The 72,089-nt window shown below is 36.5% G+C and overlaps 4 protein-coding genes across 4 annotated transcripts in view; 1 reads left to right on the top strand and 3 right to left on the bottom strand.

Moving 5' to 3' along the window:
* LOC110442464 (manganese-transporting ATPase 13A1-like) overlaps positions 1–15,378 on the bottom strand; it is a 27,842-nt gene extending 12,464 nt beyond the window's left edge. The window contains exons 1-16 of the mRNA XM_021486090.1: positions 15,091–15,378; positions 12,214–12,303; positions 11,016–11,203; positions 10,124–10,352; positions 9,402–9,471; positions 8,860–8,966; positions 7,861–7,990; positions 6,239–6,421; positions 5,777–5,914; positions 5,469–5,589; positions 3,958–4,109; positions 2,928–3,103; positions 2,540–2,650; positions 1,878–2,003; positions 1,396–1,501; positions 546–655 (exon numbers count right to left, since the gene is read on the bottom strand). Of these exons, the coding sequence (XP_021341765.1) occupies positions 546–655; positions 1,396–1,501; positions 1,878–2,003; positions 2,540–2,650; positions 2,928–3,103; positions 3,958–4,109; positions 5,469–5,589; positions 5,777–5,914; positions 6,239–6,421; positions 7,861–7,990; positions 8,860–8,966; positions 9,402–9,471; positions 10,124–10,352; positions 11,016–11,203; positions 12,214–12,303; positions 15,091–15,351 (2,298 nt within the window). The 5' untranslated portion in view covers positions 15,352–15,378. The remainder of the gene's footprint in view (positions 1–545; positions 656–1,395; positions 1,502–1,877; positions 2,004–2,539; positions 2,651–2,927; positions 3,104–3,957; positions 4,110–5,468; positions 5,590–5,776; positions 5,915–6,238; positions 6,422–7,860; positions 7,991–8,859; positions 8,967–9,401; positions 9,472–10,123; positions 10,353–11,015; positions 11,204–12,213; positions 12,304–15,090) is intronic.
* An 11,311-nt stretch (positions 15,379–26,689) lies between these two features.
* LOC110442463 lies at positions 26,690–29,655 on the bottom strand. Its single transcript, XM_021486089.1, has 2 exons — positions 29,573–29,655; positions 26,690–28,487 (listed from the first exon to the last, which is right to left on the bottom strand). Exons 1-2 carry the CDS (start codon positions 29,575–29,577, stop codon positions 27,182–27,184), a joined length of 1,311 nt encoding a protein of 436 aa, XP_021341764.1. The 5' UTR covers positions 29,578–29,655; the 3' UTR covers positions 26,690–27,181.
* Positions 29,656–42,558: 12,903 nt separating this feature from the next.
* Positions 42,559–64,328, bottom strand: LOC110442458 (60 kDa SS-A/Ro ribonucleoprotein-like). The gene is made up of 9 exons (XM_021486078.1): positions 64,167–64,328; positions 63,306–63,836; positions 48,736–48,956; positions 47,065–47,216; positions 46,734–46,860; positions 45,925–46,197; positions 45,565–45,606; positions 45,170–45,342; positions 42,559–43,998 (listed from the first exon to the last, which is right to left on the bottom strand). Exons 2-9 carry the CDS (start codon positions 63,817–63,819, stop codon positions 43,866–43,868), a joined length of 1,635 nt encoding a protein of 544 aa, XP_021341753.1. The 5' UTR covers positions 63,820–63,836; positions 64,167–64,328; the 3' UTR covers positions 42,559–43,865.
* A 45-nt stretch (positions 64,329–64,373) lies between these two features.
* Positions 64,374–71,301, top strand: LOC110442459 (V-type proton ATPase subunit G 1-like). Its single transcript, XM_021486079.1, has 3 exons — positions 64,374–64,522; positions 69,387–69,487; positions 69,829–71,301. The coding sequence occupies exons 1-3, from the start codon at positions 64,408–64,410 to the stop codon at positions 70,000–70,002; spliced, it is 390 nt and encodes a 129-aa protein (XP_021341754.1). The 5' UTR covers positions 64,374–64,407; the 3' UTR covers positions 70,003–71,301.
* Positions 71,302–72,089: the final 788 nt, after the last annotated feature.

Genomic DNA, 72,089 nt, shown 5'->3' with positions numbered 1-72,089 from the left:
GACAACAGTTATCACAATGTTTCTACACAATAACAACAGTTATCACAATGTTTCTACACATCAACAACAGTTATCACAATATTTCTACACAACAACACCAGTTATCCCAATGTTTCTACAAACATCCACAACACTTATCACAATGTTTCTACCCGACAACAACAGTTATCACAATGTTTCTACAGAACAACAACAGTTATCGCAATGTTTCTACAAACATACACAACAGTTGTCACAATGTTTCTACACAACAACAACAGTTATCACAATGTTTCTATACGACAACAGTTATCACAATGTTTCTACACAACAACAGTTATCACAATGTTTCTACAAACATACACAACACCAAAAACAGTTATCACAATGTTGATTACTATAATGCTTGCCTATCAAAGTTTTTTGTTTTAATCTAAAAGAAAGCTTTTCATATTTCAATGACAATATAGAAGAACTTTAAGAAAAGTTAACAAAATTCACTGACATAAAACTATGTGCTGAAAAATATCAAACCTTGGCAATATGGAGCTATTATAAGGACTTACCTCCCCTGTTAGACAGAGGTCATATTGACCAATCAGCTGTTTGCGGATATTGTCCATTTTTACTGGCAGTATAACTTTGTCATCTATGGACTGCCAGTGCCAGGAAGAGTCTGTAATATGACAGGATACCGTTTAACAAAAACAGAGATGGCCTGGAAATGACCAGTAGAGCACCCACTTCTACAGTAGTACCTATCAGAGAATTTGACCAGTAGAGCACCCACATCTACAGTAGAACCTATCGGAGAATTTGACCAGTAGAGCACCTTCATCTACAGTAGTACCTATCGGAGAATTTCTTTTTTGAGTTGGCTATGTTTGTGTTTGTGTTCTATTAACAGCTATGGTCATTGAAGGCCATGCCAAATTTTGCTGGTGAGAAAAGCTAGAGTTCCTTGAGAAAAATTCACCGATCTACGGACAGTACCTGGCGACTGCACCACGTAGATTTGAACCCCCAACCCAGTGGTGGAGGGCTAGTGGTAGCAGAATGTCAGACGCCTTAACCACTCGGCCACCTGGAGAATAGTGTATTTTTCTGAGGTAAATTGATTAAGTACTGCATTATTTAGTATAGACCATTACTACAGCCTTCTAGTTTATCTGAGCTAATACTAACTATTACAATACATGGTATAGACTATCAAAACAGCCTTAGAGTTTCTACAAGGTAAACTCGTTATTGTAATACCTACCGGTAGTGTAGAGTACAGCCTTCTGTTTTTATTGAATATAAATCCTACTAGGAATCTGATGTGTGCACGTGGCGTGCCACACATATGTTTTGCATGTAAGTTAGTTGTTTCAAGGCAATGATTGATATATTATTACAGATCTAAAAGCTACCAACCTTTATCATTTGGAGGGGTGAGAATGACAGTTATCTTCTTTGTAAATCGGAGCTCTTTGGCAACATGGCAGGCAGTCAATGGGTTGTCTCCTGTTATCATGACGACCTGTCAATGAACATCCCAATCACAATTACAATACACTGAAATATTTTAACACAAATTATCTGGTAATACAAAAATTCTCAATGTTGCTTTTATCTTGAATTACGTAAAAGTTTATACCTTGAATTACGCAGGAAACTGTAAGTTGTTCAATATGTATAGTGTTTTTGAGCAAATGAGGATGTTACTCTTGGGTCTAGATCTCTTGTCTAGGGCATTTATGAAAAAATTAAAGATTATCTAACAACTTCAGCTTAAGCTTCTTCAGTGCCTTTTGTATTTTCCCAATTCTCTCAGTATATCGTGCAAGCAATAGAAAGTGTATTTTTGCAAAGAAAATCCATCTCTATCCTGGTATAGTGGTAATGTTATAACATACGTAATGAGATGAATTGATGATCTCCTTGATGACGGCCTTGGAGTCGGACTTAAGTGGACAGGAAATGATGATGAATCCACAGAAGTCAAGGTCACACTCGACACTCTCACGTTTCATGTCTCGCACCTGTAATCAACGTCACAAAAAAGTTTGTGATAAAACATGTTAACCATGAAATCGAATGCTATTTTAATAAAATCTGAAACCATAGTTTTCATTAAATATCCCAATATGAAAACTTGCAACCATCTTGACGATTAAGATACAAGGTCGTTTGTGACATGCTGTATAGTTTTGATACAGACATCTATGATGCTTCAAATGAATTGAAACCAAAATGACACTCATTTTATAACCTTGATTTTTAGGTGTGGACCTGGAAGTGTTCTGCAGCAGGCCTAGGTTTTTCAATCATGATCTGCACATCTCTGAAGTTTCATAAAGAATTCTTGAGGCAATACAAGGTGCCTTGGCACTTTGTAGGGGGTTTAAAATGGAAAAGACCATCCAATGCTTTTTCAAAGGGAAGTGTTACACCATTTTGATAAAATGTTTCTCCCCAATAAACGCCCATGTTGTGATTTTTCCTGACCAAAATGGTCTTTTCCATTTTATACCCCCTACTGTATGAAACCCAATCATTTACCACTTATGTTTGTTACCTGTTGGTGCGAGAGGTTGCCCAGCTTTTTGTACCCAAGTGCCAGAACCCTGGCCCCCCGCCTCGCCATCTCCAGGTACACCGTATCATAGTGATCTGGGGGGCTCTTAAACTGCAAACAATTAAGAAAGTCAAATGTCAATACAAGTTCGTCAGACAAACTAAATCACATGAAATCACGTGATAATACAAAGTTACATACAAGAATGTTTCTGTAAAAAAATACCCAAGGCATTTCAATACTTTTCATAAATCAACTATTACAATAGCAAAACAACTAGTTCTAAGGAAAATTAAAAGGATCATAATAAGAGATTAGTACTTAAATCCAAAGGATTCTGAAAATTTCTCATATATAATATTTATTGTAACTTGATAATTATAAATACCATAGATTTGAGTGTCTCTGGGGCTCCCTTGACGGTTGCTATGTACTCTGTATCCATGGCACCAGGTGGGGTGTGGCCAGAAATAACAGACATGCGTTTGAGGGCACTGGAGAAGTGGTAACGGTGGAATATCTTGAGGCCATGTGTCTTACGCTTCAGTGGAACCACAGTGTCACCTGTAAACAAAGGGAAGTAAATCATCAAGTTTCTTATTAAGAGGATCATGACCAGTACATCGAATGTTCCAAACCTGATCTACATCTTCTCATATTTCCATTTCGGTTGTACAGCCTCTATATAAACCTACCTCCTCAAAATATTGCTAAAAGAGCATAACATCAAGGCCCCTTTTGCATATCTGGTTCTACCGATTTGTCTGTTTTCACATGTAAAAGTTTTCGGGTAAAAATCCAGCCGGACCTGCAAATGTTTATGTAGGCCTTGCAAGGCTTTGTCAAGGCTCACCTGAAAGCAGCATCAGATTACTTATTTCATAAACCGTTTGGATCGAGAACCACTACCTGTGAACATCTTATAATCAGACACTTTTCTCTTCTTATTGTTAATGTCATTTGGAACCAATCATGTCATGACATCAAAATACAAAATTATACAAAATTAATACAAAATTAATGTTGACAGAAATCATGACTGGCTTCCAATTGACATTTTGTCGCCTGACAAATTGTAAACAATAGTAACACGACCTTGTAGATTGTCCAACAAAAATAGCTGTCCCAGTATTTGGTCAAACGGTTCGTTTAAAATATTTGACATAACGAAAAGGAAACCACTGGCAAAGTTTGAAAGTAAATACGTATACATGGGTAAGGATTTACATGCATATTACAAACATTTAAGATGGTATGAACCCCAATCATTTACCAACAATTTTCTAATGATTCTGGAATATGTTTGTAAACAACTTTTGCATAAACAAATGTCCCGACTTGCCACAGTATATACCAAACTGCCCATCTGTTTCAGTTACAATTGACTTGTTTGTTGTTCAGGTCTAGATCAAACTGACCTTTAGTCAAATTCCACTCCACAGCCTTGAGTGTGGCCTTCTCGAGGGGATCCCCCACAAGGTCATCCTCCAACTGGACAAGAGCATGACAGGTCGCCAACACATGGACAGTCTGCAGGGAGGCGTCGCTTACAAGAGAAATCTCATTCCCACTAATAAAGATATAACATCAGTTTTTATTACATTTATATTTACATTTGAACTGCAACCCTCTATATGAACATTACCAGCAAAAATGCATGGATTGAACAGTGTTTTTTTTTTAATTTTCATGCCGGTATGAACGCAAATCGGTTACATCCATACTAAACATGAAGCCCACTAGAGGGCTTCATGCAATATAAATGTAACCGATTTGCGTTCATACCGGCATGAAAATTTAAAAAAAAAACACTGTTCAATCCCTATTTACTACACTAAGTGAAATACACGTAATAGTAAATCTTCTTCATTATAGTAAGTAAAAACGTTATATTTTACTGCATTATGATATGTATAACGAAAACATATTTTTTTACTAGTGAAGAATAACACTTTTGCAGATTTCAACAAACAAAAATCAGAATAGCAAACCAATAACTATTAGTTAGAAATCAATCAGAAAGCCTGAAATGCACATGTTTAACATTGCCTTTGATTGTGATGTCATGAACATCTCTTTCATAAGTGGTGGTTCTGTTCCGCAACGTAAAGGGATTCTGATGTTCTGAAGCATTTTCTTAAGTGTCTGTGTAACAGTGACCTACTTAATTCCTATGATAACCTCTATTACAAGTGTCTGTGTAACAGTGACCTACTTAATTCCTATGGCAACCTCTGTTACCAATGTATGTGTAGCAGTGACCTACTTTATTTCTGTATCAAGCTCTATTACAAGTGTCTGTGTAACAGTGACCTACTTAATTCCTATGATAACCTATATTACAAGTGTCTGTGTAGCAGAGACCTACTTAATTCCTATGATAACCTCTATTACAAGTGTATGTGTAGCAGTGACCTACCTAATTCCTATGACAACCTCTTTTACCAGTGACTGTATAGCAGTGACCTACTTAATTCTTATGATAACCTCTATTACAAGTGTCTGTGTAACAGTGACCTACTTAATTCCTATGGCAACCTCTGTTACCAATGTATGTGTAGCAGTGACCTACTTTATTTCTGTATCAAGCTCTATTACAAGTGTCTGTGTAACAGTGACCTACTTAATTCCTATGGCAACCTCTGTTACCAATGTATGTGTAGCAGTGACCTACTTTATTTCTGTATCAAGCTCTATTACAAGTGTCTGTGTAACAGTGACCTACTTAATTCCTATGATAACCTCTATTACAAGTGTTTGTGTAGCAGTGACCTACTTTATTCCTGTGACAACCTCTATTACAAGTGTCTGTGTAGCAGTGACCTACCTAATTCCTATGACAACCTCTTTTACCAGTGACTGTATAGCAGTGACCTACTTAATTCTTATGATAACCTCTATTACAAGTGTTTGTGTAGCAGTGACCTACTTTATTCCTGTGACACCTTCCACTACCATAGTATCTGAAGTCAAAGTTCCTGTTTTATCAAAGCAGCAAACATCCACTTTCCCAGCAAATGGAATTCTGAATGGTTCTGTGCAGTACACATCTACAAAAGTAACAGAGAAACATGATCATCATACCAGTACACCGCTAATCTGATCAAAATACTGCTTGATGGAGCAATTCCAATCATAACATTATTTAACATTCATTAAGAAACAACTCTGTTCATACATCATTCATCATATTTTTACATCCACTAACATAATGAATTAATTATTTAACATACTTACAGAGTTTACTGAGGGCCAACAAGCTTGTGTTGACAGCCAGGGATAACTCTATGGGCAGTTCCGGAGGAACCACTGACGTCAGAATAAGGGTGCATTCTAAAAATAACTTGTAGCGATTCCTTTCTGGGTCTTCAGTACCTAAGTCAAGATAAAAATACCATCATAAGTCTAAAAAAAATGCATTTATTGCCTGCTTGAAAGCATCATAAAATCACTTTAATAGGAAACTTATAACTACTTCATGCAAAGAACCACTGAAAAGTTTTTTCACATTTACACACTTTGGAAACAAATGTTATTAAAATGCCAAGAAAACTTTCTTGACAATTTTGGTTTAACCCTTTCACCACTGTAGACCATAATGGACTCATCCAGATCAATGCATGGTAGAGTCTACTAAAGTTACCTAGGGGTGAAAGGGTTAAAGAAAAACATCAGAAGCTATACAATCATCAATGATACCTTTGATCCAGACATAGGCTGCTGCAGCAATTGCAAACACCAACAGAAACAGGATGAAGATGAAAGTCTCCAGGTTGTTGGCTGTCACTCGCTTCACGCCAAACAAAATGGTTCGCAGGAGTTTGCCCTGGGATGTGTTGAAACTGTGCCGCAACACATAGGCAATACATCCATTGTCACTGGCTGTAACACACAAAAATCATGTTAATGGGTGAAATATAAAATTATTTTTAACAACTTTTAACTATCACTGGTGTGTATAACAATACCATGTTATATTGACCCTTTGAGGCCTCGGGACCAGGTATTATCAGACTAGGGAAACTAGCATTATTTTCTATAAAATTTACAATACATTTGGGGATAAAAATTCTGAAACATTAGAGTCAAAACAATATTTTCCCTCGATTCATTTTCGACATTGTATAATAAAGTAACTGCAGCACGATTCTCATTCCATATGCTTCAATGTGAACTCAATCTGGTTGCTTTATAAACTCGTATATGTTCTTGCGTTGAGGTTCTCATTCAGTTAGCTACATTACGATTTTAAATCGGAGTGCTTCTTATTTATAAAATGATCCCATTAGACCGAAAAAATTACTTGGTTCTCAGGCCTGCGCACATTTCATTTTAAGGCACTGCATTGCCGATTTTATCGTGAAAGAAAACAAAACAAAATCGTGAATGCACCAGCCGCCGTCTTTTAAAAAATGCGGAAAATTGGTCCACATGTCGTTTTTACTCGTTAGTCACCCAAGTCCCGAAAACGTTTGAATAAGGATAAGGAAATTGATATACAGGCAAGCGTTAAAACGATTATGACTTATTAGTCTTGTGTACAAATGGCGCTCATTTCAGTACAAAATTACAGGAGCTTGTTACCCTGTATCAGCCGTCACGACCACTGCGGTCGGAGTCAGAATCTTTGATGTGTGCCCCAAAATCTCGTACTGTGACCTACGGAAACAGATGCTTTGGGAGGGTTTCGGCTATCTTGTAGAATAGCTTACCATCTGCTATTAGAAAGTCAAATACCCTGGCCAAGTTCAAGAGGGACATCAAAACTCACCTCTTCACGTCTGCATTTTAGAATCTTTGTAAAGAGGTTATGTAAATACCACCCTTTTATTTGTTCAATTAAGTGCACATTGCTTGCTTAAATGTATAAAAGTGATTGTAAGCCTTTGTTTTTTGTTTTCACAATTATAACCATTACTATTATCCATATGTTGTAAAGCGCTTTAGAGTAATTTTACAAATTATACAGGGTGCTATATAAATGTTGTATGTTATTATTATTACTATTACACATAAGGAATGGGGGGGGTTCGTTATTCTCGTTTGGAACATTGTGGGGGGATTTTTGGAGGCTTGCTCTATGACGGGTCTCTACACAACTATAAAAAGACAAGGTAATGCCTACAATGAATGTTTTACATGTAAAATGGAAAAAAAAAATACCTCCCTGCCGCATCTCTTTTGAAAAAATTGGCCCGAGAACAAAGTAATTTTTTTTTTGCCTTATTTGACAATGTGTTCGATTGAAATATTTTTCCAGCATGGCTTTCACTCAGAAAAATTACACATCAATTGCTTTGTTAATTTTTGTTTACGCCGACCTTTCAGTCCTGGTCCAGTTTTACTGGGTGGGGTATGCTGTACCACCTTCGTCCCACCATACAACACATGTAACTTTCCATCAGTCTCAATGTCTAGCACATGACTGGCCTCCAAGATTTCAACAGGTTCCTGTCAAAATACACACAGGATGTTACATCCACAACAATGCTATCAAACACGACAATTTAGGATCCCCGCACCACAGCCAAAAACCGTTGAATAGGAAACTTTTTATCAACACGAAAATAGCTTTAATAAATCATTTTTGAAAGGTGAAATACAAATGTTGACATCAGTGTTCTCAGCAAAAAAATGCAACTGGAACACACCAGGGCTTGTATTCATGAAACTGTTCTCATGCTCAAGCATGGATTTTTGCTCAGTCTTATCTCTCGCTCCTGTTATAAATTAATAAAAAAAACCTTTTATTTTGTCAATGATTTGGAAAAAAATTGAAGAGACTTAAAGCCAAATACTGTTTTCAATGTTTACAAATGATGTTCGATCTATTATCTTGATTGAAGTGAGTTACAAGAAAGTTAGTTGATCACAGAATCCATGCTTGAGCATGAGAACGGTTTCATGAATATGGACCCTGGATTCAAATCATGGACCTTCGAGCTCACTACGGTCGCTCTAACCACCTGAGCTACCTGATCAGCAGAAATCACCTAGCCCATTTACTCCCATAACATGAGAGGCCGCTGGTTAAGGTGAGTTACTGTATATATGATAAACTACAGTAGAATTCTCTCGTATTTTGCCTGCAGTTGGAACAAGGAGCCTTAAACATTATATACACAAAGGAGAATAATACAATGTACTAGTATATTATAATAAATAATTCATCAAATTATAACTGCAATTGTATCTGAAAATTAATAGCAAATGTAAGTAAGAACACTTGTGGCAGATAATTTAACATATTCACCATCCTGCATGCCGAACACAGATTTGTTATAAGCATTGTAAATTCGAGATTGACGGCAGGGTAATACCTTCATCACAGGGATAGACTCCCCTGTCAGCATGGCTTCGTCCACGATACATGGACCCCGCAGCAACAGCAAATCACAGGGAACGAGTCTGTCCTCCTGGGAGCGACCTTTAAGTATTTAATAAAGAAAATTACTTAATGTATTTAAGGATCCCCGTAACACAGTAACTATATTATGGAAACTGTTTTTTCTGGCATGACTATAACTTTGATAAATCATTTCTGAAAAATAAAATAAATCATACCTTATGGGACTTTATGAGAAATAATATGAAATAAACAAGATTTAAATCAACAACAATGTTCTCAGTGTAAAAATTAAGCAGGGCCAGACTGGGATTTGAACCCCGTACTTCACATTGTCTTACTATTGCTCTTACAAATTTTAAAGCTGATATGTTTGTTTTTCAAGCGATGTTCGAAACGAACACAGCACAGTAGCATGCTCAACTATGTTATCAAACTTAGGGAGGGGGATACTGAAAATCAGACTGAAGCAATCTTTAATAAGTTGTTCATACAGATAAAGCCACAATACATTACCTATGGAGACAACATCCCCTGGCACGAGTTCATTGGTCATGATCGGTCTCCAGCGTCTGTTTCTGTACACCTGTGTTACAACAACATCATAATTCAAACTAAAAAGTGATGTTTGTAACATAAATTAGCTTCATTTATAATATTTTGTCTCTGGTCATTCAACTGATAAAACAATGACCCAATAATTCTTTGGACTTTTTATCAACCTTTAACAGTTCTATACCAATCATGAACCAATAGTCATGACCAAGTACAAATATTCTGCTGAAGAATGCAAATTTAAGCAAAGTGTATTGATAAATTATATTTTATAACATCTCATCTTTATCTTTGTTGTGTATTTTAAAATATATGAGATAATTTTAATGACTTTTTTTCTGTATTTCTGTAGTATATTCCTACCTGTATAAGATATAGCTTGTTCCCAATTTTCTATACTGGTATTTCTGTTGTGTATTTTTATCTGTATGCGATATGCTTTGTTCCCTAATGTCTGTTTAATCCTGTTTATAACCTATTCATCTCTAATAATTATCTATATTTGATAATTTGAAGTATAATTTCACCCGTACGCAATATGTATTTTTCCCTATTTTCTATGTATCTGTTGTGTAACTTCGCCATAATTAGACACTGTTTATTCACCATTTTCATAGAGCGATTTTACTTGTATGAGATATGATTTGTTCCCAATTTTCGATATTTCTGGAGAGTAATGCTACCTGTATGAGATATGGTTTATTTCCCATCTTCCTTATCTCTGTCATATTGCGGAGCTGCTGTTGGACCAGGGTTGCCTCAAATGCAATGAGCATGAAGAGCGTGAAGATGCTGTAGTACCAGTATTCGTCCAAACACCACAGTCCAACACAGAACACCTGGAACACGAAGAATGGAGCCGTTGCCCGCTCCTTGAACAGGTCCCTAAACGTGGGTATGTCCATCTCCATACTGTTAACACAAAATACATACAGGTAAATAGCTCTCCTCAACCCTTTCACCACTGTAGACCATAATGGACTCATCCAGATCAAAGCATGGTAACGCTTACTTAAGTTACATATATAGGGTTGAAAGAGTTAAGAATAAGACAAATTTCTCACAAGTTATAAGAATCCTAACTTACTCATAACGTCAGAGTGGTGATAAAATAATAATTTACCACTGTGCAATAAAATGTTCGGACTTTTCAAAAGAGGTAGACTGAGAGGCCATCATTATCATCTTTAATGTCCAAGATTTCTTTTTCTTAATTTATCACCAAACTGTTTCATACAACATCTATTTAGCTACTATCAGACATATATTTTCTAAGAAATATAAACTGTAGTCAAACTTCAGGTCTTCAACAGATGCTTAAGAGTATGCTTATGTCAACTCCGGAAAATGAGCTCTGACTCTTGGTTTGAAAAGACATGTCTTTTTGACATGTGTTTTGACTCGCCAAATTTTAGGAAAAATGTTGTTTAGCTTCTGAAATTGCTAAAAGTCACAAGGTTCATCTGCGAGCTCTGGTACGTTTATCAAATGGGCTCATCGTTTGTGTTTGCAGAATGCTTGCCTTTCAGAACTATTCTCTGTAACCTCTGACCTTGTGGGTTCTATATGCCTTACATGTTTCGTCCGTAACTTTTCTCCACATCCTTGACGTCTGAATCTTCCTGGTAGCCGCGCCATTCAGAGAAATACCCTACGCTTCTGTCAGTAGGAAACTTGACTTCGACAAACTGCTTCTTCTCCTCACGATCATACACATAATGCATTTTTTGGAAGTAGAAAGACAAGACATTTGGGGTTGAACTCTGAAAAAAAGGAAACAAACCAATCCAGTACATGTCCACATACCTGTTTTTAATATTTGTTTGTTTGTTTGGGTTTTACGCCCTATTAACAGCTATGGTCATTTAAGGACATGCCAGGTTTCGGTAGTGAAGGAAAGTCGGAGTTACCGGAGAAAAACCACAGACCTATGGTCAGTACCTGGCGACTGCCTCACGTAGGTCTTGAACACGCGACTCAGTGGTAGCAGAATGCCAGACGCCTTAACCACTTGGCCACCGCGGCCCCTGATTTGTAATAACTAGTTCTTTTTTTAAATGATTTATTCTCCCTTCTCGTTCATAAATGACGTCCTTTAAAGAAATTCATGGTTTGATTTGAAAAGTCTTATCTAGCAGCTTCTTTATCTGATGCCATTTCGTTCAAGACGTTCGTGATAGATGAAACAGGACGCTTTTAGAGGACAATGGCATTGTTTTATCTAATGAAGCAACATTGCATTAAAAGTTCAAATTAATGCAATACCTGGTAAGAGGATTTAAGTTTCCCTATCAATGTGAAAGACAAAAAATTTGGAAAGCAGCTTGTTATGTTATTCGGGCCCATTCCCGATGAAAAATTCTGCTTTTATTTCCCGAAACCTCTTTAACATTTTCTAACAGCCCCCCTCCTCTCCAAAAACTTGCAAAAAGGTTAGTATTTTTCTGTAATTTTCAGCTTGAATTCAGATGACAACACAATAGGCATATCTAAAATGAAATATTTTTTTTATAAATCAGGATGTTTAATTCTTTTAAATGATACTTGGCAAAAAAATCAGTATTTGGAATACTTTCAAAAATTCCTACCGGTAATTAGATAAACTTTAATACATTATTTTCCAATTCTAAAGCTAAAATAGTGAGAAAAAGTTCAAAAAGCAGAGAGTATTGACACCATACTGAAAATAAAGCAGCTGAGGGCAACATGTCTTGTCAACTGTAGTTTCCTTTTTGACAAATTAAACATTCCCCTTTAGATATTAATACAATACCCGCTCATGATGGAGTTTGACCAGCTCAGTGGATCCATTATTGGGGGTAGGGACAACTTTCAACCAGCTAGCACTGTCAGCATCCTTTGCCTGTTATAAAAAAAAATGAACACATTTTGTTAGCAATTTTTAAGCAGATTAAATGAAAATTACTGCATGCACTGACAAGTATGTGTACAGATACATGGTGTATTTATTATTAAACCAGAACATGTAGATATTTTTATTGTTATGATATATATTTATGTTGAAAATTGGAAGAGAAATCATAATCAATTATCTGAAGTCCATTCATGAATGATTTCCAATTATAACTGGAATAACTGAAATAATGCACTTTAACAAGTAATTCAGATCATGGACCAAGTGTAAAGTGTTATAAATCAACTCAAGTATATATACATGTATATACAACCAGTATCAACAGACAAATTTACTAACTAGTATCAACAGACAAATTTACTACAAAGAGTTAATAAGATTCTAGACTTCCATAAGGTATATGCATCACAATCAATCATTACTCATTAATCTGTTATTACTGTATGCTAATTTTAAACTCTGTATATTTCACTTCAGTACTACTATGGGCATTTAGTCTAATGTTTTGATTGTAAAGCACATATCTCAATATTAACTTACAAATCTGATGTAAATGTCAGACTATATCAATTTGAGGTATTGAAATGAAATATAATACTGCAAATATTTCCTTAAAGGAAATGGATAGCAAGCCAATGAGTTTATCACAAAACTTCCATCAAATGAAAACAAATGAATAATGAAAAGAAGTAAAACTTATATTGTTACCCAGGTTAGAAAAAAATATATCTCAAAACATCCGGAATATTTAATATTCCTTTGTTGAAAAAAAGTACACCAATAAATACTACTTCCACTATTTGTATATATCCAATTGTGAAGAAACCTGTTTTCTTGTGTTTATGTTATTTTCATTAACAGTCAGTCCCATTCTGGCAGCAAGAGAATAAATTCCAGATTCAATGTCAGTGTCCGGTTTCGATTTTATAGTCACGACTTACACGTCCAGTCACTCCATTAAATGACAGGCTGTGCAATTTCTGCGATAATAAAATTGAGAATGAAATCCACTTTTTTATGTGAATGTAACCTTTATTATGACCTTAGAGTCCCTCTGTTTGAAAGAGCAAGTAATTTAGTTTGATCATTTATTTCTATGGACCATAACGGACAATTTATTTTTCTTATGAATGAAGAATCGCTTCAACCTGTCTTAGCTAAGTCAGTTTTCCTTTTTATGAAAAGGAGACGTGGTAGTATTTAAAACTTGATATGCATTTTAGATTTTTTATGACTATATACCTCGTAATATATGGTTCATATTATTGCTTCTAGTAGGCATCATTACGATACTTTCACCATTTACTATAATTCAGTTTTAATGATTTTAGTAAGTCTAATTTATGGATTTTATATGTATTTGATGTGCTAGTATTTGCCAATCATCGAGGTCTTGATGGTGGGGGAGGGGCGACTTGTCGGTAGGGATTGGCCCAACCACTCTTGCTCTTCTCCCACCATCGGATCGGGAGCATACATTCAATTTTTATGTTATGTACAGTATAATATATGGTTCTTTTTATTGAGAATCACTAATGGATTCTATGTTTTAATATATATAAATTTTAAGTAGTGTCTTGTAGGTCAGTATGGCTGGGCATATTTTGCATATGTGTATTTTTATTATGTAAGTGATGTGTTATGTAAAATATGTGCGACACTTAAATAAAATATTTTATTATTATTATTATTATTATATTACTTACATTTCTGTTTCGATAAACTATGTTTTTGATGGTAATTATGTGGCTGTTTAATGTTATAATACCCACTGGCATCACATCTTAATTAGCAACTAGCCCCCCACTGGATGTGGGATCACTGATTTAATTGCTTAACAGCTCACACATAGGTGAGCAAGTCACCAAGCCATGTGCTGATAAATCAGCCAGCCGGGCCATTCACAACTTTGCTGCAAATTGGCCTGGCCTGTACTTTTAAGTGGCTGGTGTGTGACTTAAGACCTCTATGTGACCAAGGTCAGTGTGAATTCATGTAGCTATTGTTTATTCACCAAGATTGACAAAATGTTCTTTCTTTTCGCGAGACCGATTGAAATTCATGATAAATGTGTCTCACGCCACGGAATTAGATTTGTTATCTTAGTCCGTGCTCACAGTGTGAGCACGGACTTAGCAATTTGATGCAATTTTCGTGAGTTTCATGCCCAAATTGTTAGATATGGCAGGTATGACATTAGTTCTAGTAACCTTTTGCATCATATCTGAACATATTTTAAGTAGTGGTCTTGTTCAAGGGAGTTTTAGCCAATGAATTCAATCACCTGTATATTAGGCCAGAGGTTCTATAAGCCATACAACTAAATTGCAGGAAGCTAAAATCAAGTGCTTGAACTGACAAACCCTGCTCAAGATTAAAGGAAAATACAATGTTACATGAAACATGGGGTAGGTACATTTTTATGTGATATTAGAACATTTTTAAAATCTGAATATTTTTTTTCAGGCGAATACTGAGCATCTTATTTTTTTATTAGTCCCATTACTTAGATAAATAGTGGGATATGAAAAGGTTGGCGAGTTCCACAAAAAAAAACCCACAGGAATAAAATATATGAATTCCAAAAGTCGCTGCAGCAGTGTACAGAATATCATAATACGCATATAACTTGTTACAGTATCAACGATGGCGATGCCAACATATGGTTTACAACCGGATGTACTGATCGTCATGTTTTTACCATTTATACCAAAGAAAGCGACTAAAAATGGGTTGCGTTATCGAGTCTGGCTGTATTTCCGCAATATTGTATACCTTTGAGCATGTTAATATGCACCGCACGTCCTCCGACCATAGACAAAACAGAGAAGTCAAAATCTGCAAAAATCCGATAAACGCTAGTGCTATCAACCCGGCTTCGTAGTAGTCTTCAAGTCCATATATACATGTCCAGCAGTAAAACCATATGCCATATATGAGAACAAATGGTCCTATGTACCCGTGAAATATTAACGGTCGTATATTATAGCAAGTAACAGACTGGACTTCGTCATTCAGTGGTGCCGACGAGGCCATGTTGCCTCTATGCCGGAACAAAGTCTGCGTCAATGTTACGCTTCCCAAATGGTGATACGTATAGAAACACTGACCTGACGACGATTCGATTACAAGAATTAAGGATAACTGTACAGCAATTCTCCATCGACAATGCAAGCTACCCAATACGACATAATTCTACCCAAACAGGGTTTTCACACTTGTCAATCAACCTTATTTCATGCCAATTTACACAAGCAAAGTGTCCATAAGTCTTCGTCAGAAGGAATTACAGACGTTTCGCCCCAAAACCGGGTCGCCCCAGACCATTTCGCCCCAACTTTATTTCAACTCGCTCATTTCGCCCCAAGTAGGATATAACAACCATATCATCCCAAAATTCTTTATCGCCCAACCGCTACCAAAGACGTATATTACAAACGCCTCTGCCGCTACGAACCTATATTGAACGATATCTGATCTTGTGAAAGTGGTGGTAATTATTGCCAGTTCACTTAAATATTAATGATTAGGAACGCGTAATCTCGAGACTCAATTAACATTTTTTCTTATATTAATATTTATTTTAATGTTCATGTTACATATTTGACCCCTGTGACCTTGAGTCAAAGTCATTCATTTGAACATACTTGGTAGGTGTCTTTATCCCAGCAGGTACTGGCACGGAATTACATTTGTAGATCTAAGTCCGTGGTACTGGTCAAAACATCATCACCCTAGACCGGTTGGTTATTGAAAAGAAGCTGTTAGATCACTTCGCCCTTCGGGCCTGGTGAGCTAAAAGCGATATTACGATTAATATTTACCATCGAATTGCATTGCCACTACATAACCCTACCAAATTCAGTTGGCATTCATATAGGCTATGAATGTCATGGACCGATTGTTGACGTCATCATTATTATGACGTCATAATTGTTTCGTTGGATACTACTGACCATCCCCGGTGATGGCTGTTCTATTCAATGAACAAGCATACACGATACATAAATTATTTAAACTAAATGCTAAATAACAATGAGTGTAATTGAATTCTTTATGCGGTGAACAGATTCCAAAAATGATAAATATACGTATTGAACTGCTTTCAATTGTCATTCATAGGCAATATGAATTTGCCTTTGTCCAGTTGGCATTCATATTGCCTATGAATGCCAACTGAAAGCAGTGCAATGCTTAAATGTACTGTAAAATTAGCGCGAAAATGACAACAGAGCGAATATGTGTAGAAAGTGTATATCATGTCAGGTATGTCTTGGAATTCACTTGTACTATACATATTTCAGCAAATGTGACGCATATGTGGAGTTAGAAACAAAATATGAAGGTGACAATCTATAATTTATATAACAGTCCCTTGTGGAACTCCCGATGTTATACGTTTTCCATTCGCAGAAAAAATACTATCCGGATCAGCTCACAAAGACTCTAGCTCAGATAGATTTGACACAGAAAGTTTTGTTATGATTGTGAAAAAGAAATCGAAGAAGTGACTCCAGAAGTGACTTCGTTGTGAAATACAATGAGTTTGGTCAGGTGTGGTACAAGACATTCTCAAGTGCTGAAAAACAGATCTTTCTTGACAAAAAGCCACATGGTCATGTTATAGTATATTTAAAAAAAAAACATTAGATGATTGTAAATCTATGTTTAAGATTCACTTGAATAGGTTTATTTATGATAACTCTTCTGTTCTGAAATACATGTTATTGTTACGCATGATATGGATCTTGTTGTTTTTTCATTCGATATACGGCACGCGTGTATATAATCTAATTATCTTATACAGTGTATATATCATCTAAAATATACAAATACGTCTGCAAAAATAACATTAATAATACGTTGTCTTGTTTTTAATGATGTGCCTGATTTTTCTAAATATATATTTACAAGTGTTTCGTGCAGAGCAAAAAAAAAAGTCGCATTTTGAAAACAGGTCTGTACAGACTTTGTAATGGCACGTTCCTCGTCTGTTCCTATCACCAAATCACCAGTCCCTAACCTAGCCCTAACATGTGAAGACATGAATGATACATTGTCATCTCCCAGTGTAGGTTCCCTCGTCTCCCCATGTACGACCCCCTGATTTTTTATAGCTTACTGGCGTCACGAAACATTTCCCTAAATTGAACGTTCTGTCTATCCCTATAACGCTCCCGCCTTGGTTTAAACAATGTTTAATTTCATTTGTCATATATAACAAGTACACAGGTAGATAGGAAGAGTATCTGACAACAAGATGTTAAATCGTATATAAAGCCATCTCCATTGAAATGTAATTACAAGAGAGAAAACACATACATTGTTTAAATAAGCAGTTAGTGATAACACTGACCATTTTATGTGATGAACCAAAGATCATAGGTAGGTATGATAAAAGAAAGAAAACAGTAATGAAGATAGCATGAACAGATCCTACACTGGCACCTAGAATCTACCGACTCTAAAATGTACCTTTGTACCTTATCAAATTATATAAGTATGCTATCATCTTTTAAGACAGATTTAGGTCACCATAAATTAACCGTTCAGGGTTCAAATTCATATTTAAAGTATCTATGGTGTTCATTCTAGCTTGGTTAAAGAGCCTGCACTGCATCAAATAATGGGAAGGAGTTTCCACCTGCCCACATCTACATAGATCTTTGTCAGAAACATTATTATAGAGATGATAATTTAGGGAGCTACATCCAAGACGAAGTCGTGTATGTACCTGGGCCCAGCGATGGCCAGCATACTAATATGGTGGTTTACTAATACGCTGTCTGTTGAGGTGATTTATGCAAGACTATAAGATAGCTCAGTGACATATCGAAAGGGAAAATGTCGACAGATGAGAAACTGGACAATATATTCACTATACTGTCAACGATGAAGGAGGACATGTGTCAACAGATGAAAAACCTAAGAGAAGAAATCAGAAGAGAAAATAGGGAACTGATAGAGCGAATGGAGGGTCGGATTTACGACTTAGAGGAGCAGAATGAGGATTTAAAACAATCAGTAACCAGATTTGAACAGCAATTAACAGATTCAGAAGACAAATGGCTGGAACTTGAAAACAAACAAAATGATCTGGAACAACATGGGAGGAAAAATTCTATTAGGATAGTGGGATTTGAAGACGCAGATAGAAATGAGACTGTGGAAGACTGTGTTGGAAAGATTGTGAGTTTCGTGAAGGACAAACTGAAAGTTGGGATTTGCAAATCTGATATTGACATTGCACACAGACTAGGGCGTTTCCAGCAAGGTAAATCTCGTAACATTATCTGTAAGTTCATCCACCGAAGGAAGAAGATGGAAATCATCCAGACAAGGAAAGTGTTAAAGGGATCGGGGACATTTATCACAGAGGACTTGACCCGTATCAATCAACAGAGGTTGAAGGCTGCTTTTGAACTTCAGTGTGTTGCGCGTTCATGGAGTACTGATGGAAAACTTTTTGCATTATTGAAAAATGGAAAAAAACGGAGAATTTTTTCTAATACAATACTGTCGGAGACATTCCTGGTGAACGATGACAATTTTCGTAAGTAATCATACCTGAAAATCAGTGACTTTACATATGTGCAAAATATATTGATTTGGCATTCAGTGAAATTGTCGATACTTATGTACATATTGATTAATCAGGTAGTGATTGACATTCTTTCCCTCTGACAATGAAATATTACGTGCTATTATATGTCTATATTGATAATACTGTATTTGTTTATAGTTATAGTCTCTTTGATTTATTATGTAATTTTGACTGATGCTGCGCAACTATGAAAGTATGAAAGGGCTGAAAGTGAATTGTATATGAAACTGAATCTTATGATATTATGTGTTTCCTGGTATAAGTATTAGTAAATAGAATGTAATATCAGAATAACAGTTTACATTATTTTTTTCCCCTCCATTTTTAATATAAATATATATTATGATGACATATTGAAAACAGTTGAATAATATATTACCTACATAAATGGTGATAGATATTGGATAATCATTCTAGACATGCAAAAACTGTATATTGATATCATATAGTATATGACGGATAATATAGTCCAATGTCGGTTCCAGTCTATGTAATTAGTTATGTTTTCTGGGTCAGTCAGATGCTTAGCCCGTAAGATCTATGCCATTAAACATCTAACTGATTGAGACTAGATTAGCCTATATGTACTTCCGGTTAAGTTCAGCGTCGTTTGATGACGAGTGAGGATCGAAAGACTGGATAAATTGGGTCGAATGGATGAGGTGTGGCATGCAGGTGAATGAATATTAGATGAAGGTGTATAGGTGATAGTGAGTCAGTCTTTCTTGACCACTTTTGATATTTTAAATGTTTATTTGTGTCCGTTATGTGTTTCTTTTGTGTGTCTTTTCTCTGTGTTCAGTTCTTTATTTCATCTCTTGTGTCAGACATCACGCCGGGCAAATACTGTTACTGCTGTGTAGTTTCCGTCAGTCAATTTTTACTGCCTGCTGTAACTCCATACATTGTTGTATGCATTGTAATTTCTTAAACAGTTGTGGAGGGAATTAAGATATTATCTGCCAATTGCCAGGGCCTTGGTGACAAGGTTAAGCGCAAGGATGTTTTTACTTATTTAAGAGATAGGCAATACAATATCTACTGTCTGCAAGATACTCACTTTACCGATGAACAGGAAGAAATATTACTGAGTGAATGGGGCTATAACTGCTATTTTAATTCTTTTAAATCTAATGCAAGGGGGGTAGCAATACTTATCAATAACAATTTTGAAGTCAAGGTGATAAAGGAAAAAAAAGACTTGACAGGGAATTTTTTGGCATTGGATCTAGAAATTGAAGGTAAGAAAATAACTTTAATTACATTGTATGGTCCAAACTCTGACAACCCAACTTTTTATGATAAAATAGAAGAAACTCTCTATGAGTTTAAAAATGATAGCTGTGTTATTTGTGGGGATTTTAATTTAGTTCTTAATCCTGATTTAGATTGTGATAAAAGCTACAAAAATGTTAATAATCCAAAGGCTCGTGAAAGGATATTAGAAATAATAAATAACTTTGATTTAGTGGATGTTTTTAGAGAACAGCATGCTGACATTTCCAGATATACATGGCGCAGGAGTAAACCTATCAAGCAGGCTAGGTTAGATTTCTTTTTGGTTTCTGGGAACTTATTACAAAGTGTATGTGAGACAAGTATAGATCCAGGTTACAGATCAGACCATTCTTTCCCCAAAATTATGTTAAAATTTAACGAATTTAAAAAAGGTAAAGGTCTATGGAAGTTAAATAGTTCCTTATTATATGACCTGGAATATCTTAATATAATTAATGATACTATTAAAACAGTTAAATTACAGTATTGCCTTCCTATATATAATCCTGAAAATATAGATGATATACCTGATTCAGATTTACAGTTTGTTATAAATGATCAGTTATTTTTAGAAACACTATTAATGGAAATTAGAGGTAAGTCAATTTCATATTCTTCCTATAAAAAGAAACAGTGTTGGGCAAGGGAAAAGACCTTAATAGATCAAATACAGGAACTGGAAAATGAGAATAATGTAGACTTAGACAAGTTACTTGAGAAAAAAAAGGAATTGGAAAAGATTAGAGTACATAGGATAAAAGGGAGTATAATACGTGCAAAAGCCTTATGGATTGATGAGGGTGAAAAACCTACCAATTATTTTTTTAATTTAGAAAATAGACATTTTACATCAAAAATCATTCCAAAGTTACAACAGGAAAATGGGGAATTTCTAACTAAACAAGTAGATATATTAAATGAGGTGAAATTTTTTTATGAACAATTGTATTCTATTGATAATGAAGTCGATGACATAGATTTGGATGAATTTTTAGAAGATTTTGATGTTCCAAGATTAAATGTTGAAGAAGCGGTCAGTTTGGAAGGTATTATTACACTTAAAGAAGCATCTATAACACTAAAGAATATGAAAAGTAATAAGAGCCCAGGCTCAGATGGATTCACATCAGAATTTTATAAATGTTTTTGGAATCAGTTAGGTAATTTTGTGGTTAGGGCATTAAATTATGGTTTTTCAAATGGTCAGCTATCTATTACACAACGTCAGGGAATAATTACTTGTATACCTAAGGCTAATAAATCAAAGTATTTTATAAAGAATTGGAGACCTATTTCTCTATTAAACATTGTATACAAAATTGCTTCTGGATCAATAACAAGTAGATTCAAATTAGTTTTACAAAAAATTATAAACTCTGATCAATCAGGATTTATATCGGGACGCTATGTAGGAGAAAATACTCGCCTGGTTTATGACATTATGCAATATACAGAGGAAAATGATATCCCTGGAATGTTATTAATGGTTGATTTTGAAAAGGCTTTCGATTCTGTCTCTTGGAAATTCATAGACGAAGTACTTAGATATTTTGGATTTGGAAACGATATCAGAAATTGGGTCAAAATTTTACACTGTAATTCAAGCTCTGCTATAAACCAGGGGGGTAATTTATCAGCTTTTTTCAAAATAAATCGTGGATGTCGTCAAGGAGATCCCATCGCTCCATATATTTTTATACTATGTGCAGAAGTTTTAGCAATCCGCCTTAGAAACAATAAGAGTATAACTGGTATAAAGGTTAATAACTGTCCCATCTTAAACTCTCAGTATGCAGATGACACTTCTCTGGTATTAGATGGTTCTGAAAAATCACTGAAAGGGGCGGTTGATGAACTAAATATTTATGCAAAAATATCTGGTCTTAAAGTAAATGTAGGTAAAACTGAAGTTGTCTGGATAGGCAGTAAAAAATACAGCAATGATGTTCTCCTTCCAAATATGAATCTTAGATGGGGAGTTAATAAATTTACTCTTCTTGGGATAGATTTCCATGTAGATCTTTGCAAAATACCTAAAATGAACTTTGATAAAAAATTAGTTAAACTTAAAGCTCTTATTAAGAGCTGGAGTAGAAGGTTGCTCACACCTATTGGTAGAATTAATGTCATTAAATCTTTATTAATTTCTCAGATGAATCATCTGTTCATTTCCTTACCTAATCCATCTGAAAAATTTATAAAACAGCTCAATTCTGTTCTTTTCAATTTTTTATGGAATAGCAAAACTGATAAGATTAAACGGGACATAATAATCCAAAATTATCAAGAAGGTGGGCTAAAAATGGTTAATTTAATGTCTTTTATTGAAGCTCTGAAAATAAGTTGGATAAGAAGGTTTTTTAGATCAGAAGGTAAATGGGTAAGCATTTTAAAATCTTGTGTAAATCCTCATATCTTGGCTAACTCAGGAAACGAGTACCTTAATAAAGTTCAAGGAAATTGCAAAAATGTGTTTTGGAAAGATGTGTTTAGGGCATGGTATAAATTAAGAGCAAAAGAGGAGCTGTTTAAAAATGAGAATTTTGCCCTACTTAAGACACCCTTATGGTATAACAAAAATATTTCTGTTGGTAATAAAGTTGTTTTTTATAGTAAGTGGTTTAAAAACGGGATTATGATAATTAATGATTTGTTGAAAAACAACACAGACTACTCTTTCTTGTCTTTTAAGGAATTTTGTGATCTACATGGTACAATAACTAATTATCTAGAATATCATGGCTTGATAACAAGCATAAAGAATTATCTGAAACAACTTAATTTGCCAAACAAAAATGTGATATACCCAATTATACCGTTACATCTTGTAATAATTTTAAAGAAGAAAAAAGGTTCTCAAGACTTCTATAATATACTTATCAGAAATAATGCATCAATAACTGCTCAAACAAAATGGGGAACTATATTCGACTATAATCAGGAAACTTGGGGGAAAATATATGCTATTCCTTTCAGGGTTACAAAAAATACAAAATTGCAATGGTTGCAATTTAGAATTAATCATTATATTTTAACAACCAATTCTTATTTATGCAAAATTGGACTTGTAAATAACCCACACTGTGTTTTTTGTATCATAGAAAGGGAGACAATTACCCACGTTTTATGGGAATGCAGGGAAGTACAAAAATTTCTGAGCAATTTTGAAAGTCTTTTAAGTGCTCTCACTATTCCTTTCTCACTAAATAAAGAATCAATGATCTTTGGTTTTATCAACCAAACTGGAATTTATACCAGAATTGATAATGAAATTACTCTGTTCATTAAACAATATATATACAAAACCAGATGTTTTCATAAGTCACTTAATGTGACGGCTTTAGTCAATTCGATTAAAGATTACTATAAGGTTCAGAAATATATTGCTCGTGGTAAAGGGGAACAAGGCCTTAGAAGATTTACTTCTGAATGGGAAAAATGGTTAAAATTAGTAGAGCTTGACCTCAACTAACCCTGAATATTATGACTATTTATATTAAGTTATTAGTTGTTATTCTACTTAAAAAAAACAAAATATTGACAAATACTCACAGCAGTTATTTATTTTATTTAGTATCTTCTCAGATTTGGCAGTCTGATCTCTCTCTCTCTCTCTCTCTCTCTCTCTCTTTGTTTTGTCTATTCTATGTGTGAAAGTGTGTGAAAATTGAATGTGTCTTGGTGATTGTATAAAATCAGCATCAGATGATGAGGATGATGAGGAGGATGAGGTTGCTGATAATTTCAATAGTAGATATGTGTGAATGTGTGGATATGTGTTGATGTGATGTTCTGTATAATGTACATGTTCTGAAAATCTTTGAAAATAAAAAAATTAAATTAAAAAAAAAAAAAATAAGATATGGCATTCCATTCCCTAATGGCAATAGGTAAGAAAGAAGACATGTTAACATTAGTTCTACATGATGGTGGATGTATATTTAAATTGGTTCTTAAGTTGTGACCTTGGACAGCTCCTATCACAGGAGGAAGCACATTCTGCAAATAAAATGGTGCAGCACCATGTTATATTTTGTACCAAGTTTTCATTCTATGCTTGTATCACCTATGCGACAATGTTTCCCATCCTGTTTCTAATCTAATTGAGTTGAATGATGCAGATTTTGTTGCTCCAGTCACAATTCTGACTGCCTCAATGTGAAGTTTTCAAGTTCACGACAATCTTGTTGGGTACAATTACCCCAAATCATGTCGGCATATTCCATATGAAAATACATAATTTCTAAAGATTTTTCGATCCAGCTGAAATCTTAAACCTCTAAGAATTCCTAGCATTTTCCATGCTTTGGCAAGGATATTTAAGTGATGTGAACATGCCAAGAACAGTTTTCATATATAGTTACACCCAGATGTGTACGTTGTAATACTTGCTGTATTTGAGTATTGTTCATAAATAGAGGAGGATGAGCTGTTGCCGTTCTCTTTTTGTGTAAGAACCACACTTTCAGTTTTATTGGGGTTGAAATTTACTAGCCACTGCCTGGCCCGAGTACTTATTTGCTGCACTATCAGGATTTTCAACAATAAAAAAGTGAGGAATAATCTGCAAACAGTCGAATATTGGCATTAATATCAGTTACTATATCATTATAAATATAAAAAAAGGAGTGGTCCCAGTATTGACCCCTGGGGAACCCCAGCATGTAACTCTTTTGTGAAAAGCTTCCTTCTATAATAACCTGCTGACTTCGGCCCTGAAGGTAGCTCCCAAATCATTCTAAAACTATTCTCTTTTTCCGAAAGTCTGTCCAATGTACTGCATTATTAGTTGCTTAAGCTAACCTATGCATACGATTCCGAATCCTGATCTGCCTACGTATTTCATTGTGCACCCATGGCTTCCCACCTTCCCCAGTAAGTTAAACTTCTTATCAGCTATCTGTTCTTCCGAATACAAAATAATTAATGGACATTTGTGCTTCACATGCTCGACTTTCTTAATGTAAGGGTTTATATGAATTCATGAAAGAATTTCTATGACCTCATCTGCTATGTTGTTTGTGCGCTATTGCCAGGATTGCTTAATTTCTTGTCATTGTATACTTTATTTTTAGATTTCGGTCCCAAAACGTTGTTTTCTGTTGACGCCAAGCAATATACTTCGGTTGCTTCAGAAGCACAGTCATCCAAAATAAGAGGGTCTGACCTAATATAAGGTTTATTTGATATGGAATTCCCATGGGTTTGTTGTGCTGGTTGGGTTTTCCCCAAAACATATTCTTACAAGGCTTGAGTTTTCAAACTTACAAAATGTTTAGGAGCCTAAGATACTGTTGTTATACCTTTTACTAAATATCTCCATGCTTCAAATCAGTATAATACCTGTGGAGTGTAGCTATTCTTGACTTTTCTACTACATATGACTCGTGTATAATTTTCCCTTTCGCTAACTTCTTCGAACAAAACAACCCGTCGCTTTTTTATAGACAGACATTTTTATTTGATTCTGTTGGCCATGTTATAATTGAAGATCGAGGAAAGTGGCTGAAGTAGAAGAGTATGTGATTTCCTAGATTTAAAGCAGTGGAGGGTATATACGTTGGATGTGGTCAATGATTTTTTTTATATTTAAAGACAGCACATCTTTCGTATAAAACAGAAACAAATCGGTCAAAAGAGGGACAGTTTGTTCCCGTATGAATGCTTACAGTTTACAGGAAAATCTTGCCACCGAAATCTACATATAATTTATATGTATTGACTCTATTATTTCACAGAAAAAAATATAATAACGGTTTATTTTTTACCACTTCTCACTCCTAAATAAATTTATCTTTATTCTATTGATAAAAAAACCCATTTTTTTATATTTCTCACTCCTAGATATTGATACACATGAAGCACAAAATAATTTCAACAGATTAAGTGCTACAATAACCAAACTGTAAGGCATCTGCTGAGAATGCAGGGTTGCAATTTTATACCCACGAAATCCATTCATTGGAAGCCGCAAGGGAAACACGGGGAGACCACGGATCCAATAGTGCCGAAGAACCGTCCAACATGGCGTAGCTGTATTAGCATAGCTTTTAACCCAACCAAGAGCGGATATGATCAGTAAGGAAGTCATTAAGGACAAGGACGTCTTGTGAGGCTCTGCTTATTGTTAAAAGATAATTCAAAAAAAGGTTTATACTCCGATTGCTGGTGACGCACTCCATAACAGTATCGTATATCTCTACTGCATCAGTTTAATGTCAGCTGACTTGTGACAATGTAAAATATTCAAATATGTTGAAATCATTATTAGCTGTCTAGTGACAATGTGAACTATCTGTATGCCAGAATCATTTTTGGCTGACCAGTGACGATGTGACCCTTTTTATATATGTTGGAATCATTGTCAATGACAATGGGAACCATGTAGATATGTTGCAATCATTACTAGCTACCTAATGCTAATGTGAACAGGTTGCATTGTTAGAATCCTTTTTGGCAGACAAAAGACAATGCTAACTAAATCATTCATCAGTAATTTTACATTTTATTCAATATCAATAAGAAGACATGAATATATGTTTATATATGTTAATAAAGCGTTAATACAAACAGGCAATCACTAAAGAAATATATGTTACTTTAAAAATTTACAGAAATATGTGTAAAAGCTACAGAATCTTTCATCATTTTTATTGGAAATTGATTCGTCTACTAATGAAGACATACTATAATGTTATCTATTGGTATTGCTATGAAGATGCCACTCATTCTCTGTAGTGTGATGGACACACATAGTGAGTCTCACATTACCCTGTAATCAAAGATGAGCGCATAAGACACACATATGATTACACTAGGGGGAGGAAACGAACACACAATTGCGCGTATAATATATCCACGTCGATTCTTTGATATGATTAATATAACAATATTGCAAGTTACAGAAGACGTCCACCGTTGATTACAAAATAACTTTATCTGAGTGTTGGATTATTGTATTAGCTGTGTCTTTTGACCTTAATCTTACGGTTGAATAGATGGTCCGCCGGCTTTCACCTTACTCAAGAATGGCTCAAGCTTATCCTCATGAATGTCCACAACATCGTCCAGAAGAGGCTTCAGGTTGAAGTGATCAAGCGCCTTTTCAAGATCTGCTCGAATCTGTTGTAGATCGCCATTAGAACGCTCCTGAAACAAATTCACCATCGGATAATCCGTGTGGAAGTTGTAAATAGGAAAATACTCTTCCAGGCTTGGGTTGTTGGAAAAAAACTGTGGAAGGTTTCTGTGTTCCAAGGAGGTGTCGATCATATGGACAAGATGTTTGCACGCTGAGGTCACGTTTGGCAAACCAACGTCATCAATCTTTCTCAAATGCAAAATGGAATGGAGAAGAACGTTCTTGATATGATAGGACGACAGGACATGATGCAGCTGTGAGCTGGAGTTCCTTTCGACGTCATGCTCTCGAACGGCCTTGAGTATTCTGGCGCCTCTCACGAGACGTTGTGCCGTAAGGTTTGTGGAAATCCATCTATCCAGTATGCGCATCTCGAATTGAGAGTGAGATATACGCCACGCCGTGTTTGGGTCGGGGATAGGCTCCACTCGGTTGTCGTTTTGGGAGCCTGGAATCCATCTGGAAACCATGAATTTCCTCAAGGTTGATCCCTTTTCTCGAATGTCATATCCTGGTACGACGTCAATACTGATTTGCTCACCATTCACCTTAGCGTCGAGTTTAATGGCTGGGGCGGTAGCTTGGCGTTTGATGTTAAAGCCTGCGAACTCGGGTCTTGCGTTCAACTTCTGAAGAGCGGCATCAATTCGTCCCTTTATGAATTGGTCATGGAAGACTCTTGAGTTGACATAACGTTTACCATCTCTTTCTGAAAAGAGATTTTTCGGCTGAACGGTCATGCGACTATTGACCTTATTTATCTCGATTTCACCATGACCGGAGGGCAGGCCGTTGCTGGGGGATTCTTTGACGGTGGCTGTGGTTCCTAGGAATGTAAAAGGGAGTACAGCATCGAATTCGTTTGCCTCTCCTACCTTAAGGCGCTCTCTTGAACCCCCTTGCTTCACAAATGGTCGGAACCTCAGAAACTGGTGAGATTTCTCGAGTGTTTTTAGCTCCTTGTACAGGCTCTTCAGTAGGCGACTAACCTCTACCTGATTGTGATGAAACGTTGATTTTTTAATGTCAACATGTTTGTCGTAGAATTCCCTCACTTTTTTGTCTCCGGGGCCTGACCACACCTGATCGGATCTGCACGGAGGTTTCCATTGATTGGGAACACCAACGTCGAAGTAAATTTCACCCGTGCTGCAAAAGATATAGACGTTAGGGTTAATGAGTTTCAGTGTCATTTCGAACGAACTAGAGTACATGGTACATTGACGCCAAAACAACAAAGAGTTTACACTGGAATTACACCAAAAGAGCTCAAATCCGGAAGCTCCCGACATTTGTCACATACTATCATACATTTTCATCTAATGATAATTTTGTCTACGTTTCGGAATATTTATTTTTGCGATGGATGAACCAATCAGTATCGCTACATGTAGCGCTAGAGAAATCAGCAAACACGTGCAAATTATGTATGTATCAGTATAAGGATCGAAGAACAGGTTATAGGACATGTATCTATAGAAACGGGCATACGAATATACATCCTCGATATCCAGGGGTTACGCTCATATGTCATAGCAAAATTGAAGGCTCAGTGTGCGTGGGCCACGTTGTTGATGAGAAGACTAGTTCGATCCTTTGATGTACATCAAAAGAATCTCGCGGTCACGTAACGGTAAAAATGGACAGGCTTTGAAGTTGGGCGTCTCTCCTTTGTAATCTTTAAAGGACAGGTATCAGCCTAGCGATTGGTCAGGTTTTTTTTACCTGATACCAACCAAACAGCTATCTTCGTGCCTTCAATTTTGCTATGACATATTCAAGGGGTGCAGAGAGCGAAAAGTGAGCGTAACCCCTGGATGTCGAGGATGACGAATCTAGGGTTTTGAGAGGAGAGCACTTCAAATTCCAGAAAGAAAAATAACACTGTCATGCATAATTGCGCCTTCTTAAACATATCAACAACAACAACACAATTAGGCTGTGAATAGATATGTCCCCCGAACCCCAATCTAACTCCCACTCGTCTGTCAAATACACATTGTATTGTGACTATCTCAGAAAGATGGCATAAATCTAGCTCATCAACATGGAAAACACCAAAGCATACGTGGCATCAATCTAGCCTGGGTTTGGCCATCTTTTACTGACCGTTCCACAGAGTGATACACTTGTATTTTCTAATATATTGACAGACGATGCTGCTCTAAAATAGCCTCTTTATCAATTGACTATTTAAGTTAAAATATTGCACAAGGTAAATAAAAATAACATACCACATTGCTGCCTTCAACCGTGGACGTGTCCCCGTGAACGTTTAATGACAGTAGTACTCGTCTACACCTCGATCATGACTATTTATAGCCTACATACAAATCGAAACCGAAACCGTAGCCTTTTCGAGGAAGTGAATTTTCCTTTTCTAAAATATTATCAGACGTTACTAGATTTGGCGGATACGTAGATCAAACGCATCTGCTACATTCAGGGAACATCTCGAAGTATATTATTGTGCACATATCTATACGATCATTACAATGTATGCATCTTATATAAAAGTTTTACTTTGTTCACAAACAATGTACGTATTAAACGTGTCGCAACGTTTCGACAATCTTTTTGAAGATGTCTTAATTAAGTCAATGTGAATTCACACTGTACTAGACAACCTGTGGTCAAACTTATCAATGTGACTAATAAAACAGTAGAAAATAGCTCCATATCTGTCATTTTAAAATTCAAGAATGGTCTTTGATCCTTCCAATAAAAAGTTTCCCGATTATACAATAATTAAAAAACAATCGCCTACTTCATAGGAGAGACCATTAAAGTCACAAATACATGACGTTACAGATCTCGTGTGCAGATTTGGTAAAAGAAGAAGTTACGAATCCGGTCAAAAATGATATCTGTCTGTAGAATTCGTTTGTAGGACATTGGGATCATTCATCTTGGATTATGACTAATTAAAACATACAAACATATTTAAACCTAAGCAGGTTTTATTTTTTAAAGATACATTTTTCACCGTTTCTCACATCTAAATATATTTCACCGTATTAGTTCAAAGAAAAGATTTAAAGAATAACGGCAAAAATTCAATGAAATACGATAACTACAATTTGTAATAATCCAAATAAGTCCTAGTTCAGGACATCTTTTAAATTGTTTGGTACACATTTTTTTTAAGCTAGTATTTTAATGAACTCTTCTAAGACCAAACATTAAGCAAAGATCATAGTGACCTACCATATTCAGTATGTTACATTCTTTCTTTCAAAGGTGTGTCCCTATACTTGGTATGATGTTCCTACGTGTTATAATATTTTCAATGTTATAGTTTACTAATTAAATATATGTTTTAGCATGTATACTAGTACTTCGATCAGTTACCAACATCATAGATATTACTTTACGAGATGTCCAACCATCCCTGAATGCAATATCCTAGATAAACCCATCCTCGATATCCAGGGGTTACGCTCACTCTCGCTCTCTACACCCCTGGAATATGTCATAGCAAAATTGAAGGAGATGGCTGTTTGATTGGTCTCAGGTAAAAAATACCTGACCAATCGCAAGGTTGATACCTGTCCTTTGAAGATTACAAAGGAGAGACGCCCGACTTCAAAGCCTGTCAATTTTTACCGTTACGTGACCGCGAGATTCTTGTAATGTTCATCAAAGAATCGAACTAGTCTTCTTGTCTCATCAACAAGGTGGGGCACACACCGAACCTTCAATTTTGCTATGACATATGCCAGGGGTGCAGAGAGCGAAAGTGAGCGTAACCCCTGGATATCGAGGATGAGATAAACCTTCAAAGGATTTTCATAGACATCTTCCCTTGTTTCTGAACACTTTAGATATGGATTTTCATTCTTTTAACATCAGTGAACGAAATAACAATGATGCATCACCACAAGCTTGAACTAGCTTTCAACGATGCCACATCAGCAATTCAGTACCAGGGATGGGTTATAAATGGTCGAAATGGTGATAGGGTTCTGTATAAAGTATTTCCTTTATTTATCTCTCTGCACCACATACTAAATTCTTACATAAATGCATCCTTCATCGCACTTCTATTGATAGTTTTATCCTTTGTTTTATCTACTCTGTCAATCAAATTGCTGTTATAACTGATTAAACATGACTAAAATAAGTAAATATCATATCCACAGTGTTTGCAATCTCGTTTTTATTGAACATAATATGTTATATTTATGGTGTGTTTAACCACGGACTTAGATAACAATCTAGTTCCGTGGTTTAACAAACCAACCAAAAGGGACCCGTTGTTCAGCCAGTTACTGTAAATGTTAATGTTTTAGCGATACTCTGATTTTATCTCTTTCCAGACTGTATTTATTGCGCTAAATTATGACTTCTCTAATTGAAGTTTCTGTAAATATTTTCCTGTTGCATATAGTGCGATTAGCACGTCAAATTGATCAAAGCGCTAATCATTGGAAATGTCATAATACACTAAAATGTTAGTCCGCTAAAATAAGAACATTGACAGTAATCCAAAGCATGACCAAATTACCAACATCCACAGGATCAACAGGACTCCACAGAAATGTTCTCCCGTCCGTGTTATCTACAGAAACTGTGATAACCCTTACAAAGCGTTACACTGGGTGACGTATAGAGGTTATAACGTGCCGGTGATATCAACTGTTAAGTCTGGTACATTCTGTTCGTACTTTGTGTGTGTGTGTGTTACGTCATTTTAACAGCTATGGTCCACCAAAACCTGGCACCGACGTACGGCCAGTACGTGCAGTGGCGGACCCAGTGGTGTTGCCCTAGTTGCCCGGGTAACACCCCTTTTCTGTGTCCAAAAAGAATCTGGACTTAGGTTTTTGAAGATTTTCCTCTTTTTCATATGTGATTTTCTTCTAATATCAACCATCCTGTGAACTATGATTATCTATATATGCCCACGGAATTAGATTTGTTATCAAAGTCCGTGATATGACTAAGGGTGCAGTTGCCCAAACAAGGAGTCCACTACTTAAACTATAAACAATAGGGGGTTAATCCTCTTTTGTTTATATATTAGTAGGGTCTCCAGTCAGGTCAGTGGTGAAGGCTCAACGGACTGTCTACCTAATCGTATTGTTCAAATGGAACGGTGTGGTGATCACGCTGTCGTTGAAAGAGGATACATGTTAATTGTTATTCCAAAGGTAGAGTCCATTTCATGATACTCAAGGAGTCATGTGATGTCTACCGCAGAGGCTCTGGCTACCAAAGTCATTGCAACATGATTATATACAGCTGTTTATTGGTGATCCAGTGTGCGCTCAGTGACGCTTTTTATTCATACAGTTCTATTTCATTACAGTGGTGGAGGTTCTCCTATTCCAGGAGGAAACTGCTGAACAGAACAGAACAGATAGATGTATTTTCACCGGTGGTTTCATGTACACATGATCACCAGGAGTGATTTATTATACCTGTTAAAAAATGTAAATTTCAAAAATTTCAAAGACAATAAAGCATCCACCTTAGCATCACGTTATCATGTGAATAATAACCAATGTAAGCATAAAATCCTGGCATGTATATATATATCCTTTTTAACAGGTGTTGCCCTTGTACATATGCATGCATACAAATTCACAATAAAAGACAAACAGTCAAATCATAATTCATATTTATGACAAAATAAATTAATATTTAATTGCCAAAAAGCTTGCCTAAACTACATGCACATGAAAGGCATGACACAAACATCAACAGTTTAACCAAAAACCTACATTTTTACGATTATATGGCACGCATGGAATATCAGAGAAAGTGTTTTTCTCCTGCCCACTAAACTCCAACAACCCAGGTGGAGTATAAAATGGTCTGGGGTGGGTGTTGCGGTATCTGTGATGAAGCATTCAAGTGAGGTGGCACTATAAAAAAGATGCCGTTGGAAGCATGGTCCCACTACAAACAGAACACAATACAACTCCAGCACACATGCAGGCATATACACATAGGGAGATATGAGCAAGGTGGCATAGGACTAGTAGTTAGCGCTTGATAAGGCAGCTCCTGCGAATTCCTCAAAATTGTATATCCTAATTGTATTAATTGTATATCTATGTACTGTAAAGCGCTTTAGAGTGGCTTATGTTAGCTAGAAAGGGCACTATATCAAATGTTGTATATTATTATTATTGTTTCAGAGAATTTGTTAACACTCACTCCGGCCATCATAAAATATAAATACTGGAATAATACCGCAAACTCAGAAAACTATTCTATGCCTTATTCAATCTGTTTGACAATGAAAATAATGTCCGATAAATTCTAGCTTTCTACGCTTGGCAGTGCTTGAACATGTTAGTATTACATCTTCAGAAAAAAAAATCGCCTCGCTCTGCTCGGCAGAGAAATTATAATTGTCGCAATCTCAGAAATAATGAAGTTCTATATATTGTTAGGTGTCAGAAGGTAGTATACATGTACAACCGACATGACAATTATAATTTATTAGTTTTTTTGAGTCTTTTTCTGAGTTTAAAATTTTGGGCAACACCCAAAATTAAATCCTGGATCCCCCCCTGACCTGTACATCCTGGATCCCCCCCTGACCTGTACATACCCCCGTAATAAAGTCTACCCGAGATAGTAATACAACGGGTGCATTTAATTCTCGATTATTTATTCAACATAGAAAGGAGATTATTGTTTATCAGATCATTATGTATACACAAATGATATCCTATAATTGTATCTATACATCTCTTGACTCTATTTTCTAAACTATCAACCAGGTCATCGGGTCAGACTTATTTCCTAAATTATAAAGTGGGACATCCAGTCATACTTATTTTCTAAAATATTAAGTGGGACATATAGTTATACATACATGAATTGCCGAAATATTAAAACAGGGTCATCGTTTCAAACTCGTTTCCTAAAATGTAAATTGGACCTAAGTAAAGTGAAACCTGTCATATATATCCGATATTTAGTGGTACGTAGTACAGTTGGTGACAGATTGCACTCGTTATGTAGTATCATTACAGAAGGTTGGTTGGTTGTATAGAGTTTAACATCCTTTCAACAGCTAGTGTCATTTAAGTACGTGTTCATGTGTATCTTGTATGTGTTTATGTATGTGTATGTAAGCTAAAGACAGGGTATGTTGATGTAATTGCATCTTTGTGATAGCACAGATCTGATGCCGACTTTATAGTGCTATCATACTGAAACACCATGCCGAAGGAACCCAGCACAGCGTTCCGCCCGGTCACATTATACTGACAACGGGTGAACTAGTTGTGTCATTACACTAAATGCTGAACGTTAAGCAGAGAATAACATCTACCATTTCTGAAGACTTTGGTTTGTCCCGGCCTGGGGACAGAACCTATTGCCTTCATCACCTGGGCGAACGTTTATGTGAGCCATTGACAAGCAAGGGGCTAGGAAACAAATGTAATTAGAAGTAGAGAGAAATAAAAAGATCCCAAATAATACAATGGTTGCAGTAGATTCACAGGGTACAGGTCGTTTTTGTGTCCCCAAGTAGAGAGCACAAAGGCAAATCCCCGATTCTGCAGGGGGACACATTAGTCACCTCTTACGATCATGCAGTGGGTAACAGCAGGTGTATTCTTTTTACAATATGCAGGGGTGAATTACAGAAGTATGTAACATATAGTATTATGTTCAACATGCACCTTTGAATTTATTGTTATTCATTCGTCCCATGGTGAAGGACGCTCAGACTAGAACTCAAGATAGCCTTTTTCACAAAAACGTTTTTTTTCACTAACTTGAAACTTTCAGAAATAATCCTGAACCCTGAATATGGAGAAAAGTTACCATAAAATGGTTCTAATATGCCACCTCCATGTAATCCCACACAATCACTACTGTCAAATCTAAAACAGTATCTGAATCCAGCCGCTTTCTGTCCCAGTTGATGATATAAACCAATCGACTTTGGTCCTAGTAGATCTAATTCAGCCTCCTTCTATCCCAGTAAATATAATCCAGTCACTTTCTGTCCAAGAAGATAATCCAGTCGCATTTGATCTAATTAAGTCACCTCATGTCTCAGTAGATAAAATCCAGCCACCTCCTATCCAAGTAGATATAATCCAGCCTCCTTCTGTCCCTGTAAATAAAATCCAGCCACCTCATGTCCAAGTAGATATAATCCAGCCACCTCCTGTCCAAGTAGATATAATCCAGCCACCTTCTGACCCAGTAGATATAAATCCAGCCACCTCATGTCCAAGTAGATATAATCCAGCCACCTCCTGTCCAAGTAGATATAATCCAGCCACCTTCTGACCCAGTAGATATAATCCAGCCACCTTCTGTCCAAGTAGATATAATCCAGCCACCTTCTGACCCAGTAGATATAATCCAGCCACCTTCTGTCCAAGTAGATATAATCCAGCCACCTTCTGTCCAAGTAGATATAATCCAGCCACCTCCTGTCCAAGTAGATATAATCCAGCCACCTTCTGACCCAGTAGATATAATCCAGCCACCTCCTGTCCAAGTAGATATAATCCAGCCACCTTCTGACCCAGTAGATATAATCCAGCCACCTCCTGTCCAAGTAGATATAATCCAGCCACCTTCTGACCCAGTAGATATAATCCAGCCACCTCCTGTCCAAGTAGATATAATCCAGCCACCTTCTGACCCAGTAGATATAATCCAGCCACCTCCTGTCCAAGTAGATATAATCCAGCCACCTTCTGACCCAGTAGATATAAATCCAGCCACCTTCTGACCCAGTAGATATAATCCAGCCACCTCCTGTCCAAGTAGATATAATCCAGCCACCTTCTGACCCAGTAGATATAATCCAGCCACCTCCTGTCCAAGTAGATATAATCCAGCCACCTTCTGACCCAGTAGATATAATCCAGCCACCTCCTGTCCAAGTAGATATAATCCAGCCACCTTCTGTCCCAGTAGATATAATCCAGCCACCTCCTGTCCAAGTAGATATAATCCAGCCACCTTCTGTCCCAGTAGATATAATCCAGCCACCTCCTGTCCAAGTAGATATAATCCAGCCACCTTCTGTCCCAGTAGATATAATCCAGCCACCTCCTGTCCAAGTAGATATAATCCAGCCACCTTCTGTCCCAGTAGATATAATCCAGCCACCTCCTGTCCAAGTAGATATAATCCAGCCACCTTCTGTCCCAGTAGATATAATCCAGCCACCTCCTGTCCAAGTAGATATAATCCAGCCACCTTCTGTCCCAGTAGATATAATCCAGCCACCTCCTGTCCAAGTAGATATAATCCAGCCACCTCCTGTCCAAGTAGATATAATCCAGCCACCTTCTGTCCCAGTAGATATAATCCAGCCACCTCCTGTCCAAGTAGATATAATCCAGCCACCTTCTGTCCCAGTAGATATAATCCAGCCACCTCCTGTCCAAGTAGATATAATCCAGCCACCTCCTGTCCAAGTAGATATAATCCAGCCACCTTCTGTCCCAGTAGATATAATCCAGCCACCTCCTGTCCAAGTAGATATAATCCAGCCACCTCCTGTCCAAGTAGATATAATCCAGCCACCTTCTGTCCCAGTAGATATAATCCAGCCACCTCCTGTCCAAGTAGATATAATCCAGCCACCTCCTGTCCAAGTAGATATAATCCAGCCACCTTCTGTCCCAGTAGATATAATCCAGCCACCTCCTGTCCAAGTAGATATAATCCAGCCACCTCCTGTCCAAGTAGATATAATCCAGCCACCTTCTGTCCCAGTAGATATAATCCAGCCACCTCCTGTCCAAGTAGATATAATCCAGCCACCTCCTGTCCAAGTAGATATAATCCAGCCACCTTCTGTCCCAGTAGATATAATCCAGCCACCTCCTGTCCAAGTAGATATAATCCAGCCACCTCCTGTCCAAGTAGATATAATCCAGCCACCTTCTGTCCCAGTAGATATAATCCAGCCACCTCCTGTCCAAGTAGATATAATCCAGCCACCTCCTGTCCAAGTAGATATAATCCAGCCACCTTCTGACCCAGTAGATATAATCCAGCCACCTCCTGTCCAAGTAGATATAATCCAGCCACCTTCTGACCCAGTAGATATAATCCAGCCACCTCCTGTCCAAGTAGATATAATCCAGCCACCTTCTGACCCAGTAGATATAATCCAGCCACCTCCTGTCCAAGTAGATATAATCCAGCCACCTTCTGACCCAGTAGATATAATCCAGCCACCTCCTGTCCAAGTAGATATAATCCAGCCACCTTCTGACCCAGTAGATATAATACAGCCACCTTCTTACCCAATAGATAAAACCCAGCCTCCTTCTGTCCGAGTAGATAATCCTGTCTCCTTCTGACCCAGTATATATAATCCAGCCACCTTCTGCCTACTTTCAATGTTACTAGTTAAAGGCTTAGATATGTTAAACACTTACCAACTTCTGTGAATTCAAAACAATGTCTACAGGTATAGATCAATGTACTACGTGGGTGCGCGAAATAGTCACAAAAATACATATTTACAGTGTTTTTAATAGACTCTAAATAGAGTAGGGTTCAAATGTGAAAACTGCAAGTTAGAATTATCTGTAAGATGCTTGTTTTCAATGATGAGAAACCAAAGGTTGACATATATAACTGGCCGAGTTTTTACACACGACACTCTGCCATCCAAAAATGTACTAAACTTGTGTACAGCAACGGATGAGTCTTGGTCAGTTATTACAGGAGAAAATTCCCAGACAAATTGTGACTGGATGGACGATGTGAAACCCTGTAGTACCAGCAGGGGACAAATAAATGACCTTGACCTTCTTCCAATGTCATATCAGTTTTTGAAGAAGTTCTTTGATGCTTCATACACTCTCTGCCCTCCAGAACTTGGAAGTAAGTCAATGTATTTCATTTAAACATGCTTGAGCAAAGTTCTGCTCCTAGACAAGCTACAGAATAAATGCCCTGAATCTAGGCTTCAGGTTCTGTAGAACAATCATTTGAAGATTTATTATGTACTTTTCATCACCTGCAACATCCTACATATTACTTCACGAGATGTCCTACCATGCAATGTCCTTAATATGACTTCATTACAGGTTCCATCTTTCCTTCAAGTCGTAGTATTTCTAGAATATATTTTGAAGAAAAACATAGCACCCAATGACTTAGCCAAAGCGTTTTATTGACCATGACATGTTGTATTTGAGGTCTGTGTAACAGACAAAACCAAACAATTCAGGAATGGCTCCTTGTACAAACAGGTATACACCAGGGCAAGTTCAAATGTCCAACATCCACGGGATCCACAGAATTCTACAGAAATCTCTCTCCCCATAAACGTGTTTCTACAGAAGTTGTGAGTTGTGACAATTTGAGGAGAAGATAGTCTGCAGCACACCAGTGAAGTGGACAATCCATGTTGTCATGGAAACTTGTCCCACATGTCGTGTCAAAGTTCACATGACAAATGCAACAAAATCCTCACTCTTAACACCTTCAGTGCTGTTCTTGCATCTTTCAGACAGCAATATACTAAATCAATCTTTACATTAAATATTAATGACTTTTGATTTCCTTGTATTTACTTATCATGTCTCTCAACATAAACAGGTGTCAATGCATTTCAGAAAACATCTTACCTAAGATGAAGTTTTTTACCTTAAAAAACTCATAAAACCCATAAATAACTAATAACAGATGGAAAAATATTTATCTGAATTCTGGAATTTTTGTTGCATCAATGTTTATGTGAACTGTAATAAGACATGGGCATTTATGTTTGGACAGACAGACAGGCACTTGTTGGCTCACAAACATAAAAACCAATCAAACACAGGTAAACAACAGGCAGATACAGGTACATACAGGTAAACATTTAACAGGTAACCAGATCACAAGACTTCAAAGTCTATCTAGCTTTGCATTGTATTATTACAAGATTCTTAAACACATTATTCCAATGAAATAATAAAAATAAAAATAAAATTATCATGTCCATCTTCCCAGGTACAACAGAAACTAATTACTTGTAAACGTTTTTGAATCCACAACTGAAGCTAGGCAGACTTTGACAATTTTATAAACACCATCAATTTCTAGGTTTAACTGCACAATACTTATTTTGACTATGGCTTGATATAAAAAGGTGAAAACAAACAAGTCTACACAAAAAACACGGTTACAAAAAAGGACAACTGCAAGACAATGACTATTTTCTGAAATACTCCTAAATGGTTAAAAAGAGCCTTATTACCTCTGCAGCAAACTTCATTAATTACAGGTATTGAATATAAAGTATGGGTTTTGAGAGATTCTCTTCCTTAAGATATGTTTGTGTTACAGGGTTCTTCAAATAGTTCCCATATATAACACTTCCATTGCTAAATGCTTTATCCATAGTTTTACATCCAACATACAATTTTCTACATTAAAGTTTTCCGAAAGCTAGCATAATACATCCTTTGAAATATTCTTTATCACACTTGCAATATATTTTTTTAACCATGGTAACCAGACGAAAATAGGCCTAGTTTCCTATTACATTATTAAATCAAAGCATTGAAAAGATTAAGGTGAATTTGTGCCAACATGACATGCTTCACAAATGAATTCAGAGCAGAATATAGACTAGCAGCCGACGACAACTACAGGTCGATCTACAGGTCGATCTAGGCCTATTTTATCAAGTACGATTGTAGAGCATTCCATGAGTTTAGCAAGTGATTTAGTTGCATCATAAAAGACGATTATTTCACTACTTCACTGTTGATAATAAAAATGGTGTATTTGTTAAAAATATTTTTACTAAACAATCTTCTTTGTGAAATAATATTACTTTGACATTCAAATAGTGTCACTTCTGGGTTTTGACAGCTGAAATGGGAAGAAAAACACGTTTTCTCATTATTTCATGTTCCGGTTAATATCATGTTTTCATCTGACAAATGAGAAGTGATATTAGGCGAAATATGTCAAATATGCTGAAGTGCTGCATAAAAGTTTAAGTTTTCAGCACATCTGACTTATCAGCAAACGGATGACTCCATGACTTTTACTTGTTGAAAAGTATTTATTTAGATCATCTTTAAAGTACTCTAATCCAGCAATTTTCAGACTTCAAGCCTTCTAGTTCTTAAAAAGATTTTTTTTTATTTTTTTCTTCTCACATATGATTTCTGTTATCTTGTAAGTACGAAGGTCACAGTAATTTGAATACACCTTATAGTCCTTTATATGTACCAGCAAGACACAGACTAAATTATCAGGTCTCAAGGTTCAGTGAAATAATTTGGTTATAGATTTTGAATCATTTAAAGTGTCTTCACCACAGAAGCCTACAGATACAAAAATGTGATAGCCGTTCATGTCAGCAAGTTTTATTATCAAATAAGAATAAAGTTATTTGAATATTTGAACACATTGACCCCTGTGACCTTGAATGTGGGTCAAAGTGGGTCATTTATTTAAACAAATGGAATAGCCCTTGCTCCTAGTAATCTAACATAGCAGATATCGTTACTCTAGGCCTTAGTTCTTAGTCCTATCACCACTGTAGACCATAATAGACTCATCCAGATCAATGCATGGTAGAGTCTACTAAAGTTACATAGGGTGACAGGGTTAAGACGAATTCATTCAAAGAAAGAAAGGATGCTAGACACCACACCATCGTTAAAGCTCACAGGCATCCTATTGTATCAGAGTAATATTGCATTTAAGTCATCATAATACTTCTAAGTTAAAACAGAAAAACTCGGAAAATATGCAAGCACAAGTACTTACACTAATATAAAGGAAGAGCTAGGAACTCGGGACAAATACAAACAACACACTCGTGTCCAACAGTGGACATCCATTCCCTACAGATCTCGTCGGCACAAAAAAAAAAAAAAAAAATCTGTGTTTGCAAATTTATGTCTCAAATTTACATCTAGTACTTCTTGAAGACCATTGGACCCTCTTAAAGTAAACTCCCTTGAAATGGCTTTTCTATGGCAGAATCTTCTGTGTTTATATTTAGCTAGAGTGTATCTGACATTGACAGCATCAAAGTGTTACTAATAAGCTATACCTCTGTATTACCATTATGATAGCAGACACTGGTAGAATATGTATCACTGGAATCGAAACCATTCGATAAAGATACATCTTTCGTGTATACATGTGTTATGCGAGGTATAATCAGGTATATAGATTCCTTACGCAGATAAATGTTTACCATGTCTGATATAGCTATGACTACAACTTCAATGGTGAAATGTGAATACCGTATTTGCCCACCTTGTAATAAGATATTTGATGATTTATACAATTTTGTAATACTCTCCCTCCATTGTGATATGTTTGTATTTACTACTGAATTGCTAACATTACATATTGGTGTTTCTGCATGTGGGGAAACTTTTGACCAGTCTAATATTAGCCCTTCCCTGGTAAAAACCATTACGCCCAGTATCAATTTTGCCTTTAAAATGTAATAATCATATGGGGTATGCTTTTTACTAATATTCTCTGTTATTATAGATTCGCCCTCAGTGCGAGGGGCAAAAAAAAAGGCGAAAATTAAATTGGATCGAAAATTTTCCAATATATGTATATCTTTTATAAAATATATCTTTTATAAAATATTGAAACGTGTTATATTTCAACAGGTTATAACAACAAAGATACATCATAATCTTTGGTGTAAGTATTTTCCTCCCTTGTATCAATACTACTCTACTTAATTTCAGTATTCACCAACTGTACAATGTAGTGTACAAAAACCTTGATATAATGCCACTTTGCTTAAAGCCAACATATTTCATGGTCTCTATTTTCAATAAAAAAAAAATCAAGACTTTTTTTTCAAAATGTTTCCCTCAATTTTTTGTAAAACCCCTTTATAACACCAGAATTTCTCCTGAAAAATGTTGGCAGTATAAAGAGGTTTTACTGTATGTTATTTGGACTCCGTGAAGGGAATATGAAAGATTATTGAGATTCTGATCCCCATCACCAATATAAATATACTACGTAGCTAAGCCCATAAAATAATTATGTTAATTTTATGTAAATTCTTCTATAGTGATGCACTAGTATTTATTCTCGGACAAAGTTAAACAGTATCACACAGCTTTGTAGACACCTCCCCTCAAACACAAATCACATGTTAAAATATTAAACCACAAACACTGTTAAAGCTGAACCCTTTGTTGGGGTTTAATTTTGTTGTTTATGTATCGGGACTAGTTTGTTATAGAAATATATTTATGGACAGTAACATAAAGTAATTGATATTTTATGTATTTAAATATTTGTTATTTTCTAAATCCATGAAAAATATGAAATAAAAAAAATCCCCAAACTAAATTTTATGACTTTACAGTTGACATCAGTCTCCATTGATTTGAGTCCTTTTCAACAGGGCTTTTATAACAATAGGAAATTAAATACAAAATACTTCATTTTTCTTTAAAAACTAACTTAAATCAATGTATTAAGTACACAGAGTATGCAGGTACCATATTAACGATACTATAATAATTATACCTTGATCTATCCTGTATTGTAGGGGAGATAACTCATCAGTTCTTGCCACAGATCAAGAGTTATCTCTTCTTGTTACATCCGAACATATTTGTGTAACTCACTATAAAGGAGAGATTCAGTCAAATTACTACTGTATAATGGTGTACAATCCTATTTCTTATACAATCCAACGATGGATAGGTATATTCTTCATCATCAACACAAGGAAATGACAATACTAAACAAGTGGCAGTTCAAAAATCTATGTACAGCAAAACCCACTTAACTCATCAAGTCACAGGGTCTGGGAAACAAACCTGAAGCTATTCGGTCGAAGAGCACTTGACTCATTTGAGTTCAAGTTGGACAGGTTACTGAATTTCATTAGGATAAGCCAGAAAAGGTATAATGATCATTTGTGTTTGATTTAGAAAATGTGCTTGAATCATCTTGATCCGAATTACAAAAGGTATTCAACTCATTTAAGCTCAAGTTATTTAAGTCATACTTGTTCGAGGTAACTGTGTTTTACTGGAGATCATGTATAAGAAGAGAAAATCCATATTTAATTTTACAAGTACCACATGTACATAGTTGATACTAATGCCCAACACAATCCAACCCAACATATCTATTACAAGATGCAAATCTTGAGAAACCTCAGCCTACCCAGCTAATCTTAACAAACCCCTGACTACCCAGATTTCACACGACGTTAGTCTTAACAAATCCTACAATATCCACACTTCTCAATGTGTTAACCTTACCAAAGCAGATCTTTTGTGACATTCAATACGTGATAAATCATTTTAAATTTAATATAATTTGAATTCATGGTGCAAAAATGAACTGACTCATATCCGACAAGTAGAATTAAATAACAAGTTGGATGGAAGTTTCTCTGAGCATAACTATATTGCTTACATTAATCTTAAAAGAAAATCCATTTCTGAACACAGTTTTTCATTTATAACGACTTAAGGACTGGGTATGGCAAATGCATTGCCGAAACTGGTAATGACAGCCTACATGGTTTATGGTTATGAAATAAACATTAATTGTATTCACACATCAATAAGTGTCCATCACAAATTTGTGTATCACGTTAGGGACGGTCAAATCAAAACCTGCGATGTCCAGCATCCCTCTGTCGTCCTGCTCTGCCACCCTCATTGTGGCATTGGTGAAGCCGCATGTCACCATTCTGTGGGGAGAGAAGTAATATGTTAAGTTTGTATCACAAGAAAATGATTTCATATCAATATGTATTTATGTTCCTTTCACTTGCCTTACATGAAGCTACCCAAGTCCCATTCTACAAATGAGGTGTTCTCATTCAATTCAAAGCTTTGCTCTAGCCTATGAAAACCTTGATGAAAATGCATGTGTGGTTCTGATTTAAGATAACAATACTAACAAGAGGTCCAGTGGACCTGTATCGCTCACCTGGTTTTATATTTAAGTCATTACAACTGAATGCATTAGTACATCTTTATATGAAATTTCCTCAAAACCAGACAAGATCTATGTTCTAACCCAACTGGGACCATAATATCTGACTTTCAACTAATCAGAGGCCCCCATTGTGTTGCCATGTTAACAGATTTTGAAATAAGTAATATGTCATATTACTGGGTGTAATTAGACAATACTTTAATTTTCATTCAAGTATAAGCTTTTATAAACCTAGAAACCAATTTTTAACAATTTATGAAAACAACACCATAGAATAGGATAATCTAGCTGTACCATTTCTTAGGACCGCAGGGGTCAAATCAACCTCATTTATTTTAGAAATGATTGCCCTATTCTAGTGATGCTTCAGACTGAATTTGGTTGAAATCCTCTCTGGCGTTTAGGAGGAGATGCATTTTAATGCAAGTTTAGCTAAGTTCCCCTTCAGGACCCCGCCCACATGGCCTCAGGGGTCAAACCAACCTCATTTATTTAAGAAATGATTGCCCTATTCTAGTGATGCTTCAGACTGAATTTGGTTGAAATCCTCTCTGGCGTTTAGGAGGAGATGCGTATTAATGCAAATTTAGCTAAGTTCCCCTTCAGGACCCCGCCCACATGGCCTCAGGGGTCAAACCAACCTCATTTATTTAAGAAATGATTGCCCTATTCTAGTGATGCTTCAGACTGAATTTGGTTGAAATCCTCTCTGACGTTTAGGAGGAGATGCGTTTTAAGGCAAATTTAGCTAAGTTCCCCTTCAGGGCCCCGCCCCTCTGGTCTCAGGGTCAAACCAACCTCATTTATTTAAGAAATGATTTCCCTTCCCTAGTGATGCTTCAGACTAAATTTGGTTGAAATTTTCTCTGGTGTTCACTGCTGAGGGGAGGTCCCTATACACAGATGGTCTTTACACCTACTTTGTATTGGGCATGTCCATGTCTTTCCTGTACTGTAGAAGAGCATCGTGGGGTGGGACCTTTCCTGTAGACTTATCCCGATTGTCCGTCAGGAACAGGAATACATCCACAGCCTTCTTGTTCTCCCTCGCCCATTTGATTGGTGCTGCAATGTCACATGGTGGAGGAGGCGCCTACAGAAGAATGGACAACGTATATTTAGCATTTGTTGTGCACATTCTATACACTGGTCATATAAGTATGAAATTTTGTGCATTTAGGTAGTTGATTTTTTACTGATATGCATAAAGCTTCTTGAATATTTCACTGATGAAATAGTGTTCCATTCACCCCTTTCACAAGTGAATTTTACTTGTGTTCTTGATCTTAGGATAAAAACATAACCCAATATTTACCCCTCTAAACACTGGTTCATCATTCTTTGGCTTGTCTTCTTCCTACAAACACAATGGAATTTCATCACAGTTAACATTACTTTTTTTCTTACAATTTCAAATTGGACCAACAGGAAACACATAGTGATGAAGAAAAACTTATAAATATACTGATTAACATTCAATTGTTTTAGGGATATCTGGGAATAAGAACAATTTTCGGGTCAATTTTACGTTATAAGCTTTACTTTTTATTTATCCGAATTCAATTTTAGCTACCTTTTGAGGATAGCCTAAACAAAAGTTAGCCCTGAAATATTTCAGAATCTGTGTGCATTTAAATATTCTAAAGTTTTCTTTAACCAAGCATATGTTACCCACTGGTTCTGGGAGGTTGTCTGCAATGATGATTTGTGTGGCGAGTTCATCACAGATGTCAGCCAGCTTTGACTCGGCGCTGACAGGAAGAGAAGTGACACTACGGGTGAAATAGACAACATCAACCTTCTCCTCGCTCTTTAAGGTTATTGACGTCATGGCGGCAGCAGCAATGATGTTTGAGAGGACTTGTGTGCCCCGTACTGTTAGCTTCCCCTTACTCACACCTACACGTACTGCCACCAGGTAGCGCTTTTTGGTCGCCTCCATATTGTTCTGTGTAAAAGACAATATGAGAATGCCATAGTTTCAAATGGAGAATAAATGGCTCTTAAACAAATATAATATTTATTCTATTAATAGTAACAGTGACCTTGACTTTGGATCTATGACCCTATGCATATCAGTAGAAAAACTCCAGCAAGTATCTTTTTTTTTAATTAATAGAAACAGTTAACTTTGCCTAAGACTGATGACATGGTAACAAATTTTAATAAAGTTTTTTTTTTGTACCAAATACCTTCTGAAGTTTTATCCATATCTAAGAAATATGCAAACAGTAGAGCAATGACAAAAAAACTCTTTTATTAGTAACAATCAACTTGATTTTAGATGCATCTGGCAAGGAAAACTCAAGGGACATAACATATGGGTGCTTAAATTTGACACTAAGTTTAGTTCTTTTTGTTGATTTGCAGGGTATATGATACATGGACTATCTGTGAGCTGCAATACCTACATGTACAACACATGAAGCCTGACTGCTGATCAGGCGGTAAGCTTCATGTAAGGACAGTTTCACATAACTGTACCTTAATTGTGGAATCAAAGGCTAAGTCCAGGCCACGAACCACCTCCTCATTGCGCGACCACCTGGGCTTGCCTCCCTTGCCTTGCTCGTAGATTCTGGAGGCCAGCAGGACAGACAATGGCTCCACCCTGTCCGCAAACAAAAATGTTTTGAAATAAATATAATTTGATGAAATGCATTTGTTATTACATTACATAAAACTTGTGAAATATAAGATTTTACAGTGAAAATGAAGTTGGTATTTTTCTTCTCGGATAATCTACATTTCAAGAGTTTACCAGTATGTCTCAAAACAAATCTCACAACAAGAAATTTAAATATAGCAGAATTACCTCCCTTCCTTGAGGCGAGCTACATCTTGTAGTTTTTCCACCAAAACTTTACTGGTGTCACATGACGCTTCCAACAGCCCAACAGCTGCCAATTTACCGAAGTACTGTAGCAGAGTTGTCATAGGAATGACATTGATCAGGGCCCGCCAAACCTGTCAACAACATTTATTTATTACGTATCTCATCATACCGGCATGAAATTGAAAAAAGGCTGTTCAATCCTTAAATTTACATTCTGAATTTTTAGTTATTATTGACCTGAAATTTTCTATAATTGAAGTGTCAGTGTTGTCAGTACAAACAAGATTTCTGGATTGCCCTTACATCACCAAAATGTTTACTTCTACCATTGTCTCATGTTATTCGAGGCAGGAGGAGAATGTTCAAAATGATGTCGATCAAATTGCAATCATAACTCTATGAATGCAATTTCTTATGGTAATGCTTACAGAGGAACTCGCAGTGGAAATGTAAATGTCAGGAAGTATATCATAGGCCCTTTATTGGACAAGAAAGCTTAACAGTGTAAAGATCTAAGTTTTTGACGATGATATATGAGTCAGACTGCACAACTTGTCTGAATCCTGTATTATCCAGACCTTGATCAGAGAGTTGATCCCTGTGTATAGTTTCTGTGTTAATTGAACTGATGTTAATACTACCCTGGTAGTTCACCAAGCTTTATATTCCAGTCATGTTTATCGAGTTAGATTTGACAGCAGTTGAAAATCAGAAAAGGAATTTCACAGAAAAAAACCCATTTCATATTCTATAAAAACTGCAAGGTTTTCAAGAAGATCAATCTATTTTCATATAATTGCAAAAATGACCCATCCGATAATAATCTAAAACAAGAGGCCCATGGGCCTTAACGGTCACCTGCGGTCTACAGTATTGATTTTTGTTGTTGAAACATGAAGATAATGATGTCAATCATCCCAACCAATTTGAGTAAAAAATAGTTAAGTATAACGTTAAGCTTGTTTTGTCAGGACCATGATTTGATCATTCCTAGACCCAGTTTCAGTTAAATCGGCCTATTAGAACTTGATTTTAGTTTGAAATAGTGTTTTTTTCAAAATGGCCGCCATATTAGATTTCTGATCGACCAGCAAAATAACAACACTTTGTCAAATTGTCAGGACCATGAATAGATCATTCCTTCCAAGTTTCAGTTAAATCGGCCCTGTAGAACTCGACTTTAAGTTTGAAAGAGTTTTTCCAAATGGTGGCCATATTGGATTTCTGATCGACCCGAAAAATAACAACACTTTGTCAGGACGCATGAGTCGATCATTCCTACTAAGTTTCAAATAAATCATCCCAGTAGAACTTGACTTTAAGTTTGAAAGAGTTTTTCAAAATGGTGGCCTTATTGGATTTCTGATCAACCCGAAAAATAACAACACTTTGTCAGGACCAGGAGTCGATCATTCTTATAAGTTTTTTCAAAATGGCGGCCATGGTGGCCATACTTGAATTTTGATTGACCCGAAAAATCACAATGCTTGGTCAGGGAGATGTCAGTAACATTCCCATAAAGTATCAATGAAATCCCTTTGACAGTATTTCAGCTTAAGTTGAAAATGTTAAATGTTAACGGACGACGCACAATGACGGACGAAGACAGAAAGCAAAATGATACTGAAGTTCCTTATATCAGGAAATTACCTCTTTAGAGTTAAGAAGTTTGGTTGGTATACTCTCCAAACCAAAGCTGTGTTTTTCTACCAGGCACGCCACCTGGTGGTCATCTGTAGAGTGTTTGAGGGTATCCACGGTAACTAGGTAATCCAGGACCTTCCGTACATCTTCTGAGGCTCCTTCCTTGTCAAACTCCTTCTTAGCCTCCTCAATCCCTTTCACCAGATACTTGAAGATAAGGCAAGTAGCTGAAAAATAGCAAATTCAAAATAGACAGATCAGAATATTGTGAAATTTGGAAATTGATTATAAATTCATGGTCTGTAAGACAGGGAAACCTTCTTGCTTTTAAATTTATATCACAATATACATAGTTTTAGAGGGTATTTTTGTTACTACCTTACTAACAGTGTTTAACATAAATATAATGTTACTAAAATTCAACATTTTATTCAAAACAAATTCTATATCTATATCAAGGCAGAGTGGCCTATTTAGCATCATCATGTGTGCTTTACCTATTTTTATGCCCTGAGCCATTTTATATGTGTGCGGCTGGGCTGGAGATAATGATACATATAATGGTCCCCCATGTCTCTCCTGTCCCGTCAAGATAATGTCATGTCTTTAGCAAATTCATTTCTTGATGGATTTTGGTCAAAATTTATACAAAGTTAGGTCAAGTAATAGAATACTTTGGATGAGTTCATGTTTCAGACTGCAAAAGTCAAAGCCAAGGTCACTGTTGCTATTTATAGTTCAACCACAGGACCAAGATTCATGCATACTTGCCAACTCTACCTATTTAGGAGAGACTCCCAATTTTGGAACCTTAAATTTAGCATTTTCAAGCAGTGAATTTGCTTAACTATATTCTAAGATCTAATGATTTCATCTGAAAGAACAACTCAAAGGATGTAATTTTAAAGGGTTTAATTGTTTTAATTGCGTTTTAAATTTGATCATGCAGAATCTCCACCCTGGAAATTTCAAAAAGTTGGCAAGTATGTTCATGTCTTACAGATGTTTTCTAGATTTTTTAATTTCTTTTGTTGTTTTGCTTCAATATTAACTCATTCAACCCTAAAGACACATTTGAACTCTTCCAATTCAAAGGTTGGAATAGTTTATTATTAAATTTCAGGGGTGAATAAAATAAGATGGTGGCAATATTGGATTTTTGAACATTAATCATTAACAATAACAACCCATGATCAGGGCAATGATGGGAATGTTTACAACTGCTTCAATACAAATTCAGTGGAACTTCAAAATTAGCTGAAAATGTCACTGCAAATTTGATGACAGGACTACCATCTTGACTATCGTATCAAACCGAAAAAGATCAACACAAGTGTAGGACTATATGAAGATTATATATGTACACAAAGTTTGGTTAGAATTTGCCTAAAAGTTCAGAAGAGGTTGAAAATGTCTCAGCCAATCAGAGGCCTGGACAGCTATCTTTGATTCTGAATTGACCAGAAATATTATAAAACTTGATTAGAGCTGTGACAAGAGGGTATATACAAAGTTTTGTCAGAATTGGCTCAACGTAGGTTGATAAGAAATTAAAATGTTTCAGCCAATCAGAGGCCAGGATGCCCATCTTGTTTTTAAGACAGCCTAAAACTAAAAAAAATGTCAGAGCTATGAGATAATCATATGCAATAGGTTTTGGTGTGTTGAAAACTTAAAAGCAGCAAATAATGACCAGCCCCATTTTTTATAAATCCCTTACCTGGTAATGGGTCTCAAGTCAACTTTGATACTCATTATTTTCCCCTAAATCAAACGTAACCTCATGTTTATTTTTGCCTTGCCAAAAGCAAAATGAACTTGATTGAGTTCACATTCATAGAATTATGAATTTAACGTATGTCAATGTGATTCTTTCATTCATATACACAAAACAATTTTTTTTATAATGTAAATACAGGGAGTTTATGGGCTTCAGGAATCCCCATTGCCCTGGAAAAAATTCATTCTTAGCAAGCAATGTAATAGAATAAAAACACAGCTGATGAAGAAACTTTCACTATCTTTATTTCTGAAGTGGAGGCACATTTCGTACTACACCACAACTCTGATTCACCAGTACGAGGTACCCCTCCCTCTATGCTCATCTTCCTAAGTGGAGTTTGCTGTGGCCCCATCTAACTATAACCATATGCTGGATAACTCGCTCTATAACCTCACAACATCTTAGCAGAGAAGATTCTAGTGTTTTTCTTCTTTAGAGATTCTGATTCTGAGATTTTTTTTAACATGTCTTTCCTACACTTAACTCCCAGGAATGCAACACGCATGTGGTAATTCCATTGCTAAAGAGAAGTCAATACAAGCAACAGTGCTTACCGATGTGCTGTCAAAATGTGTTAACCAGTAAAATGAGAAATAATTGAAAATAGTGTATCCAATCAGAGGCCAAGGTGGAATATTATCTCATATGCATCCAATCAGAGTCCAGAAGGGCCATATGATATCATATCATGCCAGGTCAGTCAATTAGGTGTCTATCTTTTATGCAGTCAGTAATAAATTGTTTTATGTTCTTTTATGTAGTCAGTAATATGTTATATATCCAGCCAAGCTAGGTCAATCTTACATAACAGATATGTATAAAGGGAAGAGGCCTAGAGGGATATGGTTTCTAGCCAGGTCAGGGTATCGATGTTATATACCAGTGACCGATGATGTGGCTATGTTACCCTATAATGGGAAATTTTTGCCTTGTCAAACTTTCGCCATACTCAGGTAAAATCCACGTTCTCCCAGTGTTAATTTTGCCTTTCACATTTTTAAAATTAATATGTTAATTATGTTGTTTACAAATGTTTCACTGTAACAATAATTTGCCTTCATTATGAAGGGCAACAAAAGGAGAAAGTTAACACTGAGGCATAAATTTCAGTTCACATTACATCATATGATATTGGAGGTTTAGCTAGGGGGGGCCATGTTATATCACCACCAGCCAGGTAAGGGTGTTCATCTTACATCATGTATCAGAGGCCTTCAGGTCACAGGACTAGGACAGTCATCTTATTACTGATCCAGTATATATACATGAGTGACATCAAAACTGACAGTACATGTTAGGGACCACTGCAGTACTCTAGTGCTGTACCAGTCAATCATAATGTAATCATTACATATTTGTTGCTGGCATTGCAGTGACCAATCTTTTGACTGTTGCTGAATATAGCACCTTCTACATGTAAGAGCTCAGTACACAACCTGTTGGTGGTACAATGTATACATCTACATGTAAGTACATCAACTGCTGGTTCATCCCTTGGTGGTGATATTAACAGTACATCACATCTCCCAGGGTGTGACAATATAAACTGCTGAGTCATCCCTTGGTGGTGATATTAACAGTACATCACATCTCCCGGGATGTGACAGTATAAACTGCTGAGTCATCTCCTGATGGTGATATTAACAGTACATCACATCTCTCGGGATGTGACAGGATAAACTGCTGAGTCATCCCTTGATGGTGATATTAACAGTACATCACATCGCCCGGGATGTGACAGTATAAACTGGTGATATTAACAGTACGTCACATCTCTCTGGATGTGACAGTATAAACTGCTGAGTCATCTCCTGATGGTGATATTAACAGTACATCACATCTCTCGGGATGTGACAGGATAAACTGCTGAGTCATCCCTTGATGGTGATATTAACAGTACGTCACATAGCCCGGGATGTGACAGTATAAACTGGTGATATTAACAGTACGTCACATCTCTCGGGATGTGACAGTATAAGCTGCTGAGTCATCCCTTGGGGGTGATATTAACAGTACATCACATCTCCCAGGGTGTGACAATATAAACTGCTGAGTCATCCCTTGGGGGTGATATTAACAGTACATCACATCTCCCAGAGTGTGACAATATAAACTACTGAGTCATCCCTTGGTGGTGATATTAACAGTACATCACATCTCCCAGGGTGTGACAATATAAACTGCTGAGTCATCCCTTGGTGGTGATATAAACAGTACATCACATCTCCCGGGATGTGACAGTATAATCTGCTGAGTCATCTCTTGATGGTGATATTAACAGTACACCACATCTCTCGGGATGTGACAGTATAAACTGCTGAGTCATCTCCTGATGGTGATATTAACAGTACATCACATCTCTCGGGATGTGACAGGATAAACTGCTGAGTCATCCCTTGATGGTGATGTTAACAGTACATCACATCTCCCGGGATGTGACAGTATAAACTCCTGAGTCATCCCTTGATGGTGATATTAACAGTACATCACATCGCCCGGGATGAGACAGTATAAACTGCTGAGTCATCTCTTGGTGGTGATATTAACAGTACATAACATCTCTTGGGATGTGACAGTATAAACTGCTGAGTCATCCCGTGATGGTGATATTAACAGTACGTCACATCGCCCGGGATGTGCCAGTATAAACTGCTGAGTCATCTCTTGGTGGTGATATTAACAGTACATAACATCTCTTGGGATGTGACAGTATAAACTGCTGAGTCATCTCTTGGTGGTGATATTAACAGTACATAACATCTCTTGGGATGTGACAGTATAAACTGCTGAGTTATCCCTTGATGGTGATATTAACAGTACGTCACATCGCCCGGGATGTGCCAGTATAAACTGCTGAGTCATCTCTTGGTGGTGATATTAACAGTACATAACATCTCTTGGGATGTGACAGTATAAACTGCTGAGTTATCCCTTGATGGTGATATTAACAGTACGTCACATCGCCCGGGATGGGACAGTCTAAACTGGTGATATTAACAGTCCGTCACATCTCTCGGGATGTGACAGTATAAACTGCTGAGTCATCCCTTGGTGGTGATATTAAGAGTACATCACATCTCCAAGGCTGTGACAGTATAAACTGCTGAGTCACATGTATACCTTGGCAATGATATATGGGGCAAAGAAGTAATTCCAACAGTGTGGACAAGTTTAAGTTGTCAAATTTTCGGAGCAATCCGCTCCTTTTTCAAGACACAGTGAAACAGAACAGTTACATGTACATATACATCATATTACAAGAAGATAGAATTGATCTTCTATACATGTACACATCACATTTCCCAGTGTGTGACAGAATAAAGTTGCTGAGTCATCCCTTGGTGGAGATATTACAGTACATCACATCTCCCAGGGTGTGATGGTTAAAACCATTGTTTCATCCCGTGTTGGTGATATAACATACAATGTTTATGTAGTACATCAGTATATATACCAGGGTATGTATTGTCTATCCCCCAGGATTATATAATCCTGCTGATTCTGCAGTTAAGGTTTATGTCAAGAGTTTTGTATTTAATAAAGATCTTTTAGAGGAAAATACACATTATATTGAACTAGTCTTACACAAATATCAATTCCTAACAATTATACAAATTGGGAAAAAATGTGAGAAACATAACAATTTGGTTCAGTATGTTCTTGAGAAATGACTGGGTTTTTATCATTTTATCATTTTTTATCATACAGAACTGACATCTCACACTTGAATGCCAAGAATGTATAACATTGAAGATTAGAAATCAACAACGGCTTTAACCTCAAACATTATTTTCTGGTAAGCAATGATTTTTGAAGTACAGATATATCCTGGACCTGTGCTATTCCCTTGGGAATCACAAGAATAATTCTCTACTATTGGCACTCATCAACATTCTAAAAATTATTTTCTGGACTTTCCTGCAAATAATCTTACAAGAATCACAGGGATTTTGATTTCTGTCCAACACATACATATATCAAGCACAGTGTGATAGGGATATAATTGAGAACACGCCTCACTGACGACAAGTGAACAGCTGGTTACGGAGGGGTTAATGCTGAGATAAACAGGTTACATCACTAGAATGTGTGTATTGTGGAAAAGGTTGTGTGGAATATTCAATACGAAGATAAAACACAGCATTCCTATTAATGGTCACACAACATTATCATTTCACTAGCTGATGTTGTACACCTGTTTATCTCAAGTACAAACATCATATACCTGATAACATTTCCCAAAACTAACTAATACATTTCACTTATCTTAACATTTTGTTAAGCCTATAGTTTTTTTTCAATCTTCCATACACAATATAGGCTTGGCAGTTATTGTGTTAATAGAAATGTAAATCACATCAGACTCCTCATAGATAATATTTGTACATAAATATATTGTTACATGTATGTTTAACACTGCTTCAAATATCAACGATCCAGGCATTTTGATCACCAAATGTCTTATAATTAGCATAGAGAAAGGCCCATATAGTTTTTTTATATTGTGCTTTCATTGTTTAAACAGTCATTGAAGGCTCAATGTGTTACACTGTCAAATACAGGGTAACTACCTGGAATTTACTCTCTTCTGGAATTCTTCTGGTGTTATCTCACAAACAAGATACAAATTACACAAGTTATCTCCACTTGCTTCCCTACTCCACTTTGGTAGTAAAACCTTACACCTTCCAGTTGTTTTAAAAACAAGAAACAAATTATATGAGTTATCTGCCCCGTCTACCTTTCACCATCCAACATATTTATAGCATAACCCAAAATTTACACCATCCTATCGTCTCAAAAACAAGAAACAAATGTTGATGGATTATCTCCCCTTGCTCCCACATTATACATAACATTAAACCTTACACGTTCAGTGCATAATTCTGGCGACATATGAAATGTGACATATTGTGTGAGTTAGCTCCATTTGCAACAGAACAAGGCTCTCCACATATTTTAATAACTTTTGATGATTTACCTCCCCTTGCCTTCTTAATCAATCCCTTATAATATAATATTGAACCTTACACCCTCCGGGCATACGTCTGGCATATCACACAAACATGAGACAAATCGTGTGAGTTAACTCCCTTTTCAACTGGACAAGGTTCTTCACACCTAAACCTCTGAAGAGTTTTATGTATCCCAGTATAACAAAATTGGCCTGCAAATTAAATATATCTGGTTTCCCACGTACACTGACTGTGCTGACCAGACTAATCACCGTTCACATTTCAGTTATTTACTATCTCCAGGAACTTACCACAAACTAGTTAAACATCAAGAATGAGGTACACATATAGTTGATATTATCAGAGTTCCTTATATTGACTAGTACTAGTTGAACATTTTCTATCAATTGTACATTTAAGCAATGAACTGCTTCAGTTGACATTCATAGGCAATGTGAATGCAAACTGGAAAAAGCAAATTCAACATAAAGCACTAACATGGAAGTAGTTAAATACTGATATTTTTGGAAACATGTTAATCACAAAGATAATCTCATAAATCAACTTGTCAAAATTCAGCATTTAGTAAAATCAGTGCAAGCATTGTATATGTTTGTTCTCTGAATAGAATTAGAACAACCAGCTGTCATTACAATTATAATGTCTTATAATAATGATGGGACTTAATGTCAAGTCATGGCATATGCATTCATAGTTGATATGAATGTCATCTGAAAATGCCATATGATGGTAAATATCAAACTATAAATTGTCATTATGAGAACATAGTAATCCCTGGCTCTGGTTTAGTTCTGGGCCATTATAAGCTGTACATGTGTATAGCTCTTTCCAAGATGTTAATACCTCCCTGGGTTTTATGAAGTACATGTGTTTGACATACAAAGCCCCTGTTTCCGACACATCAGTACACTTGTATATTTATGTGTAGAATCAACTGTGCAATCTGCAGCACATTCTACAGTGTACAAAGCCTGTTCACAGCTGTAGTACAGTAGTGTAGCGAATCATCAGAGACTTCCAGATTGGCTAATTGTTCAGACCAACCATCATATATAAAGGTACAAAGGTTTTAGATGATAATAATTTTGTACACAAAATTTGTAAAAAGCCCTGTTCATTAAAATATGTATAAATTTATATACAATTTATCTTTTGCTATATCCTTTGTTCAATAGAGACATTCAAGATCAATTTGGGAATTCATTGCATTATTTGACTCGTACAATGCAGACTGATAGCCCCTTTTTATTTCATTTTTTATTGGTTAAAACAAATGTTTTCTAAAAATACAAATTGGGTTTCAGATACTTATATAACGAACCTTTTAGCATTTATGCATGTAAATTTCTAAATGGTGACCGGCTACATGCTTCATATGTTTACACGAAAGTAGTATATATATATATCTAACATTATCTTATGTATGGGACATCAAGGAAAACAAATATCACATATTGTCTACAAGGAAAATGTTGCTGCAGTTTAACATTCTGATTTAATGTTGTTGTCCACCTTGAGGGCAAATAAATTATCAACCTAATAAAAAGTGAGGACTGAATGTCTTATACCCTATGGTGTGGACTGAAGTACACACTCCTATGGTTGGGACTGTACGTAGTATACCTTCCTATGGTGTGGACAGTAGTATATCCTCCAATGGTGGAGAGAAGTATACCCTCCTATGGTGTGGACTGTAGAACAACCTCCTATGGTTGGGACTGTACGTAGTATACCTTCCTATGGTGTGGACAGTAGTATATCCTCCAATGGTGGAGAGAAGTATACCCTCCTATGGTGTGGACTGTAGAACAACCTCCTATGGTTGGGACTGTACGTAGTATACCTTCCTATGGTGTGGACAGTAGTATATCCTCCAATGGTGGAGAGAAGTATACCCTCCTATGGTGTGGACTGTAGAACAACCTCCTATGGTTGGGACTGTACGTAGTATACCTTCCTATGGTGTGGACAGTAGTATATCCTCCAATGGTGGAGAGAAGTATACCCTCCTATGGTGTGGACTGTAGAACAACCTCCTATGGTTGGGACTGTACGTAGTATACCTTCCTATGGTGTGGACAGTAGTATATCCTCCAATGGTGGAGAGAAGTATACCCTCCTATGGTGTGGACTGTAGAACAACCTCCTATGGTTGGGACTGTACGTAGTATACCTTCCTATGGTGTGGACAGTAGTATATCCTCCAATGGTGGAGAGAAGTATACCCTCCTATGGTGTGGACTGTAGAACAACCTCCTATGGTTGGGACTGTACGTAGTATACCTTCCTATGGTGTGGACAGTAGTATATCCTCCAATGGTGGAGAGAAGTATACCCTCCTATGGTGTGGACTGNGGACTGTAGTCCACCCTCCTATGGTGTGGACTGTAGTACAACCTCCTATGGTGATGACTGTAGTCCACCCTCCTATGGTGTGGACTGTAGTACAACCTCCTATGGTGATGACTGTAGTTCATCCTCCTATGGTGTGGACTAGTACTGTAGTCCACCCTCCTATGGTGTGGACTGTAGTACATCCTCCTATGGTGTGGACTGTAGTACACCCTCCTATGGTGTGGACTGTAGTTCACCCTCCTATGGTGATGACTGTAGGGCTACATTCGCGTATCCCGGTTGAAACGGTATGTGTGGCGCAGAAATTTTCCACGATAAACGAACACACTTGGACCGTGCTATAAGCAGAGCTAAAATCCATAGTTTCGGAGAATAAATAACAATATATCAAGAATATTATGCCCTTCTCTCATGCGTCCACTAAATTACATAACGTATCTTAAAAATTACATGTGACTTGACATTGTTTAAGAAAGAAATAATGCAAATTGGCAATAGTTAGCATTTTAGTTACGGTCAGGTACGTCTGGACCCCTCAATCTACACGTACCATTGTTTTCTTTACAGGTTCAACCGGTTCAACTGTTTCAACCAGATACGCGAATGTAGCCTAGAACACCTTCCTATGATATAGCCTTTAGTACACCGTCCTATGGTGTGGGACTAGTACTGTAGTACACCCTCCTATGGTGTGGACTGTAGTACACCCTCCTATGGTGTGGGACTAGTACTGTAGTCCACCCTCCTATGGTGTGGACTGTAGTACAACCTCCTATAGTGTGGACTGTAGTACATCCTCCTATGGTGTGGACTAGTACTGTAGTACACCCTCCTATTGTGTGAACTGTAGTACACCTTCCTATGATATAGACTTTAGTACACTCTCCTATGGTGTGGACTTTGGTACACCTTCCTATGATAAAACCTTTAGTACACTCTCCTATGGTGTGGACTAGTACTGTAGTACACCCTCCTATTGTGTGAACTGTAGTACACCTTCCTATGATATAGCCTTTAGTACACTCTCGTATGATAAAGACTTTAGTACACTCTCCTTTGGTGTGGACTGTAGTACACCTTCCTATGATAGACTTTAGTACACTCTCCTTTGGTGTGGACTGTAGTACACCTTCCTATGATATAGCCTTTAGTACACTCTCCTATGATAAAGACTTTAGTACACTCTCCTATGGTGTGGACTGTAGTACACCTTCCTATGATAGACTTTAGTACACTCTCCTTTGGTGTGGACTGAAGTACACCTTCCTATGATAAAGAATTTAGTACACCCTCCTATGGTGTGGACTGCGGTACACCTTCCTATGATAAAGACTTTAGTACTCCCACCTATGGTGTGGACTGCAGTACACCTTCCTATGATAGACTTTAGTACACCCTCCTATGGTGTAGACTGTAGTAAACCCTCCTATGGTGTGGACTGTAGTGCACCTTCCTATGATATAGCCTTTAGTACACTCTCCTATGGTGTGGACTAGTACTGTAGTACACCCTCCTATTGTATGAACTGTAGTACACCTTCCTATGATATAGACTTTAGTACACCCTCCTATGGTGTGGACTGCAGTACACCTTCCTATGATAGACTTTAGTACACCTCCCTATGATAAAGACTTTAGTACACTCTCCTATGGTGTGGACTGTAGTACACCTTCCTATGATAAAGACTTTAGTACCCCCTCCTATGGTGTGGACTGCAGTACCCCTTCCTATGATAAAGACTTTAGTACACCCTCCTATGGGGTGGACTGCAGTACACCTTCCTTTGATAAAGTCTTTAGTACACCCTCCTATGGTGTGGACTGCAGTACACCTTCCTTTGATAAAGACTTTAGTACACCCTCCTATGGTGTGGACTGTAGTACACCTTCCTATGATAGACTTTAGTATACCTTCCTATGATAAAGACTTTAGTACACTCTCCTATGGTGTGGACTGCAGTATACCTTCCTATGATATAGACTTTAGTACACTATCCTATGGTGTGGACTGCAGTACACCTTCCTATGATATAGACTTTAGTACACTCTCCTATGGTGTGGACTGCAGTACACCTCCTATGGTGTGGACTGTAGTACCTAACTGGCCCATATTGTAGGTATTCAGCTTTCACATAACATCTACACTACACTACCAGCCCCAGACAATTATGTTCACATTCATCTCATACCAATTGCATAAGTTTTTTACTTTTTACAACTCTAGCAGACAAAACAAGCAGAAAAGAACATTTGCAAGCCAGCAATAATTGGATGCTAACTTTCATTGTTTTGATTTCATTTCTTCTTCTTTTATTTCACCTACATACAGGTGCATAAAAACATTTTAGGACTCAATAAATAAATAAAAACATTAATGGATTATTTTCATATAAAATGTATATATTTCAAGCTAACTAGTTTGCCTCTTTAGTTAATATTATCTTGATGAAAAAATTACTGACTCTTTACCTTTATATTTAACCCTTTCACCAGTACTGTAGACCATAATAGACTCATCCAGGTCAACGCATGGTAGAGTCTACTAAAGTTACATAGGGGTGAAAGGGTTAAAATGTAAATATTATTTTTAACCCAGAAGAGTTGCAAAAGAGGTGATCAGGTGCTAGTAAGAAGGATTTGTCATTTGCAAGTGAGTACAAGTTCAAGCAGTTATGATGTCAATTGTCCAGAACATGTTCCACTTGTTTTTTCTCTCTTATTTCTAGTCCTCTACTTTCATTTTGTGAGGGAAGCAGAGTGGATGTATTTGTCTTGAAATGGTATTTGCTGACATTCATATCACTGAACAAATTCTCATGTCATTCATAACAAATGTGCACTGAAGGGCACTTATACCTGTAGGAACATATATAGCCGCTAACTAGAACACTGACAGGTCACCAAAAACTTCATTGTGATACCCATAGATATCATCCATAAACAGCAAAAGGAGTCACAGCAATCATGTTGGCTTTTGAAATAAAAATGTATAATTTCCTTAAGTTCTGCTTAACAGTTTTTAAGAAAAGTGGTCAAAACCTCCACAGCAGAACAAAGTGGAAGAAATCAAAATATTAAGTTTAAATTGTACAAGCAGCCATTACAGAGCCCCCAAACTACTCTAACAGAAGTCAGACTAGATTTCACTGATGAACTTTAATACAAAATTCTACATATCAAATTGGAGAGAAATCATACAATATTTAATAATAATATAATTTCCAACAAATCAGAAGGTTCCATTTAGTTTTCATCGTCATCAAATGTCATGACAAAAACACTCACATATACCAAATATGATTTAAATCAGAAAACATCTAAAAAAACAATCAATCAGGTGTCCATCTTATCCAATATAGTAAAATGGAAGTTGTATCAGTGCTACAGTGCCACAGTGCCATTAATTGCACACTTGCATTGCAAATTTTATTGAAATCGGACAATAATTTCATATAAATTTCTACCAATCAGAAGCTATAGTTAAGGGCAGATACCTGTTCCAAAAACCTAAATGCCGAACTGGAAGTCATTGTAGATTTTGGAGTGCCATATGCATATATACATGTTTTACATCCATACATGCCAAATTTGACTAAAATTTGATGCATCTAATTCTTATTTCCGATTAATCAGAAGCAAGTTTCTGGAGCCAGAGTGTATTGGTCTGCAGATCTCAGCTATGTTCTGGATGTATGGTATATATAGAGAGGGGTCTGAAAGCTTTATAAAGCTGACAGTGCAAGGTTAAAAAGCATTCGACTGAGATTTCTTTTTTAAAATGTAATTTTTTTTCAGGTTTTGAGATCTTTCCCAGTGTCACTGGTGAAGAAGCAGCGAAATTTTAAAATGTACTTGCTTGGTAGCGAGTACGGGTCTCGCTGGGTATCCCCCCCCCCAAAAAAAACAAAACAGCCCTGAAAGAAACAAACACACATGTACAATGTCCATGAAACAGTTGTGTTTTGTTAGACCATCCACAGTGACCTGCATGGTTTGGCTTTTACTAGACAAAATTGTCCAGCCATCTCATAAATATAATCCAACAATATTTGCTGTGAAAACAAGTGGCTGGATTATCAAGACTCTTTTGTAAAATATAGATAAACAAGAGGCCCAGAGAGCCTGTATCGCTCACCTGTTTCTTTTGTTACATGCAACACTTAAGACCATTTGGTAACTAGAACACAAGACATTCTAACATCTCTTAAACGGTTCTGAAGATATTTTTGTTTGAAACTTGAAATTTTAATTTTAAAGCTTTTAACCCATATTGACCTTGGACTCTCGACTTGCACTTAAAGTTGACCTTTGACCTCATTACTGTAATGAGAAAACAATTCACACAGCTGATCTACATAACATACCCAAGTATCATGACTCTAGTCCAAATTAAATGGTTCTTAGGATATTAGGAATTTTTTAACATATTTGATTTCACATCTTGAATCCGATCCTGCGGGCACACAAGTGTTGCGAAAAAAGTGTTGCGAAAAAAGTGCCCGCGGGACGGGATTCAAGATGTGAAATTTATTGACATTTGATTATTTTTACGAGTTTGAACAGAGAAACAGTTATTCTTACGTATACAGACAAAATGTATTTTATTATATGAAATACAGATATTTACACCTTCGTGCCAGTTTTTTCATAAGAAGTTTAAAACGATTGTATTTTTCAGCTGTACCCTTTCAACAATAACCATTAAAATTTAGTGTAGTCTTCATTTAAACTTATAGGTACTTAGGGACCCCAACATTAAATCGATCAGTCACACGAACATATAACGGACCCAGAGTAGAACCACGTCCACGTCCGTAAGGTCTGGCCATGGTAACATGCTCGTTTCAAGAGTGTGGCTGAGAGTTCTACAATATAATCCGGTCTAACTGTGTTCACCTATGGGAAGCCCTACCTACGTACACATATGTGACACGGCGTATAGCTTCCTAAAATCGTAAAATTAAATTCACGATAACTCAATCATTTTTTAACAAATCTACCTGAAGTTTGGTATAAAGGTGTGTATCATAGTTACATGAATAACATATCTTCTGATGTTGCTTACATTATAGGTTAATATTGGAGATATTGTCTGAAGACGCTTTACGATCGGTAGTGTTCTATTCACACACGTATGCCACACCGCCGATCATAATAATAAATTAATCATAACTTGATCATGTTTTCAAATATCGAGCTGAAATTTAGAATATATATATCAATAAAAGTCTAACTAATAACATATCCTCTGATGTCGCTTACTTAATTAAATTCATCATAACTCAGTCAATTTTTCAAATATCAAATTGAAATTTGGTACAGAGGTGTATTATTGTCATATTAACAACATATCTTCTAATGACGCTTACTTTATTCAGCATTTTTGAAGATTTTGTCTGGCGACACTTGTTGTCGATTGAAGACGCTTTTATGTGAGACCCGTCTGCTCTATTTATGACTTACCTTCACTAGCCCCTTTTATATGTCCGAGTCGTAATACATCCCTATGGGTCCAGCCACAGTAGCTGATCTGGCGTGTAACACTCTTTGCCAAATCCAGTGGTGTTTGTTGATTATACCATTGGCTGACCGCATGTTTTAGGGATCTACCCCATCCTCTAGTATTTTCTGTCAACTTTTTTTGGTAACTTAAAAACTGAAATAATTCCCTTGGGGAGTTGCATATCTTGAGGAACGTTTGATATGCTTGTTGTTTAATGTCTTTATCTGTAGATTTTGCACATAGTGCCACAGTGAACAGCAATGTATCTTTTTTCACCGAAGTTTTCTCTGTGTGACATTTTAAAACCTCTGTCAATACTTCTTTCCCTTTGTGGTCATTGAGCAACTCTGTTAAAAATGGGGTGTTTTCTGTTGTGCAACAATTTCCAATAACTTTATACACTGCACCATCAGTGCATAAATGAAGAAATCTTTTGAATGCATCAAAGCTGCACATTTCTGGCGGCGAAGCCATAGTTACCAATCTCCCTCCTGGAATGAAAGATCAGCAAATTTAGCTTAACATAATGTACTAGTTACTTGATTATAACTGCATATTATTGCACTATAAACCGCATAAATAATCGCAATTAACTAAACAGATACGGTTTACAGATACTTGCAAGTGTTGTCAAATAAGTGCTTTTCAGTGCACTATGTGTCATACTATGAACCGTCGTTAAAAGCAGTTATTTCAATAAGCATGTGTATCCCCCTGCCCCGATACACACTGACAATAATCAGATATCTGCAGATCTGTGCTGTCTACTTCAAAAAGATAATGATTATTTGCAAATGAGAGCAAGTAAAACAACGCTTCACCTGTGTATGATTAAATATGCAGTCGTCGATAATGATATTACTACTTCCAGGTACGTTAGACAGTGGAATGGGAGAAATATTTCTGGAATTTACAACATGCTCATCTCAGTTCATGCTCATCGACGACGGGGCGAACTTCCGATGTGATCTACGTCACTAGTATGGCTATGTCGCTTACTACGCGAACAAAAATTATAATCGAAGCGTGTGTATTACGCTGATCAGTTCCGTATCGTGTCACATGATCCTGAATATCATCCGGCAGGAAGTGAAGATGGCAAGCCAGTCCACGGGTATCCAACAGCTGTTAAAAGCCGAGAAAACGGCAGCAGATAAAGTAGCTGAGGCTAGAAAACGTAAGAAACTCAACACGACAGTCGCTGATTCTATGTGTGTGTTAATTTGGTTTAATTTGAGAAAGTTTCACGTTTGTAAGTTGGAGGTCGTCTCATGACATACCTCTGTTGACAACCTGTGAATCCTCTTATCTATGGGTACGCTGCAGTTCCGAATACAGGTATTTGTGCAATGGAAGGGAAGAGCGCTCATGCTCATTGGTAATCTTAAGGTTTAAGGTCTCAAGTGATCTGGCTAGTACTTGATACAAAATTCGTATTTGTCAGTAAAAAGAGAAAAGGGTAATAATTTGGTTACTTCTCTGGAACTTTTGTTGAGTTCAAGATGAATATACAGTACAGAGAAATGTTACCAGGATGGCCGGAAGGTCTGACCCCGACCCTGGATAATTAGTCTCTTGGTCATAACTTTTAAATGATCAAAATTCCCACCCAATTCAGTGTTTTTTATGATGAATCTGGGGACTCGTAAAGATATTAATTAATAAAAATATTAATTTCTGCTGTATATTCTCAAAAATTAATTTATTTCCCAAAAATCATTTTTTTGTGTGTAATATTCCGAAAGTCCAAAGGCACAGGTACCTGTCAAAAAAGAGTTGGAAAAATCACGACATATAAGTTGTAAGCATATGTAAGGTTGCTGGGCATGCCAAAAGATGAACGCAATCATGGTATCAGAATTGACCGAGATCTGGCCACACCCCTAGAGACTTAGTCCATAGGTGAGAACTTGGAAACATTTGAGGTTTCCATCTTATAATATAACATGTATATAGGGTGCATGAAAAAATCATACACGGTAAGTAATACAGAATATGCTACTAGGATTGGCCTCAGGGTTTGCCCCTGCCCAAAGGGACTTAAATAAGGGAGTCCCTAAGTTATATCTGTATATAAAATTTGGCGGGCAAAGGCCGGGCGATCAATTAAAATTAACAAAAGAAACAGCTGGAGAGAATATGTATCCAAGATATCATCAAAGATGTCTTCCAAAAAAGTATGGGATATGATTTGGAAAATAAGTGTGAACATAGGTCTGAAATTGCTGATGCATTTGCAAAATACATAGCTAAAATCTCATCCCCTTTAAACCACTCCCAAAAATTTGAGTCTTTAAAGAAAAAAAAAGAGAAAAGAAATGGCTAAATTTTAAATCATCAAACAGAGAAAGTTATTATGAACCATTTACCCTACCAGAACTTGTTGATTCGTATAGAAAATCATAGGACTGCTTCAGGTCCTGATGATATTCCAAATCAATTTCTCAAGCACTTAGCGGACTTGTCACTAACATGCCTTCTATACATATTCAACCAAGTTTACGCTTCAGGAAAGATTCCTGATTCGTGGAAGAACTCCACAATTATACCTATCCCAAAACCGGGAAAGGATGCTACTGACCAGAACCCGTGGTTTTAGAAACAGAAGAGGGACAAATGGCCATCTCATCAGACTCGAGACATTCATTTGAGAGGCTTTCGCCAAGAAGGAACACCTTTTTGCCATGTTCTTTGATCTTGAGAAGGCCTATGATACTACATGGCAGTATGGCATCATGAAAGATCTTCACGACCTTGGCGTATGTGGAAACCTTCCCAATTTTATATCTAATTATCTATTAGATAGACACTTCAAAGTCTGTGTTGGTTCAACTTTTTCTGAAACATCTAAACAGGAAATGGGAGTCCCACAGGGTGGAATCCTATCAGTCACCCTGTTTGGTCTTAAAATCAATGATATGGTCAAATGTCTTGGTCAATCAACAGAAGGGTCGTTATCTGTGGAGGATTTCTTGATCTGTTACAGATGTAAGAACATGCACACAATAGAAAGACAACTTCAAGAGTTTAAACAAACTACAAAATTGGGCAGACGTAAACGGTTTCAAATTCTCTAAATCTAAAACTGTGTGATTGCATTTCTGTCAAAACGGAAAGCACACAATGACCCAAATCTAACACTGGATGGCACTAGAAATCGTGTTGTTGAACAGACTAGATTTCTCAGCTTCATTTTTGATTCGAAACTCTCTTTCATACCACATATAAAGTATCTGAAGGATAAGTGTTCCAAGGCATTAAACATTATACAAGTCCTTTCTCATACTGATTGGGAAGCGGACCGTGAAATGCTTTTGTGCCTATACAGATCACTTATTCGAACAAAACTGGATTATGGTTCTATGGTATAGGGGTCCGCGTGCAGTTCATACCTGCAGATGCTAGACCCAATCCATAACCAAGGGCTACATCTAGCCCTTGAAGCTTTTCGAACAACACCTGTAAAAAGCCTGTACGTGGAAGCAAATGAACCATCCCTTTATGACAGAAGAAAAAAACTTGCATTACAGTTTGCAGATCAATTATAATCAAACCCTAAAAATCCTGCTTTCGACCAAGAATTGAACCCAAAATACCAAAACATATTTAGGCAAAACCAAAAACTTCTGCTAACATTTGGTATCCAAATTTCCTGCAAGAACTTGACATAAAGTTGACTGACATAGCTGAATTTAACATATCTGATGTTCCTCCGTGGACAATTCAAACACCTGATTTTAACTTAACATTACATGAACGAGGGAAATCAAGTGTTATGCCCGAAGAACACAAATCTTCCTTTCGGGAATGCATTTTGATTTACCCGTCTCATACACAACTTTACACCGATGGTTCCAAAGAAGGTAAGAAAGTGGCAGCAGCCTGCTGTACTGCTAATTCTTGCACTTCATTTCGACTACCAGATGGCGCCTCCAAGGCTCCATTTTTTCTGCCGAAGCATGTGCCATTGGTTTGGCCCTCGATCATATCGATGAACACCGTATTAAAAAGGCAATTATTTTACAAAACCTTGCTCTTCGAATATCTTGTATCTTAAAAAAGTCTAAAATAACTTTACTTCTAAATGGTACTGACCAACTTCAACAATTTGAAGATAAAATGTCAGATGAGGAGTGAAACATGGAAAGAGATTGTTTTTAAAAGATACAAAATGGACTAGTTTGTGTTTGAAAAGTGATGGTAGAGGGCGGATTTGAATAATTCCGTTGTGGGGCTCGAAATAATGTCAGGTGGGAGTTTATTCCACTCAGGTATAGTTTGAGGGAAGAATGATGCCTTTCTGGTCTGGGTTTTTGAGTGGGGAATTTGATACGAAAACTGGTGGTTTGTTCCGGATTTTCTAACTGTAGGTATTAATCCGTCTGATTTTACGATAGCGACTTTCTGGTTTACAATGTTATGAAGCATGGTCAGACCAGCATCTCTACGTCTATCTGAGGGCGCAGCTTTAGGTGGTCCAACATTTCTGACACACTGGAGGTACGATGGTTGTACCTGTGCTTATTGAGCACATAGCGCGCTGCCCTTCGCTGGACCATTTCCAACTTGTCAATATTTGTTATACTCAAGTGATGGTCAAACTAATGATTTGTATGCCTGTACTTTGGCTGATGTTGAGCCAATTTTAAGATTTCGTCTTAAAAAGCCTAGCGTAGAATTTGCTTTTGGTCATATACCCCTGTAGTATTTATATTTGAATCCCATTTAAGGTCAGATGATAGTGTTACACCCAGATACTTGGCCTGACTAAGATGTTCCAGTATGTGTCCATGTAAACTATGGATTCTGAGCCATGTCGGAATTAAAGGCAACAAATTTGTTGACAGGGAAACAAAAAATGCATTAATCTCCAACAAACAAATATCAAACTACCATATACAGATTTTAAACCTATTATTCGTACAGCCATTCAAAATGAATGGCAGCAACACTGGTCTTTCGAGACCAGCAACAAACTTTTTAAAGTACATGTACAACCGAAACTTAAAACATCTATTCCCAGTCGTAAAGATCGTAGAGAATATTTTTAACACCCTTTTTATTTTAATTATCTACACATACAATGTGAATGCTTTTAAAATGAACCTTTTAATCTGATTTTATCTTCGCTACTCACATGTTTGTTTAAAAAAAAGAAAAAAAAGAAATCACCATGGCCATTTATATGATCACAGCCGTCGATGGGCCGTTAAACACAAACAAACAAATTATACCAAGGATATTGATTGCAATTATTTGAGAATATTTTGGCATGATTGCATAAATATCGAGATGAGCTATACAAGCCTTCTGCACTTCTTGATAATTATTTTAAAATTAAATGAAAAATTATGATAATACAGAATGCCTTTCTTATATTATTTGTTTGTTTGTTTGTTTGATTTTGTTTAACGTCCTATTAACAGCTAAGGTCATTTAAGGACGGCCTCCCCTGTGTGCAAGATGCATGCGTGTAGTGTATGTGTGTGTATTTTGGGAGGCTGCGATATGTTCGTGTTTGTCTCCTTGGGATAGCGCGGAACTGATGCCGTCTTTATAGTGCTACCTCACTGAAACATACTGCCGAAGACACCCAGCAGGATTATATGATTATAATTACGAAGCTTCTGAGAGACATTAATGTACTAGATTGAAATCAAGATTTTCTGTTTTATGATTTCATTTAACAATAGCTTATTATGATCTGTTGAAGTTATCACAACCTAAGACCCTCGTTGGTCATCAGTCATGTCCAGGGATGACAGGATAGTACTTGCTCAATTCATTTAAAACGAAGGGGGGGGGGGGGGGGGGATCTTACACTGCTGGCAATCCACAGGTTATAATCATCCAGTTTTTTCATGATATGTGAATCTGTGATTTGCTGTCTTTGTGAATTGAAGTGAAATAATTATACATCTTGCAATATATCCATCTCGCAAATTAAATAAGGGATTTCCAATACCATAATATGATCATTCAGGTTAAAAAAAAGGATTGCAATTTCGCATTTTTAATTGAATTTCACTTTTTCTGAACAGGTAAAAACAGGAGACTAAAGCAAGCAAAGGAAGAGGCCCAAGCTGAAATTGATAACTACAAAGCTCAAAGGGAAAAACAATATAAACGTTATGAACAGTCTGTAAGTTGTGTTTGTACGTTATGATTATCTGTTTAAATGGGTTCACATGACCCATTTTGTTTTGCTTTTTGTTTTGTTTTTAAATTTGGTTCAATTGAAGGCATATATATTTCATGAGCCCAAACTAAGTCTTAAATGCTTATTGTTCTAGAATTCATTTTCCGATTTTTCTTTACTGGTGGTATTCATAGGAAAATCAGAAATTCATTCATTCTGGTACATTGGTAAATTGTTAGATTTACACATAAGAAGAATGTTCTGATTTAATTGGAAGAAAATTTACCAAAGTTTCATGTCAGGTTCTTAATAATACTAACATGTATGTCTTCTATTGCTGATAGGTGCTTGGCTCGCGAGGGGACATGGAGACTAAAATAGACATCAATACCAAACAGAAAATTGAGGAGATCAGTGCGGGAGTGAAGAAGAACAAGGAGCAAGCTATAAAGGAGCTGCTTGATTTAGTGTTGGAGATCAAGCCCCTGGTACACAAGAATCTAGTGCCAAAAGTGTAACATTGTACCTTACATGTCATCATACCATCATGAGACTTAGAGCTAGTCAAAGGTGTACAGTGTATATGTGATGGGACTTAAAAACAGATCAACTGGACTTGATATCTAACTGGAATACAAAAATGCAGTGCATTAAAGATAAGACCTTGTGCTGTGTGCCAATAAAAGAAAGGTAGAAAATATTCTGACCAGGTTAACCCTTTCAACCCTATGTAACATTAGTGAACTCTACCATGCATTGATTTGAATGAGTCCATTATGGTCTACAGTGGTTAAAGGGTATTTAGAAGTGAACATGTTTACTGCATTCAGTAGAAAGTGGAATTTTCATTTTGTGTGTTGGGCTAGAAGGTATGATTAAAACTAACAGTAGAGTTGGTTGTATATTTGATATGGAAACTATGTGTTTATACTAGAGCTTAACTTGTGTATTATTGGATGTTTGAGCAAATACATCAACATTAGTTCTTACTGTAGGTACAAGCATGTTGTTAATCGAATAGACAATAAGACATTATATGTATCTAAAGTTATATCCAGGATTTATTTCATATATATCAGGATTAAAAACACAATAAAATATACAAGTTGGTACCTTAATACAATGAAGAGTGATTCTAATATTTGGTGAAAGTATATATATATACGCAATTTTGAATCTTCCTAGATTTTTCAGCAATAGCATTGTACTAGAAATGACCATAGAACAAATGATAATCAGAAAATATTGATTTGAAAGGTTTAAGTAAATTTATAATTCCATTTAATCACTGTAGTAAAAGTAGAATAGAAACAAGTTGTAAGTTCTGATTGAAAACTATGACAGACATACCATTCCTTGCATTTCTCTTGTCGATTTGTGTATTTGATACTGATGCATTCCGAATCCTGATGTTTTGTATTGTAAGGGGAGGTAACTTCAAACTGATTGTAGATGGGTGAAATATTACAGGACTAGGGGTGTTATGGGCATTATCGGTCCTAAAGAGAAGTTATGATATACAGGATAATCACAAAAATCGTGATCCTTATATGGGCATGTTCTACAAAACATAAGATATGTATGAGTGCTATGATCATTGATAAAACATTTATAATTTTCAATACTGTTGAGCTTGAGTTTGATTTCAGTCAGTTTCATTTTTAAGGGATGTAGACTCTACACCATGTTGGATTAACATTGGAATGAATGTTTAAGAGAGGGAATCATAAGTGAGATTGGTATCTATGATGTATTGTTGTAAAATTTGTTTATTTGATATTATTTATTAACCATTAAAGTCAACACCATATATCAGCTATATTTGTCAGACTTTTCATTTAGATGTCATCCTGCATAACAGTCCCAAATAATGTTTTCCAGACAAAAATACTGGCGTGGAAAAAGATCTTTAATTCCATGGTATTAAAAATTAATCTGGATTTCTCAAATAAATTGGAAATTCTAAAAAGATTAATATTAATAGACCAAGAATTACATCTCTGTTTGAAATAAACATTGAAAATGTAATCTCAAACAATATTTTGATTTTATGACCAAAATGGAACATTTATGAGAAAATATTCTTTTACAAAATAGAAAGGCGTTACCATTTTATGTAGATTTCATGTCGGTTGTTCTTTAAAACTGGGAACAAAAATAAGTGGAAGTTTTTGTTATGTTCAAAATGCTGAAGTTACCCAAAAATCTTCAAACCTGATTACAGGAATGCTGTGGATGATAATGGCCTGAACCTATTTACAAGGTCCCAAAGAACAAATATGTTGAAAACTTCAAACAAATTATCTATAGAACCATAAGGACTAAAACCATGAAACAGTGATGTTCAGTAGATCAGTTGTGTAAATATTTTTCCAGATGTCTGCCTTAAGTGATGGCCATGGCTAAATGCCATTTTTAGCCCACAATCATCTGATGGTGGGCTATTCAAATCACCCTGCGTCCGTGGTCCGTCCGTAAACAATTCTTGTTATCGGTATTTCTCAAGAAGTACCAAAGGGATCTTTCTCAAATTTTATATGTAGGTTCCCCTTGGTCCTTAGCTGTGCAGGGCAACTTTTGAGACTGATCGGATAAACAACATGGC

The sequence above is a fragment of the Mizuhopecten yessoensis genome, unplaced genomic scaffold (assembly GCF_002113885.1).
Source record: "Mizuhopecten yessoensis strain PY_sf001 unplaced genomic scaffold, ASM211388v2 scaffold716269, whole genome shotgun sequence".
NCBI classification, from domain to species: domain Eukaryota; kingdom Metazoa; phylum Mollusca; class Bivalvia; order Pectinida; family Pectinidae; genus Mizuhopecten; species Mizuhopecten yessoensis.
Note: the sequence above shows the minus strand (reverse complement) of the source record. Positions and strands in the feature narration are given on the sequence as shown.

Bases quoted from the DNA above. Each gene is read 5' to 3' on its own strand.
- LOC110442458 (XM_021486078.1), bottom strand. From the start codon at position 63,819: ATGGCTTCGCCGCCAGAAATGTGCAGCTTTGATGCATTCAAAAGATTT. The intron at 46,198-46,733 runs GTACAGTTATGT...TCTTTTACACAG, and splicing joins CCTTTGATTCCACAATTAAG to AACAATATGGAGGCGACCAA. The intron at 45,343-45,564 runs GTAAATATTGGG...ATTCTTCTGTAG, and splicing joins ATGAACCAGTGTTTAGAGGG to GCGCCTCCTCCACCATGTGA.
- LOC110442459 (XM_021486079.1), top strand. From the start codon at position 64,408: ATGATCCTGAATATCATCCGGCAGGAAGTGAAGATGGCAAGCCAGTCC. The intron at 64,523-69,386 runs GTAAGAAACTCA...TTTTCTGAACAG, and splicing joins AGTAGCTGAGGCTAGAAAAC to GTAAAAACAGGAGACTAAAG. The intron at 69,488-69,828 runs GTAAGTTGTGTT...TATTGCTGATAG, and splicing joins ATAAACGTTATGAACAGTCT to GTGCTTGGCTCGCGAGGGGA.